This window comes from Malania oleifera, chromosome 9 (genome assembly GCF_029873635.1).
Source record: "Malania oleifera isolate guangnan ecotype guangnan chromosome 9, ASM2987363v1, whole genome shotgun sequence".
Lineage (NCBI taxonomy): Eukaryota > Viridiplantae > Streptophyta > Magnoliopsida > Santalales > Ximeniaceae > Malania > Malania oleifera.
The window spans coordinates 22,742,414-22,814,502 of record NC_080425.1 but is presented as its reverse complement, the minus strand read 5'-3'; the positions used below and the strand labels follow the sequence as shown (position 1 = coordinate 22,814,502).

At 36.7% G+C, this 72,089-nt stretch overlaps 2 protein-coding genes across 2 annotated transcripts; one reads left to right on the top strand and one right to left on the bottom strand.

The window, feature by feature from the left end:
* Positions 1-38,599: 38,599 nt before the first annotated feature.
* LOC131163766 (costars family protein) lies at positions 38,600-41,948 on the top strand. The gene is made up of 2 exons (XM_058120505.1): positions 38,600-38,850; positions 41,620-41,948. Exons 1-2 carry the CDS (start codon positions 38,770-38,772, stop codon positions 41,824-41,826), a joined length of 288 nt encoding a protein of 95 aa, XP_057976488.1. The 5' UTR covers positions 38,600-38,769; the 3' UTR covers positions 41,827-41,948.
* A 472-nt stretch (positions 41,949-42,420) lies between these two features.
* Positions 42,421-68,851, bottom strand: LOC131163765 (KH domain-containing protein HEN4). Its single transcript, XM_058120503.1, has 7 exons — positions 67,943-68,851; positions 59,746-60,186; positions 59,382-59,654; positions 47,990-48,286; positions 47,805-47,887; positions 43,523-43,634; positions 42,421-42,786 (listed from the first exon to the last, which is right to left on the bottom strand). Exons 1-7 carry the CDS (start codon positions 68,591-68,593, stop codon positions 42,649-42,651), a joined length of 1,995 nt encoding a protein of 664 aa, XP_057976486.1. The 5' UTR covers positions 68,594-68,851; the 3' UTR covers positions 42,421-42,648.
* Positions 68,852-72,089: the final 3,238 nt, after the last annotated feature.

Genomic DNA, 72,089 nt, shown 5'->3' with positions numbered 1-72,089 from the left:
TATACTGCTCTATGCGAGTAAGACGCTGGTCAAGTGAGGAGCAAGTAGTTTGGAGTGAGGTCACGTTCTCCTGAAATGACTGAAGTCTTGAACGCATGTCACTACTAAAGGTATTGATCTGATGATGGAAAGGTACAAACAAAAATGGAGTATTAGGTGCATGTTCTTGTTGCTGATTTGGAGGAGGAGGTACAACTGCTGGCTTTGGTGGTCGTACTCCTTTCAAAAATCAACCCTACTGATGTTTTTCATATCCCATTGGTTTCAAGGTCATAGAATTGAAAAGATCATATTGAGTTCGCTTAATGAACAACTAGGTAGGAGTGGTGACACTGAGGTGTGAAAATAGGAGATTCAAGACACCACAATACGGAAGAGTGACTCGACAGGTTTCCAATTTAGACCACATCCATTTCATAATTAAGCTTGACAAGTCAAGTTTCTTTCCTTTTAACAAACACTATAACACAAAGCAATCAACATAGGATATGTGATCATAAGAGCCAGCTTGTGGTAGGATATTGTTCGTGATTATTTTCTGAAGGATTTGTGCTTGTAGGTTCAACTGCTTATATAAGGGAGGATGTCTAAAGTATACTGGTTCCTCTACCATGATCAATGACAAAAATTCCTCAGGGGGTAAAACCTTGCTCCAAAATCCATGATTGAGCAAGTATCAGACATTCAAATTCTCCTGGGCTAATATGTAATATAGGGGCCAAAGTCTGTGGCGTTAAGGCAATAGCCTTTCCCCTAACATCAGTAGTCAATACAGACTCGCCTTGTACCATATTAGCATGAAATATTTTCACTAAGTTCGGATAAAGGCCTTTTGATTGATAAACTATGAAATTTTCCAACCAATTTCCTGAATCATTGGTAGAATGTTTAGAAATTTTGAACAAAAGAATGAGGTATCAAGTATTTTACTGAAGATTGGTTCTATAGAGCGAAGATGAGTTTTATATCGTTGCTGGGATTGAGAAGTTATGAGCCATCTCTCGATATTTTCGTCATCTCTCCCTAAAGAGGTACCTTGGTTTGCCATTGTCTTGGTGCGAGGAATCTTGATGTGTGAAAGATGAAGGAAGCCTTAGAAATCCGCAGGTTGGAGATGTGGGAGGATGATTTCCTCACTTTGATTGAAGGATTTTTAGGTTTAGAGCTAAGGAAGATCAAAGATAGGGAGGTTCAGGTGAGTGATAGAATAGAGGTTAGTAGATTGGGATCTGAAAAGTTAGGGTTTTCGTGCTAAATATATAAAGTCCCGTCAATTCAGGTGCTTGAGGTTTTGGGCTCAATCACTTGACATTTTATGAAATTCAATTTTCACAAGTCAATAGCACTTCAATCAATTGAGGTCACTGAGCTCAGTTGCCAGACCTCTCCAAAAATTCAATTTTATCCTTTTTACTCATCTTATATCCTTCCTAAACCACTTCTCTACTGTGTAATAGTCCGAGTTCCCTTCTTATTAATATAACTCTATCTTCTGGAAGAGGTTTGGTAAAAATGTCCGCCCATTGATCATTTGTATTTACGAATTCAAGTATTATATTCTCTTTTTGCATGTGATCTCTTAGAAAATGATGTCTTATATCAATGTACTTAGTTCTTGAGTGTGATATCGAATTTTTGGAAATGTTTATTGCACTTGTATTATCACACTTAATTGGTATGACTGAGTACTCTAAATTAAAGTCCTTTAATTGTTGTTTCATGTAGAGGGTTTGTGCACAGCAACTACTTGCTGCCACATACTCAGCTTTAGCGATGGACAAGGCTATGAAATTTTATTTTTTGGAGAACCAAGAGACAAGAGACCGTCCTAGAAAGTGACAAGTCCCACTTGTACTTTTCCTATCAATTTTACAACTTGCATAATCCATGTCTGAATAACTAATTATTTCAAAACCGGTGTCCTTAGGATACCATAGTCCTAAATCAAGTATCCCTATTAGGTATCTTAGGATTCTTTTTATGGTTATCTGATGAGATTCCTTAGGAGCTGATTAAAACCGGGCACACATACATACGCCAAACATTATATCTGTTCGACTAGCTGTTAAGTATAACAAACTTCATATCATACCTCGATAATATTTCATGTCTACTAGTTTTCCTTTTTCATCTTTATCAAGGCTTATGGAGGTACTCATAGGAGTTCCTATGGGCTTACTTCCTTCCATGTCAAACTTCTTAAGCATGTCTCTTATGTATTTTGATTGATTTATAAAAGTTCCATTTTTAGCTTGCTTGATTTGTAGTCCTAGGAAGTAATTTAACTCTCTCATCATACTGATCTCAAACTCATTTTGCATACACTTTACAAATTCCTTACATAATTCATCATTTGTAGCACCAAATATAATATCATCAACATAAATTTGTATGATAAGCATGTCTTTATTTTTAGATTTTATGAATAATGTGCTATCCGCCTTTCCTCTTGAAAACCCGTTTTCTAGTAGAAATCCGCTCAACCTCGCATACCAAACTCTAGGAGCTTGTTTTAACCCATACAATGCTTTTGTTAATCTAAATACGTGATCGGGATTATTTTTGTCCTCAAAACCAGGAGGTTGTTCCACATAAACTTCTTCATTTATGAAATCATTTAGAAAAATACTTTTTACATCCATTTGATATAGTTTGAATTCTTTATAAGATGCATATGCTAATAACATTCTAATATCTTCCATTCTTGCTACGGGAGCAAAAGTCTCATCGTAGTCTATTCCTTCTTCTTGATTGTATCCTTGAGTTACAAGTCTTGCCTTATTTCTTACTACTATGCCATTTTCATCCTTTTTATTCCTAAATACCCATCTTGTTCCAATTATTGAGTGGTAATTAGGTCAAGGAACTAATAACCATACTCTATTTCTTTCAAATTGATTCAACTCTTCTTGCATAGCTATTATCCAAGAATCATCACTTAAAGCTTCTTCTATGTTTTTAGGTTCTTCTTGTGATAAGAACGCATAGTGATTACATAAGTTTTTCAATGATGATCTTGTAGTTACTCATCAAGAAGGTTTGATTACGCGTCAAAGTTGCGTAATTAGGCGTTTAAATTCATGCATTAAAGATTATAATTTTAATATTAAATGCCAAATTATGTTCAATATTTTAACAGTGAGCTCAATTTATAATATTTGGGTTTTTATTTGATAATTTATGGATTTTTGGTATCTTGATATTGCAGGATGTTTTTTTGGACATTAAAGTTGAAATTAAAATGTACGCAGGTCATGCGTAAGAGAAACCGGGCCATGCATGCAAAGTGAACCGTGCATGTGAGGGTCGTAACTTTTCATTAAAATAGCTGCGTATGTGGGGTTCATGGAGGATAAAGAATAAAATGATGCAAATTGAGGCGTTGAGCAAAAAACGAAGATAATTGGGCGATTATGGACAATTTCGACACTGTTTTGTAATTTATGCATAACTCTCTCATCCGACCTCTAATTTAGATTCAAGATTCTGTATAAAGCTAAGTAAATGCTCTACAACATTCATGTTTTGAGTTTTAAGAGATATTGACTGCATCAAGGTCAAAATCGTACGTGAAGTTATCGTACGTTGTTTTTTATGGGCAATTTCGACATTTTTTTGTAATCAGGGCACAACTTTCTCATGGAAGCTCTAATTGAGGTGATTCATGATCATATGGAAAGCCAAGAAAATTCTTTACAACTTTCATTTTTTGAGTTTTGAGAGATACGGGCCGTAAAAAGGTCAAAATTGGGCTTAAAAGTACAAGGCAGGTCGTGTGCTTTTGAATTAAAAGGAAAGCCCATGCGTGAGGCCCATGATGTGACCACGTGGTGAGTGGGCCGCTAGGCCCACATGCATGCACTAGAGCTCCAAGGAATTGCGCCAATTGCAAAGGATGTGTTGGGGGGATTTTGAATTGGAAAAGTCAACAAAGGGGGAGGCTTTATTAACTTTTACTTTAGTAGGGTTTTGGAGTAGGTTTTCATAGGTTTTTCTTGTGGGGTGCGGCAGCAGTGTGCTTGGAGGGGAGCAGCAGCAAGCTGCTGCATGGAGAAGCCCCGACAACCCCGACATCATACGCTCTCTCTCATCTCTCTCTCTCTCTCTCTCTCTCTCTCTCTCTCTCTCTCTCTCTCTCTCTCTCTCTCTCTCTCTCTTATTGTTGAATTTTAATTAGTTGTTGGATTAATTTTATTAAAGTTTAGTTAGCTTTTCTTTTAAAATCTTTAAATCTTATTAGTTTAATTTATCTCTCTATTTCATTCTCTCTTTTCTTTTTAATGGTTGCTCAAGTTACTAGTATTTATTGGAATTGTGTTTTAATTAAAGTTTGGAATTATTAATTTATATTTGGTTATTATTACAGTTCAGTTTCTAGTTTGCGTTTTGTTAAGTTATTAAATACTTAAAGTTTAGTTTTGTTTGAGTTCATGTTTGATTGATGATTTTAGGATTGCATGTTTCAGTTACATGATAAAGTTTTTGTTTTTTTAGTCGTTTGTCTGAAATTTTTAATATAGGTTTTATTTCTTGTTTGAATGGTTAAATATAAGATTATTTTCCATAATTAAATTTGTTATCGTCTATCTTATTATGTCTGTCTCCCGTTTCTTGTCATTAATTCAGTGCATGTTAGGTTCATAATTTAATTTTCACATTGTTTTAATTTTGTCACAAAATCTCAAAAATCCCAGGAAACCAAATTTGAACTATGTTCAGTAAAAATTTTTTTTTTCTTATTTTCTTTGGGATTACATGAAGTTTGGAATTAAACTGCATTCTCTAAGGAGACGATCTGACCCTTAGGCTAATTATTACATTCTTGAACTCCTATACTTGGGATAGCCTTCGCGCTGCTCATTTTTAGAGTGAGTGAAGGTTCTCCTATGGTTTGATCTTTCGGATGATTTTTTACATATTTCTATTCTTTGGGTAACTTAGAATTTTCTATAGGATCATCATTTGGGGTTTCTTCATTTTTCTCTTCTTTAACTTTTATGATTTCTATATCTTTTTGCGAATCATCATCTTTTTCTTCAACCTCAATTACTTTTGTAAATGGATTATATTCATCAAAGGTTACATGGACTCATTCAATGATTGTGAGAGTTCTCTTATTATAAATTCTAAAAGTTTTACTATTCGTTGCATACCCTAGAAAGATACATTCATCTAATTTAGCATCAAATTTCCCTAAGTCATCTTTGTCATTAAGTACAAAGCACTTACATCCAAATACATGAAAGTAAGTTATGTTAGGTCTTCTTCCTTTCCATAATTTATAGGGAGTTTTATTTAAGCTTGATCTAATGGACACTCTATTTATTACATAACATGCGGTATTAACCGCTTCAACCTAAAAGTACTTAGGTAGTTTGTTTTCATTTAACATTGTCCTAGTCATTTCTTGAAGGGTTCTATTCTTTCTTTCAACAATTCCATTTTGTTGTGGAATTCTAGATGCTGAAAATTTATGTCTAATTCCATGTTCATTGCAAAAAATTTTCAACATCTTTATTATTAAATTCTCTTTCTTGCTCACTTCTAATATTTAGAACACCATAGCCTTTTTCATTTTAAAGTCTTTTACATAAGTTTATTAATGTATTACATGCTTCATCTTTTGAGGCTAGGAAGAGTACTCAGGTAAACCTGGAGTAGTCATCAATGATGACGAAATCATATTGCTTTCCTCCTATACTTTGTGTCCTAGTGGGACCAAATAAGTCTAAGTGAATAAACCTTAAGGGTCTGCTAGTGGATATGTGTTTCTTCTTCTTAAAGCTGGGCTTAGTTTTTTTACCCAATTGACAAGCCTCACAAATTTTATCTTTAACAAACTTTGTGCTAGGTAGTCCTCTAACTAAGTTCTTCTTAACTAGTTTTGATAGTAAGTCCATACTAGCATGACCTAGCCTTCTATGCCATAATCAACTTGCCTCATTCATAGATGCTAAACATGTGATGTTTTGAGATTTTAGATTTTTCAAAATTTATGCAATACACATTATCAATTCTTCTAACGGTGAATATAATATTATGTTTTTCTCTATTTTCAACAATACATTTGTCTTGCTTAAAAATTACATCAAAGCCCTTGTCACTTAATTGGCTTATGCTCAATATGTTATGTTTTAATCCATCTACTAATAACACATCATCAATGGTAAAGGAAGGTTCTTTACCTATCTTACCAATCCCAATGATTTTGCCTTTGGCATTGTCTCCGAATGTGATGTATCCACCATCTTTTAGCATTAGTGTGGTGAATTTAGACTTATCTCTGGTCATATGCCTATAACACCCACTATCCAAGTACCATTTGTCTTTTGATGGGGTTATCCTAAGGCAAACCTATAAGAAGGGTTCAATACGTTACTCTTAGGTATCCAAACCTTCTTAGGTTTCTTTATTTCAAATTTTCTTTCTTTAATTTTCCAAACTTTCTTGACTTTCATATTCTTTCTTTTAAATGGACAATCAAATTTAATATGTCCCTTTTTCTTACACAAGAAGCACGTAGTGTGTTGATAAATATTAGTTGAAGATGTGCTTGCATAATACTTTGATTCCTTAACAAAGTATCTCATATAAAAATTCTTCTTCTTTTTGTTCTCAATTCCATTAAATCCTATTCCTTCTTTAACTAATGACATTTTTTTTGTTATCCAAGCAACTTTTCAAAGTTCTCCTTTCCTTTAGTAAAATTGTAAATGATTTTATCCTTGTCCTCAATTTTACTTTTAAGGTCTTTTATTTCTAAGTCTTTCTTGCTTTCACCATTTACTTGTAGTTTTACCAATTCTTGAAACATGTTGTTTATTTTCTTCATGAGATTATCATTATGAGAGTCATTTTCTTTTTCAACTAATTTTGATGTATCTAGTTGATTTTTTAGCTGTTCATTTTGTTCTTTCAAGGCAATGTTTCTTTTAGTTACTTTTATGAACCTATTATGTAATGCAAATAATTCAGTTTGAATTTCTTTGTATGAAGACATACTATCACATGAATCACTACATGACTCATCACTTGATTCTTTGGATGAACTATAGTAGGAATTTACCTCAGCATTATAAGCCATGAAGCATATGTTGGCAAATTCATATTCACTTGATTCGTTCTTCGATTTACTTGAGCTTGTATCATCCCATGTAGCTTTCATTGCCTTCTTTTTCTTCTTCTTGTCTTTCTTCAGCCATGGACAATCAGGTTTAATATGTCCAACCTTTTTACAATTTAACAAGTAGGGGGTTCATTCTTATTTTCCTTTTTGCTTGATTCTCCTTTTTTAGATTTTGAACCTCTAAACTTTCTAGCAAATTTCTTATTCCTTTTAAAGAACTTCCCAAGTCTCTTAGTAATGAATGTTAGTTCTTCATCATCTAATTCATTTTCTTCGTCTTCATCATTAGAGCTTTCTTTGGTAGCCTTAAGGGCTATAGATTTCTTGTTTTTATTTTCAGCATTCCTTTCATTTATTGCCATCTCATAGGTGAGAAGTGATCCAATTAATTCATCTAGGGAAATATTTTTGAGATTTCTTCCTTCCGTAATTGCTATGGCTCTAGGTTCCCAAATGGGTGGAAGACCTCTAAGGATTTTTCGGATCATCTCATATGTAGAGTAGTTTCTTCCCTGGGGCATTTAGGAAGTTTATTATGTGTGTGAACCTAGTGTACATACTTGTAATAGATTCATCTAGATTCATCCTAAAGGCTTCATATTCGCTAGTAAGCATGTCAATTGTATTATCTCTTACGTCAATGGTACCTTCGTAGGTTACCTCTAGTTTGTCTCATATCTCTTTAGTCGATTTACATGCCATGACCCTATTGAATTCATTTATGTCAATGGCATAGTATGATGCATTTATAGCACTTGATTTAACTTGCAACATATTATGATCATTTTTCGGTCATGTCTTTTTCTTCTTTGGGCACTTCTTTTCCATCTACAAGTTTGGTAGGGATAAGATCACCATATGTGACAACCCTCCATGCTTTCCAATACATAGTTTGAAGGTAGATTCTCATTCTTTGTTTCTAAAAAGTATAGTTAAGACCAAAAAAGATAGGAGACCTAGTTGAGGATTGACCCTCGACAAAGGGAGCTACGCTTAGGTGTGCCATTTAGATCTTTGTGTAGCTTCTAGGTTAAGATTTGCTACAACCTTGCTCTAATACCAATTGAAAACTAAGGTGTAGTCCCAAAAGGAGGGTGAATTGGGTTTTAAAATTTCTTTAAGAATCTTTTTATAAATCATTTCTGAACTTTTTTTTATTCAACAATCACAAATGTAATGTTTAAGTTTTAATCACTTAGACTAGCTAAAAATCAAATTCAAATTTTAAGCCTCTATGAATGAGTATGTCAACTTGATCTTGCAGTAATTTCAATCAACACCCAACCAATGAATTTACAATGTAATACTTTCAGGTTTTGAATATTTCAATCCACTCAACAAGATAATCAAAACAAGATTCCCACAATAGAATGAATTCAGCAAAGCTTCCGAGATTCAGCGATTGAATAACTCAAAGTAGAGTTTGATAAAAGCCCTGTGTTGATAGATTTAATGAAGCACAATTGAAATTTCCAACACTTTCACAAAACTCAGAATTTAAATAAACTTTCAATTAATGAGACTTGGGTGTTAATCAATCAACGTACTCCCTTATGGTTTCCACAATAAGTATTGATCAACCAACGTACTCCCTTTTGGTTTCCGCAATTCCAAAGTTAAATTAATTTTTGGTTTATTTAATATTCAATCCACACAGTTTATAGATTTGAAATAAACAACCACACTGTTATATATGTGCTAAAAATTAGAGAGAGTTTAGGGAAAGAGAGTGAGACTAAGTTTTTACAAGGTTCGGCTATACCTGCCTACGTCCTCGCCTTAGGCAACACCACCAAAGGATTCCAAAATAACACTCCTTTATGAGTAGGAGCAACCTTACAATCCCTCCTTCAATAGGCTAGAGTATACCTCTCCAAACAATACCCCACGCTTGGTACAACGATTCAACAGCCCTGAACCATCAAGAAAAGAAGAAAACAAGAACATTTTTTGGGTACAAGAATTACTCTCAAATAGAGCAGATTAGTACAAAATATAGCACAACTAATCAATACTTTAATGTAAATATCAATGAAGAATAGAATTGAAGCTCAAAGAGTATATCACTAGGATTCTTTCTTTTGATTGATTCAAAACTCAGAAGTTTTGCTCAGAGATCGGTGAACAACAACTCGGTAATTCCTAGAAAATCTTAGGAAGTAGACGTGTGCAAGAAGGCTTTGAGAGAGTATGAGCAATATAGGCTTGAAATCAGATTTTCAATTCTTGGTATACAATTTGATTTGAGAAATCATGTATTAATAGAGCTAGAAAGTCATAAATTCATGTTGCCCAAATTACTTGGAGTGTTTCCCAAGTTTTTACAAAAATTGGGGCACAAGCAACTTAATTTGAAAACTTTAAAACGTTGTTTTAAAACTAGCTGTTACGAAGGTCAATCACTTGAACTCATCGGGGTTAGTCGCCTGATCTTTGAAAATTAGCATGTTTTCAAGGTTAGAACAGGGTCAGTGGCCTGAACACATAGGGGTCAGTCGCCTGATCCTATATTGTCTTCCAAATTTAATTCAGAAAAAATTGTCAGTCGCTTGACCAGACAAGGGTCAGTCGCCTGAATAGTTAAAAACACTTTTTCTAAAGTGTGTTTCCAAAAACTCTTTTCAGCTTGTTTTGAGAATTTTCAAAGACATTTTCCAAGATTTTCAAAATAAGGTCTCTAAGTACATAATTAACCCTAATGAGCTTCAAAGCATTCATTTTGACATTTAAATGAAGTAGTTACACAAGACTTCCTTAAAACTTTAAAACATTCTAAACTTGAAGTCTTCATGTATATCTTTGCTTTGAATCCATCTTGTATTGAGCTTCAATATCCTTTGAGCTTCCATAAGATTAGTCTGTCTTTGATCCTTCAAGCTTCCTTTTGATCACTTGTTGTTGGAGTATGAGCTTTTAATAATCACTTGTGATCTTGGACTCTTAATACTTGAACTTTGGAACTTCATAGACTTGGTTTCTTGAAACATCATCACTTAAACCATAACATGTTAAATTTACCTTGATTTGTTATCATCAAAATAAGAGTTGATGTAGAGACCCAGAAAATTTAAATTATGAAATTAATTAAGGAAAATAGTAAAGGAAAGAAAAGAAAGGAGAAAATAAGGAAAAGGGAATTTTTAAAAGGGGGATCTACTGGGCTTCATCAACGAGTGCCCTAAGCTTGTCGACGAAATATTTTCTTCGACCCGTCAACGAGGACGCATGTCTCGCCAATGAAGTCATATGGCCAGCTATCTATATATACATGAAAATCAATTTTTTGGTGAAGAAATCTTTCTCCCTCCGTTTTCTCTCTCTAGGTTTTGGATTCTCCACCTTCTCTCCATGTTTTTGGCCTCGATTTACCTCGTTTTGATGATCAAAAGTTACCACGATGATCCTAGGGTGATTCTCTGCAAGATTGCCGGAGCAGATTGTTGGTTTGGAGTTCTTAGGCTCCATTCCAAAAATCAAGGTAAGTGAGTTATTTTAAGGTTTATATGGTTATTAGGTATTTCTAGACCTAGGAGATGTGTTAGATGTTAATATACTAGAGTTTGAGTTGATTAAATTGGGATTGATGTGAAATACAGGGTTTGGTGTAAACCCCGCAGGCACAAGTTAAGGTTTCCAGCAGGTGTTTCCTCAAGAACTCAGGTAAAGTTGATAAATAGTTAATGGTTTAGAATTTCAAGGATAAAATGGGATATGTAAGCTTGGGAAAAATGTGAGTATAGTTATTATTCTAAGTTTGAGTTGATTGAATTAGGAAATATACATCATTTTAGGATTTTGAGTTTGATACGCTAGGGGGCGTGAGGATAGAGTTGGAGTCAAGCCTCTCAGTCAGTTAGGTAAGGAAAATATGTTATGCCAGTTAAATTAGAAATTTGTACCAGTAAAATATAGATATGATTATGCGTTTCCAGAGTAAGATTTTGAATAATTCAAAGTAAGAAATTATACAATTTTACAGATTATATTTAATGGGTTTTAATTATTGTGTGGCATGGGAATATTGGTATAGTACAAAACTTTACACAGCTTTTACAGAATTATGATTATATAGTTTTTATAGAATCATGATACATAGATTATACAGTTATATTTACAGAATTATGATATTTAGTTTTCACAATACCATGATATTCAGATTTCAGAATCATTACATACAGATATTTCAGATTACACATATCAGTTTATTACAATGTTATGATTAACACAATTTATTATAGAATCATGGTAAAATAGTAAAATATATATATAACAGTATTATATAGTATTAGACCCTAATTGACTAGATCAGATTACAGAGCACGGTACCATAGCTATTATAGTTCAGAGTGCAACCACACATCTCAGATAGAGTGTGGAATTTATAAGTAGTCGATTGTGCCTTGGGTGAGACAAAGACTCGTTGGTAGTCCAGGTTGAGGCGGCCAATCTAATGACAGAGGTTTTTGGTTGACTTATCCTGGTAGGCTAGCCAGTGTTAAGTCCAGCCCACAGGCCACACAACCCTATCGTGAGGGGTTAAATCCTGACATACAGTTATCCATCCAAGGAAGTTTTCAAAGTTATATATATGTATATAGATTTTTAAAAAACAGAAAGTATATATATATATATATATATATAGTAGTTAAAAGTATGATTAAGTAGAAAGTTAATAAACACTTGTACTTTAAGTGACATAAGTGCGAGTTATGATGTATCTTATCTTTATATGTTATCCTAGTCACAGCCTGATTAATAAATATATTGCTCACGTAAACTCATTTGCCACACATTGGTAATAACATATTTCGTCTTACTGAAAGTTGTCGCATCCCATTTTTATAAATATTTTGGGTGATCCAGTTAGACGAGCAGATCAGGCTTGGAGGTAGAGGAGACCCTTGTACTGCCTAGACTGTAGGGTAAGTGTTTTTGGGAGATGTATTTTTGAGTAGATCCTAGGAGATCTAGTGGAGGAGTTTGTGAAGATGTGTATGTATGTTTTGAAAAATACTGAAGCCCTGGTATTGTAAATATGGTGATGTAATTTATGTTTTCCGCTGCATAGGTGTTTTGTTTCTATGAATAGGAATTTCTTGGTGTCCACTTTGGGCCCGAGACATTATAGTAGATTTTATAAGGGGTATCAGAGTAATGTGATTTTACAGTCTATATATATATATAAATGGTATAAATTTTTGGGTCGTTGCAATTTGGTATCAAAGCCTAGGTTGTTAGGTTCTGTAGACTATAATGTACAGCAGAGAACAATACCATAGTATAGGAATAAGTTTTGGAGAGAATGGGAAATTGGGATAGATCAGAATTTCAGTGAGTTAATGTTGGGAAGTTAAGGTGAGATTTTAGGGTTTTATCTCGCAGTTTGGAGACAGTAACTTTGGGGTGGTTTCTGTGATTTTCTTGGGGTGGCGATTCTAGGAAAACCATATAAACTATCGTCTATTTTTATTTCTGGATGGTAGGACTGAACCTTAAATTAGAAATAAGTGGTATGAGGATATCTTAGTTAGATTAATGTAAGAAAAGTGTTATGAGGTATAGATTCTTAGATTATTTTGGTGTTATTGCAGGATGGATCTAGGAAATAGCAGTGCTCACACTAGCGGTGACGATGGTGCTGAGACTTCTAGCATGGGTGGTAAGGATTCTGATGTCGTTTTGTGCAGCGTAGCTCAGCAGGTTATGACTAAGATTGCACGAAGCTCCAGGGAGTGGGGAGGCCTATTTGCAGATCAGGGCTGTAGAATAGAAAAGTTTACCAAAATGAATCTCTGGCATTCTCAGGGGGATCCGACCCTACAGTTGTTGGAAACTAGGTGCAAGAGATGGAGAAAATACTGATGGTGCTGCATTGTACAGATAATCAAAGGGTATGCCACCTATAAATTGACGGGTGAGGTTGAGAGATGGTGGACAACCATGAAATTGCTAGAAGAACATAGATCCGTACCGGCGATTATAACTTGGAGCCAATTTAAAGAAATTTTATTTGATCATTATTTTCCTATCACCGTCAGAGAGGCTAAGGTAGCATAATTTTTGGATTTTACTTAGGGAAATCTCACGATTCAGCAGTATGCGGAAAAGTTCAATGTGCTGTCACGTTTTGCTCCTTACATTGTACAGGATGAGGCTGAGAAGGTAAGAATGTTTAAGAGGGGTTTGAAGCAGGAAATCTTTAAACATGTGGTAGTTATAAAGGTGCATGACTTCTCTAAACTAGTAGACAGGGCCACAGTAGCAGAAGAGAGCAATAAAAAGGATGTGGGAACACCGAGCTAAAGAAAAAGATCCATGCCTCCTGGATTTTAGGCAGGTACTAGCCGAGGCCTATGGAGGGGATATCGGTATAGTAGAGGCCAGAGGTAGATGACGGGACACTGTGGTTTTCAGGGTGGGTAGACTTATCCCATCTGCCCTAGATGTGGCTGAAGACATATAGGTGAATGTCGGATAGGGGAGAGCGTTTGCTACCAGTGTGGGAAGCCCGGTCATGTGGCACGAGCATGTCAGGGACCGTCAACTCATGTACTAGCTCCTAGACCTTTCTGGGGAGGTCATTAGGCACCTCGTGGAGGCCAGCAGAGGAACACAGCCTCGACGAGGGTTTATGCATTGGTGCTAGGAGACGCCGAGGCTACAAATGACGTTGTGACAGGTATTATTATTTGCTTTATCATATAAATCTGTTGTTTTATTTGACTCAAGTGCCACCCATTCTTTTGTGTCATTGGGGTATGTCAAATCGACTGGAGTTGAGACACAATTATTAGATATTGAGTTGTTAGTAGCCACGCCGAATGAATCAGTGGTGAGATGTAAAAGGATACTTAAAAACTATCTAGTGGGCATTCAAGAGAAAATATTACCAGCCAATCTCGTAATATTAGACATGTAGGGGTTTGATATAATATTGGGTATGGACTGGCTGGCAGCTAACTATGCCAGCATTGATTGCCACCAAAAAGAGGTGATCTTCAGACCACCGAGAGAGTAGAAATTCATATTTGTGGGATCACGTGTACGCGCCACGCTACAGCTAGTGTCGGCTATTCAGGCGAGGAGGTTGCTTCAGGATAGTTACTAAGGGTATGTAGCTTATGTAAAGGAGATGTTGGAGTAAGAATCAAAGCTTGCTGATATTCAGTAGTCAGAGAATTTCTAAATGTATTTCCAGAAGAGTTGCCTAGCTTACCACCCGATCGGGAGATTGAGTTTACCTTGGATCTACTTCTTGCGTTAGCACCGATATCTAAAGCACCCTACAGGATGGCTCTAGTTGAATTGAAAGAATTGAAAACCAAATTGTAAGAGTTGTTGAACAAAGGGTTTCTTAGGTCAAGCGTGTCGCCTTGGGGAGTGTCAGTTCTATTTGTAAAGAAGAAAGATGGGACTATGAGATTGTGCATCGATTATAGGGATATAAATAAAGTGACGATCTAGAATAAGTACCCTCTTCTTAGAATCGATGACTTATTTGATCAACTCCAGGGGACCCAGGTCTACTCCAAGATTGATCTTCGGTCGAGATACCATCAAGTGAAAATTAAAGTTGAGGATGTTTTGAAGATAGCATTCAGGACAAGATATAGTCATTACGAGTTTCTATTTATGCCATTTGGTCTGATTAATGCACTCACAGCGTTTATAGATCTAATGAATTAAGTATTCCATCAGTACTTGGACCAGTTTATTGTGGTTTCTATAGATGATATACTAGTTTATTCAAAGAGTTTTGAGAAGAACGAGAATCATTTGAGGCTGGTATTGCAGGTGTTGAGAGAAAAGAAGTTGTTCGCTAAGTTTAAGAAATGTGAATTTTGGCTGAGGCAGGTCACTTTCCTCTGGCTTGTGATCTCTGAGGACGGCATATCAGTAGATCCAAGTAAGATAGAAGCGGTGGTGAATTAGGTGAGACTGGGGACTTACAGGAGATAAGGAGTTTCTTAGGTCTGGCAAGGTACTACCGGCGTTTTGTGGATGGTTTTTCTAGATTATCGGGTCCACTAACACGACTCATGAGGAAAAATGTAAAGTTTGAATGGATTAGCGATTGTGAGCAGAGCTTCTAAGAGTTAAAGCAGCAGCTAGTCACTGCACCGATATTATTTATTCCACCAAGAGAGGATGGATTTGTTATATATAGTGACGCGTCTTAGAAGGGATTCGGGTGTGTGTTGATGCAGCATGGGAGATTTATTCCATACGTTTCTCAACAACTTAAGGAATATAAAAATAACTACCTGGTACATGATTTGGAGTTAGCTACAGTGGTGTATGCCCTAAAAATCTGGAGGCATTATCTATATGGTGGAAAATGTGAGATCTTCACTGATCATAAAATTTTGAAGTATTTCTTCACCCAGAAAGAATTGAATATGAGGCAAAGGAGATGGTTAGAGCTCATTAAAGACTATGATTGCACTATCAGCTACCACCTAGGGAAAGCAAACGTGGTGGCTGATGCTCTGAGCCAAAAATCAATAGGAGTAGCATTGCCAGCAGTAATCCAGCATCCGATTCAGATGGGTTCGGAGAGGCTCAATGTGGAGCTGGTAGAGGGTGATCACCAGGCATTCATTGCCAACTTGGTACTACAGCCTACCCTACAGGAAAAGATTAAAGCTACTCAGAGGAATGATTCAAAATTAGTAGAGCTGATGGATAAAGTGTAGGACGGACAAGGAGAGGAGTTTAGTATTTTAGATGAAGAAGCTCTAAGGTTTCGTACCAGATTGTGCGTACCTATAAATGTTAAGATTAAGAAAACTATCCTAAAGTAGGCGCACATATCCATTTACACAGTGCATCCTGGCAGCACTAAGATGTATCGGGACATCCAAGAGTCATTCTGGTGGAGCGGCATGAAGAGGGAGATTGTCAAGTTTGTGGAGCAGTGTTTGACATTCCAGCAGGTAAAGGCTAAACACCGGTGATCGGCGGGACAGTTGCAGCCACACCACATCTTTGAATGGAAGTGGGATCATATATCTATGGATTTCGTTACGGGATTACCGCCGGCATTGCATGGACAAAACGCTATTTGGGTAATTGTAGACCGATTGACGAAGACTGCCCACTTTCTCTCTATTAAAGTCAACTACTTTATGAACAGGCTGGCAGAGTTATACATTCAGGAGGTAGTTCAGCTTCATGGAGTGCCAGTATCTATAGTTTCAAACCGAGACCCATGTTTCACGTCATGATTTTGGAGGAGTTTGCAGGAAGCTTTGAGGTCTCAGTTATCATTCAGCACAACCTTTCATCCTCAGACTGATGGGCAGATGGAGAGGACGATCTAGATACTAAAGGATATGCTATGAGCATGTGTGATGGACTTTAGGGATAATTGGACTCAATTTATGCCGTTGGTTGAATTTGCGTATAATAACAGTTATCAAACTAGCATTAGGATAGCACCTTATGAGACATTATATGGTAGAAGGTGTCGTTCTACGCTATACTGGGATGAAATTGGTGAAAGACAAGTTCTAGGGCCAGAATTGATGCAGAAGGTGAGTGATAAAGTTTGACTTATTAGAGGTAGAATTAGTGCAATTCAAAGTCAGTAGAAAAGTTATGCAGATATTTGCCGCCAGAAGTTGGAGTTTAAAGTAGGAGACCATGTGTTTTTAAGAGTAGCATCGATGAAAAGAGTTATGAGGTTTGGGAGGAAGGGTAAGTTGAGCCCTAGATACATTGGCCCATTCAAAATACTTGAGAGAGTGGGTCCAGTTGCCTATAGATTAGCTTTACCACCAGCACTATTTAGGATATATGACGTATTACATGTTTCTATGTTGATGAAATACGTCCTAGATCCCTCCCATGTGATCAGTTATGAAGAGTTAAAGCTTAGAGATACTTTAGTATATGAAGAAATACCAGTGCAGATTCTGGATAGAAAGGAACAGGAGTTGCGCACCAAGAAAATACCACTAGTAAAAGTCATGTGAAGGAATCGCACAATGGAGGAAGCTTCATGGGAGCTTGAGGAGGAAATACGACAGAAGTACCCACATCTGTTCAGTGGGGATCGGTATTAATTAGAAAAGAAAAGTAATAGTTCAGAAAAGGTAAGTTTTGTTATTGTTTCGTTTAATACAGTGCAGGGTAATTGATGTATATAGTTGTGTTGTGGTTTATAGGATATAGTTGGTTTTGGGAAAATTTTGGTTTGTTATTGTAATCTCCCAGAATCGTAAATGTAACCACGGTATTCCTCCGCCATAAGTGAGGGTAATTAATAAAATAAGTAGCTAAATTTTCCTTAGAGGATGGAGTATAACATAGATAGAAATTTTCAAAGATGAAATTTTTATAAGAAGGGGAGAATGTAGAGACCCGAAAATTTTAAATTATGAAATTAATTAAGGAAAAGAGTAAAGGGAAGAAATAGAAAGGAGAAAATAAGGAAAAAGGAATTTAAAGGGGGGATCTATAAGGGCTTCATGGACAAGTGCCCTGAGCTCCTCGACGAACTATCTTCTTTGACCCGTTGATGAGGACATGTGTCTCGCCGATGAAGAGATATAGAGAGCAGGCTTTCAAAACATTTAGGTTCGGCGACGAGGTTCATGGGTTCGTCGACGAACTCCCTTCTTTGGTTCGTCGACAAGTCCACGTGTCTCTTCGATGAAGCCACGTGGCAAGCCATCTATATATACGTGAAAATCAAATTTTTGGCAAAGAAATCTTTCTACCTCCATTTTCTCTCTTTAGGTTTCAGATTCTCCACCTTCTCTCTATTTTTTTGGACTCGATTTACCGCGTTTCGATGATCAAAAGTTACCACGTTGATCCTGGGGTGATTCTTTGCAAGATTGTCATAGTAAATTATTGGTTTGGAGTTCTTGGGCTCTATCCCAAAATCAGGGTGAGTGAGTTATTTTAAGGTTTATATGGTTATTAGGTATTTTTGGACCTAGGAGATGTGTTAGATGTTAATATACTGGAGTTTGAGTTGATTAAATTGGGGTTGATGTGAAATACAGGGTTTGGTGCAAACCCCATAGGCATGAGCTAAGGTTTCCAGCAGTTGTTTCCTTAGGAACTCAGGTAAAGTTGATAAATAGTTAATGATTTAGAATATCATGGTTAAAATGGGATATGTGAGCCTAGGGAAAATGTGAGTATAGTTATTATTCTAAGTTCGAGTTGATTGAATTAGGAAATATACATCATTTCAGGATTTTGAGTTTGGTACGCCGGGGGGCGTGAGGATAGAGTTGGAGTCAGACCTCTCAATCAGTTAGGTAAGGGAAATTTGTTATGCTAGTTAAATTAGAGATTTTTACCAATAAAATATAGTATATAGTTACGGGTTTCCAAAGTAAGATTTTGAATAATTCAGGGTAAGAAATTATATGGTTTTACAAATTATATTTAATGGGTTTTAATTATTGCGTGGCATGAGAATATTGGTATAGTACAAAATTTTACACAGCTTTTATAGAATTAGGATTATATAGTTTTTACAGAATCATGATACACAGATTATACAGTTATATTTACAAAATTATGATATTCAGTTTTCACAGTACCATGATATTCATATTTCAGAACCATAACATACAGATATTTCAATTTACATAGATCAGTTTATTACAGCGTTATAGTTAACACATTTTATTACAGAATCATGGTAAAATAGTAATATATATGTATATATATATATATATATATATATATATATATATATAATAGTATTATCTAGTATCAGACCCTGATGGACCTGATCAGATTATAGAGCACGATATCGTAGCTATTATAGTTCAGAGTGCAACCGCACATCTCAGATAGAGTGTGGAATTTATGAGTAGTCAATTATGCCTTAGGAGAGACGAAGACCCCTTTTTAGTCTAGGTTGAGGTAGCCAATCTGATGACAGAGGTTTTCAGTTGACTTATCTTTGTAGGCCATCCAGTGTTAAGTCCAACCCACGGGCCGCACAACCCTACAATGGGGGTTAAATCATGACGTACAGTTATCTATCTAGGAAAATTTTCACAGTTATATATATGTATATAGATTTTCAGAAAACATAAAAGTATATATATATATATACAGTAGCTAAAAGTATGATTAAGTAGAAAGTTAATAAATACTTGTACTTTAAGCAACATAAGTGTGAGTTGTGATGTATCTTATCTTTATATGTTATCCTAGTCACAACCTGATTAATAAATATATTGCTTACGTAGAGTCATTTGTCACACACTGGTAATAACATATTTCGTCTTATTGAGAGTTGTCTCATCCTAGTATGTATAAATATTTCAGGTGATCTAGTTAGACGAGCAGATCAGACTCCGAGGTAGAGGAGACCCTTGTACTACCCTAACTGTAGGGTATGTGTTTTTGGGAGATGTATTTTTTAGTAGATCCTAGGAGATCTAGTGGAGGAGTTTGGGGAGATGTGTATGTATGTTTTGAAAAATACTGAAGCCCTCGTATTGTAATTATGGTGATCTAATTTATGTTTTCTGCTGCATAGATGTTTTGTTTCTATGAATTGGAATTTCTCGATGTCTAGTTTGGGACCGAGACATTATAGTGGATTTTATAAGGGGTATCAGAGTAATATAATTTTGCAGTCTATATATTAAAAAAAATGGTATAAATTTTTGGGTCGTTACAAAACCATATTAGGCCAATAGGACCACACACATCTGTGTGTACTAGATGGAGTGACATGGTAGATCTCTAATCGACTTGCTTTCCAAAGTTGTTTCTGTGTTGCTTGCTCAAAACACAGCTTTCACATATCTTATTTGGATGCTGGATGTTGGGTAAGCCATTCACCATCTTCTTGCTTCCCAACTGCTACAAGCTTTCAAAGTTGAGGTGTCCAAACCTCATATGCCACAACCAATCCTTATTGTTGATGATGACACTTAGACATATTGGCGTGTTATGATAGATGGCGAGAGAGAACATCTAATTCTTTGCCATAGTGACTCGAATGACAAGCTTACCTCCAACGTCTGATATCACCATCTACTGATATCTAAGGCTAATTTGGTAGCCTTTCTCCACAAGCTATCCGAGACTCAGGATGTTGGGCTTCATGTCTAGAACATAACAGATGTTGGAGATGTAAGCGTGATCTCCGGTGTTCCACTTAATCAGAATTGTTGACTCTATGAGTCCAATCTTGTTTTGATAATGACAAATCACTTGGTATTTGACCTGTGCAATTGAGTTTGTGAACAGGATCATGATTTAGAATACACAAACGGTGAATTTGTATGGAAGCCACGAGGAACCTAAAGTACACACCACTTAGCACAATCCATGGAACTAGAGGAATGAAAGGATGAGGAAGCAAGGTTCAAGATCAAGATCTTCATTGGGAATGGGTATTTAGAATTGAATGTATTTACATATTTTATATGATATAACTCGAAGCTCAAATATACCTTAGATAGACCTTAGGACTAATGTATTTCATGAAAAATTCATTTACATTAGTCTAGGTTGAAAGAAATTTTTTGCGGCAAATTTTAGAGGCCTTATCAACGAACCCAATGGCCTCGTCGACAAACGTATGAAGGCCACTCATCAATGAACAGTGTTGTCCCGTTGACGAACAAATACCGAGAGTCCAAAAAGTTTAGACATTGCTTTCGTCGACGAACGAGTGTTATACACTTGTCGAAGAACTTACCCATTTGTCGATGAAGATCGGACATTGAAACGCTATTCAGCATGGACACGAACGAAAACTATTATTTTTAACTTGATCCAACGGCCAGAATTTGATCAAAACTTGAGAACTCTTATAAAACTAACCTAAAAACCCTAGTGCCTCACTTTTTGCATATCATTGGGAGCTTTGAACGTATACACATCTCTAGAAAGCATTGAACATATTGCTAAGCCCTTGCCTGCGATTTCAAAGCATTCACATCAAATCTAAGCTTGGGTTGTGTTGATTTTCAAAAGGCGTTCCAGCAAATATTGCGCAAACAACTTGGGTATTGAGATTTGGTGATCAAACTATTTTGTTGGTTTATTCTCAAAGATTTTTTTTTTCACAAACGCATTCTTGAATATTTTATTTGAGAGATTGATCTTGAGTTATTAATTATATATACTTTTTGTGAAAGATCATTATCTGAGAAAAGTTTTTTTGTTAAGGCTTCAATTCTTTGAAAAACTATCAAGCTTATTATTTATTCAAAGATTTCATCTTAGTGTATTTATTTAAATATCTGATTTAATGTTCTAGAGAAAACTTATTGACTAAGTATTTTGATAAAGACTATAGTTTTGATCTGTACTGAAAATCAATTGTTCAAGTAATTTTTGTGAAGATCATAAATCTGAGTTAAATTTCCGAACTATACCTACTATTCAAATAATTAAAAAAAAATCATATAGTTGATTAGATCATTAGAGCATCTTTGTCATACATATATAACGATCATTCATCACTTATTTCAAGAAATATTATTGAATATCACACTCACACATTGAGCTTCAACTTTTATCATATGAGTATGTATTAGATCTATATTGTGCTCACGAGCTTTGTGTAGAAGCATTTGAGTTTTTGAAGAAATTGTAATTTCAGTTTACATACACGGTTTGGGTTGTGAAACGGGATTGAGAAGGAAGTTACGCCTCTTGTAAGCAGTGGATTGTATAGGAAGCTTTGTCCCAGTTAAAGGAGAGGTTTTTTTAGTGGAATCCTTGAGTGGGTTACTCAAGGCGAGGACGTAGGCTGGGGTAGGCCGAACCTCGTAAATCGTGTTTGCCTTCTCTCTTTCCTTAACTCGTTTTAATTTCCACTTGCATTTCATTATCAATTTCGCATGCTTGTTTGTTGATTAATATTACACGCACTTGAAAATTAATTGGGTACAATTGAGTTTATTGAGATAATAATTTGAATTAATTTCAAACTCCTGTGATTATTTGGTTAAATATTGAAATAGGGATTAAGCAGTAAAATAAACTTAAATAATTTTGAAATACCCAATTCACCCCTTCTCTTGGGAGTACATCTAAATTAACAAGAACATCTCCTCTCCCTCGGACCGGGTGTAGAGACCTGGAAAATAGTAATTAATGAAATAATAAAGGAAAGAAAGGAGTTGGTTTGGCACAGGTCCAAATCGTCGACGGTTTTGTCAAGCCCAGGAAAACCGTCAATGGTTTCGAGTTACTGCAGCCAGGTAATGGTAAAATAGTAGAAAGGGTTTGGTTAAAAAGGACAAACCGATGACGGTTCTAGGGAAACCGTCGACGGTTTCCCCTATGCCAATAGCCTATATAAAGGGTAAAGATCATTTTTATGTTTTAAATATCAACTCTCCTCACTATCTTTATCTCTCTCTCTCTCTCTCTCTCTCTCTCTCTCTCTCTCTCTCTCTCTCTCTCTCTCTCTCTCTCTCTCTTTCTCTCTCTCTCTCTCTCTCTCTCTCTCTTAGGGTTGCAGCCTCCTTACTCTCTCTCTTCAATTTTCACCCGGATTCAGTCCGAATGGAAGGATTAACGTGATTTCAGGATCCCTAATATGATTCTCCGCTGTTTAGCTAGAGCAATTTCTCTGTTTAGACTTCTTAGCACTACTCCAAACCTAGGGCAAGGAACAGAACCATGATATTACAGATTTATACAGAACCATGATATACAGTTTTATATAGAATCATATTATTACAGATTTTACAGAACCATGATATGCAATAATATACATAATCATATTATTACAAATTTTAAAAAACCATGATATTACAGATTTATGCAGAACCAAGATATACAGTTTTACACAGATTTATAGTATTATAGATTTGTATAGAACCATGATGTTACATATTTATACAGAACCATGATATACAGATTCATAGAATTACAAATTTTATAGAACCATGATATTATATATTTATACAGAATCATGGTATTACAGTTTATACAGAATCATGGTATTATAGTTTATAAAAAATCATGGTAACACAGTAATATTTATAAATAGTATTATATAGTATCAGAACACTGATGGACCAGAGTTTTACAGAGAGCACGGTACTGTTGCTATACAGTTATAGCAGTGCAACCACACACTCAAATAAAGTGTTGGTAATTAGTCAATTATGCCAGAGGAGACTAAAGGATCCCCCTGGAGTTCGGACCAGGCTGGGTAGGGCAATTGTACTCATAGTTACAGTTACAGATACAGTTTGACTTAGCCTAGTAGGTCAACCACGGTTAAGTCCACCCTACGGGCCGAACAACCCAGTCATGCGGGGTTAATTCATGATTACAGTTATCCATCTAGGGAAGTTTTCACACACACACACACACACACACACACACACACACACACACATATATATATATATATATACATAGATTTATGAAAGCAACATTATTTATCATAGTTAAAAGTATGTTCCAATATAAAATGTGTATTTGAAATGACATAGGTGTGAGTTATGATATATGTATATACACAAAGATGTTTTTACAGTTACAATTGAACTAATAGCTATGTTTTGATTATATAAAACTCATTTTCCACACACTGATATTGACTTATTCCCACTTACTGAGAGGTGTCTCACCCTAAGAATTCAAACATTTTAGGAGATCCATACAGACAAGCGGAGCGAGCTCTGAGGTAGAGGAGGTTGTGTTACTACCCTGGTTTCTGGGTAAGTGTTTTAGAGTTGAGGATATATTTTGTATAATCCTTAAAATATTTTTATAGATTTTTGGGGATGTATAAGTATGGAGGTATAACGCTCTGGTATTGTATATGATACTTAGAGACATTATGTTTTTCGCAGCAGTGATAATATGTATTTATGGACAGGTATATCCCCGGTACCCCACTTTGGTCCGGGTTGATTATGTGTATATTATATTTGGTATCAAAGCAGACATATCATATCATATAAAAAACGTATATAAATATAGAGCAGAATTTTCGGGTCATGACAATTTGGTATCAGAGCCTAGGTTGTTAAGTTCTGTAAACTTTAGTGCGTAGCGAAAAGTAATACCAGAGTATAGGAGTGGATCTTGATGAGGATAGGAAATGAGTAGTTTAAGACATCAATAAGTCATTGTTGGAGGTTAAGATGAGAATTTACGGTTTCGTCCTATAGCCTGGAGACAGGAATTTTGTGACGATTTCTATGTTTTTCCTGGGGTGACGATTTCAGGAAAGTCATGGTAAATTATTGTCTGTCTTTATTTCTGAGTGGTAAGACTGAACCTTAAATTAGGGATAAGGGTGTTGAGTGGATTGGTGGTAAAATGGTATTTTATGGTTCATATTTAGATTAATGTATTAGTAGTGTTATGAAAATAGGATTCTCAGACTATGTTGTTCTATTTTCAGAATGGACCCTGAGGATGGTAATAAGAATATTGGTGGTGTTGATGATATGGAGCCTTCCAATATGGGTGGCAGTGATTCAGAGACAGTATTACGCAGTGTCACCCATCAAGTAATGACTGAGATAACAAGAAATTCAGGGGAACAGGGCTGCCCTCTAGCTCACCAGAGTTGTACCATCGAGCAGTTCACTCGAATGAATCCCCCGTTATTTTCTGGAGGAGCCGACCCATTTGTGGTAGAGAACTAGGTCCAAGAGATAGAGGAGACGTTGGCAGTTCTCCCGTGCACCAAGGAGCAAAAAGTTTTATTCGCTACTTTTAAGTTGACAGAGGAAGCTAAACGCTGGTGGAGGTCAGTGACGTTGCTGGAGAAGCAGAGGCCAATGCCGTTAGCTTTGACTTGGTGCCACTTCAAGCACATATTCTTCGAGCGGTATTTCCCCGCTACTACCAAAAATGCTAAAGCGGCGAAATTTCTCAATTTGACTCAGGGACACTTAACGGTCTAGCAGTATGCAGCCAGATTCATTGAGCTATCCCAGTTTGCCACATACATGATGTCGGATCAGAAGAAAAAGGCAAGGAAGTTCGAGGAAGGCCTGAGACAAAGCATTTATGAGCAAGTGGTGGCATTCCAAGTGTAAAATTTTTTAAAGCTAGTGGATAAAACTATAGTGATAGAGACTAGCCTACAAAGAGGTGCCAGAGTAAAGAGTCAGAGGAAGAGGCCTATGCCTCCTGATTTCTGAACAGGCACCAGTCAAGGTCAGAAAAGGAGATATGATGGGGGCCAATGGCAAGTAGTGGGACGTTGAGTCCCCTTAGGGTGAGCCAACACCTCCTATTTGTACTAGGTGTGGTCAGAGGCATGTAGGGGAATTCTGGGTTGGAGAGAATGTCTATTATCGGTGCGATAAACTCAGACACATTGCACGGGTATGTCATGAGCCATTGAACAATGCACCTGTGCCTAATTGTTATCGAGGAAGATATCAAGCACCCCCAGACAACCAATAGAGGAACGCCACCCTGGTGCAAGTTTATGCATTGACACCAGGGGATACAGAGGTGGTTGATGATGTGATGACAAGTATTATTTCTATGTTTTTAAATAAAGCTGTTGTTTTGTTTGATTCAGGGACCACTCATTATTTTGTGTCTCTGGCGTACATTAAGTTATATGGGATAGAAACTCAGATGTTAGACACCGAACTATCAGTAGCCACACCGATGGGATTAGCAGTGATATGTAGAAGGGTGCTTAAAGACTATCTAGTGGATATTCAAGGGGAAAATGCTACTAGCCAATCTAGTGGTATTTGACATGCATGGATTCGATATGATTTTGGGAATGGACTGGCTAGCCGCCAACTATGCTAGCATCGACTGTCATAAGAAAGAAGTGGTATTCAGACCTCCTAGGGAGCAGGAGTATAGATTTGTGGGGTCGTGTGTGCGCTCCCTGCCACAGTTATTGTCAGCTATACAAGTGAGGAGACTACTGCTAGACGGATGTCAAGGATATATAACTTGTGTAAAGGAAATGCGAGGGGGAGAATTAAAACTTGCAGATATTCCAATAGTAAGGGAGTTTTTCAGATGTCTTCTCAGGAGATTTACCAGGATGGCCTCCCGACCGTGAGATTGAATTTTCCATTGACCTACTCCCATGGAAGGCACCGATATCTAAAGCTCCCTATAGAATGGATCCAATAAAATTGAGAGAGTTAAAAGAACAATTACATGAATTACTGAATAAGGGGTTTATTAGGCCCAGTGTGTCACCTTGGGGAGAGCCGATTCTATTTTTGAAGAAGAAAGACGAGACGATGAGGATGTGTATCGACTACAGAGAGATAAATAAAGTGACAACTAAAAATAAGTATCTTCTTCCCTGTATTGATGATTTGTCCGATCAGCTCCAAGGAACATTGGTTTACTCAAAGATTGATCTTCGATCCGAGTACCATCAAGTGAAGGTCAAGGCAGAGGATGTTTCAAAGACAGCATTCCGAACTCGGTATGGCCATTATGAGTTTTTGGCCATGTCATTCGGACTGGCGAATGCTCCTGTTGTATTCATGAATATGATGAATAAGGTTTTCCATGAGTATCTAGACTAGTTTGTAGTGGGTTTCATCGATGATATTCTGGTCTATTCAAAGAGCCCCGAGGAGCATGAGACACATTTGAGGATAGTTCTTCAGATACTGATAAAAAAAAAGTTATACGCTAAATTCAAGGAATGTGAATTCTGGCTGAAGAAAGTTACATTCCTCAGACATGTAATCTCCCAAGATGGCATTTTAGTATATCCAAACAAGATAGAGGCAGTAGTGAATTGGGCGAGACCGAGAAATGTACATAAAATTAGGAGTTTCTTGGGCCTGATAGGATACTATCGGAGGTTTGTGAAGGATTTTTCCATACTATTGGGTCCTCTAACATGGTTGACGAGAAAAAATGTGAAGTTTGAGTGGACCAGTGATTGTGAGCAAAGTTTCGAGGAATTGAAGTAGTGACTTGTTACTGCACCAGTTTTGTCTGTTCATTAGGAGATGGTGGATTTGTGATATACAATGACACATATCAGAAGGGATTCTGGTGTGTCTTGATGTAATAAGGGAAGGTTATTGCATATACTTCTCATAAATTTAAAGAATATGAAAAGAACTACCTGACACATGATTTGGAGTTGGTTGCAGTGGTATATGTACTAAAAATCTAGAGGCATTATCTGTACATGGGGAGATTTGAAATATTTACAGATCATAAGAGTTTGAATTTCTTCACACAGAAGGAGTTAAATATAAGGCAGAGGAGATGGCTGGAATTGATAAAGGATTATGACTGCACCATCAGTTACCACCCAAGAAAGGTTAATGTGGTAGTTGATGCCTTGAGTAGGAAGTCAGGAAGTGCCTCAATATCAACAGTGGTGATGCAACATCGGATTAGAATGGACTTGGAAAAACTTGGTATGGAGCTGGTAGAGGGAGATCACCAGCCATTTATTGCTATTCTGGTGCTTTAGGCAACTCTACTAGAGAGAATTAAGATTGCACAGATGCAAGATGTAGAATTGGTAAAGATTAAAGATAGAGTGCAGAGTGGACAGGGAGCCAATTTTAATATTTTAGATGTTGGAGCTCTGAGGTTTCATAATAGGTTGTGCGTACCGAATGATGCTGAAATTAAAAAGACCATTTTGGAAGAGGCACACCATTCTTTGTATACGGTACATCCAGGAAGTACAAAAATGTACAAGGATTTGCGAAAATCCTTCAAGTGGAGCAATATGAAAAGAGAAATAGCCCGATATGTAGAATATTGTTTGACTTGCCGACAGATAAAGGCTAAGCACTAGAGGCCAGCATGATCATTGCAACCACTTCATATTCCGGGATGGAAGTGGGAGCATATCTCCATGGACTTGGTCACAGGATTGCCACCAGCACAGCAGGGGCAAAATGCTATATGGGTCATTGTGGATTGATTGATGAAGACTGCCCATTTTCTTCCCATCAGAGTTAACTACTCCATGGGTAGATTGGCAGAGCTATATATACAGGAGATAGTCAGACTGCATGGCGTGCCTATGTCCATCATTTTTTATTGAGACCCACACTTTACGTCTTAGTTCTGGAAGAGCTTACAGAGAGTTTTGGCTTCCATTTGGCTTTTAGCACGACCTTTCATCCTCAGACCGATGGACAGACAGAGAGAATCGTACAAATATTGGAAAATATGCTACGAGCCCGTGTGTTAGATTTTGGGGGCAGCTCGATTTAGTATCTACCACTAGTGGAGTTTTATTATAACAATAGCTATCAAATGAGTATTGAAATGACACCATATAAAGCACTATATGGTCAGAAGTTCTGAACTCCACTATACTAGGATGAAGTAGGTGAAAGACAGATTTTAGGACCAGAGTTAGTACAATAGACTTATGATAAGGTCAGACTCATCAGAGATAGAATTAAAACAGCTTAGATTGGACAGAAAAGCTACACAGACACCCGTCGATGAGCACTAGAATTTGGTGTAGGAGATAATGTGTTTTTGAGAATTGCACCAATGAAAGGAGTAATGAGATTTTGGAAGAAGGGTAAGCTTAGCCCTAGATACATTGAGCCATTTGAGATACTGGAAAGAATCGGTCCAATTGCGTACAAGTTAGTGTTACCCTCAGCGTTATCTAGAATCCACGACGTATTTCATGTATCTATGTTGAAGAAATACGTCTCAGATACATCACATGTTATAAGTTATGAGGCACTAGAACTTGGAGATACTTTATCGTATGAAGAAGTTCCAGTTCAGATATTAGATCATAAAGAACAAGAGCTACGCACCAAAAAAATCCCACTGGTAAAAGTACTTTGGAGAAATCATGCAGTTGAGGAAGTTTCGTAGGAGTTGGAGGAGGAAATGCATCAGAAGTACCCACATCTATTTGATGGGGCCTGACATTAGCCAAAGAAGGTGATAATTTAGGGATGTATCCATTGTATATAAGTAGGTTTTATGCAGGTTATGTAATAGGTTTATGTTTTGAGTGGCTTTGGGAGAGCTTTTTTTGTGGTTATTTGTAATCTCCTAGAGAGTTTTATGTAACCACGGTATTCCTCCGCCATAAGTGAGGGTAATTAATAAAGATTTGGTGGTTTGTTTTTCAGTTGATGGTATAAGCCTCGATTAGCAAATTTTGAGGGCAAAATTTTTATAAGGATGGGAGGATGTAGAGACCCAGAAAATAGTAATTAATGAAATAATAAAGGAAAAAAAGAAGTTGGTTTGGCATAGGTCCAAACCGTCGACGGTTTAAGGCTATCTCAGAAAACTGTTGACGGTTACAACTACCGAGAGCATTTTAAGTGTCAAATCGTCGACGATTTTGTCAAGCCCAGGAAAACCGTTAATGGTTTCGAGTTACTGTAGTCAGGTAATGGTAAATAGTAGAAAAGGTTCGGTTAAAAAGGCCAAACCGTCGACGGTTCTAGGGAAATCGTCGACGATTTCCTCTGTGCCAGCAGCCTATATAAAGGGTAAAGATCATTTTTATGTTTAAAATATTAAACTCTCTCCTCTCTCTCCCTCTCTCTTAGGGCTATGGCCTCCATACTCTCTCTCTCTTTGATTTTTGCCCGACTTCAACCCAAATGGAAGGATTAATGTGATTTCGGAATCCCTGCTACGATTCTCCGTTGTTTAGTCGGAGCGATTTCACTCTTCAGACTTCCCAAGAACCACTCCAAACCTGGGGTAAGAAAGTTGTTTTTCAGGTTTAATTAAGTATTGGAAGAATATGGGCTTAAGAGTATTAAAAGGGTAAATATTCTAGGGTTGAGCTAATTGAATTAGGATATTTGGCTAAAGGATTTGTGTGAACGCCACAGGCACAATTTTGGGTTCCCTACAAGCATAACTCCATGATACAGGTAAGGGGAATAAGTTAAGTCAGTTATTTTAGATAATTGTACCGATTAAAGTATAGCATGCGATTACAGTATTATAAAGTATAAATGTTTGAATAATACAAAGTATGAAAGTTATGGGTATGAAAATTATAGTTTTATGTATATGTACGTATTTTGGGAAAAGCTTGGTATATGGGATTCAGATAAACCCTAGAGATAAGTATAATATTATGTTACATCAGAGAATTATAGTTTATCCCATACAGCAAGGAAAATACAATTTTTTTATACAGATTATTATATTTTGAATGCCGCTTAAATTGTGTAACGCCCCAACCTGGGTCTGCCAGGGAGCACTACGTCTCACCTCCTCCACCTGGACCAGACAACAGGGGGTAGGCCTCATCAAACTAATGACTAACCCCACAGACCAACACATGTCCTTTTCGGTGTGTTTTTTCCTCACTCACACACTTCCTGAGAAAACTTTCCGAAAGGTCACCCATCCCAAGATTACTCCAAGTCAAGCACACTTAACCGTGGAGTTCATATGGAAGGCTCTCGAAAAGAAAGGTACACCTTGTTGATATAGGTAGTAATATCAAATCCTTTTTAAGCTTTTCTTCCACGGGGTATCACATTCTCTCCCACTTATAGAACACAACGTCCTCATTGCAAAGACACATTTCCAAACCTAGGCGATGTGAATCTCATCACACTTCCGGTTGGGTAATTGCTCTAATATCATTTTGTGACACCCCAACCTGGGTTTGTCAGGGAGCATTGTGTCTCTCCTCCTCCACCTGTACCAGACAACAGGGGGCAAGCCTTATCGGACTAATGAATGGCCTCACAGACCAACACGTATCCTTTTTAATGTGTTTTGTCCTCACTCACACACTTCCTAAGAAAACTTTCCAGAAGGTCACCTATCCCAAAAGTACTCCAAGCCAAGCATGCTTAACCTTGGAGTTCTTATGGGAAGGTTCCCGAAAAAAAAGGTACACCTTGTGATATGGGTCGTAACATCAAATCTTTTTTAATCCTTTCTTCCATGGGGTATCACAAATTGGGTGGCATGAGAAATTATAGTTTTAAATATAGAGTTGATATGCAGTTTTATACATAATCATAGTATTACATATTTTACAGAACCATGATATTACAGATTTATAGAGAACCATGATATACAATTTTATTCAGAATCATAATATTACATATTTTACAGAATCATGATATTATAGATTTATACAGAACCATGATATATAGTTTTACATAGATTCATAGTATTACAGATTTGTACAAAACCATGATATTACAAATTTATACAAAACCATGATATACAATTTTATACATATTCATAGTATTATAATTTTTATAGAACCATGATATTACAAATTTATATAGAATCATGGTATTACAGTTTATACAAAATCATGGTATTATAATTTATACAAAATCATGGTAACACAGTAATATTTATAGATAATATTATATAGTATTAGAACCCCGATGGACCAAAGATTTACAGAGAGTACGGTACCATTGTTATACACTTATAGTAGTGCAACCACACCTTCAGATAAAGTGTTGGTAATTAGTCAATTATGCCAGAGGAGAGTAGAGGATCCCACTGGAGTCCGGACCAGGCTGGGTAGGCCAATCGTACTTATAGTTACAGTTACAGATACAATTTGACTTAACTTGGTAGGCCAATCACGATTAAGTCTAGCCTACGGGTTGCACAACCCAGTCATGCGGGATTAATTCATGATTACAATTATCCATCCAAGGAAGTTTTCACAGTTATATACATACATAGATTTATGAAAGCAGAATTATTTATCATAGTTAAAAGTATGTTCCAATAGAAAATGTGCATTTGAAATGACATAGGTGTGAATTATGTTATATGTATATACACAAAGATGTTTTTATAGTTACAGTTGAACTACTAGCTATGTTTTGATTATATAAAACTCATCTGCCACATACTGATATTAACTTATTCCACTTACCGAGAGGTTTCTTACCCCAAGAATTTAAACATTTTAGGAGATCTAGGTAGATAGGCGGAGCAAGCTGCGAGGTAGTGGAGGTTGTGGTATTGCCTTGGTTTCAGGTTAAGTGTTTTAGAGTTGAGGATATGTTTTGTACAATACCTAGAATATTTTTATAGATTTTTGAGGACGTATAAGTATGGAGGTGTAGCACCCTGGTATTGTATATGAGACTTAGAGACATTATGTTTTCTGCAGCAGTGATAGTATGTATTTATGGACAGGTATATCCCCTATACCCCACTTTGGGCCGGGTTGATTATGTGTATATTATATTTGCTATCAGAGCAGACATATCATATCATATAAAATATGTATATAGCAAAATTTTCAGGTCATGACACCGGGACTCTAGAGAGATCGCCAAAAGAGATCTCCCCTTGAACTTTCTCATCAAATTCAATGAATAGGTTCTTTCTGCCAGTCATATGGTTGTTGGCTCCAGAGTTGAGGTACTAGATACTTTGGTCCTAGATTGAGCTGTGCGCCATTAGCATCAATGACTTTCCAACTACATCTTCAATTTCGGCAAGGTTAGCCTCCTCGCTTACATTTTCTTGTTGTCGCCCCCAACACTCGTTACTATAGTGGTCAAACTTATGGCAGTTATAGCACTCAATGTTTCTTTTATCAATATCCTAATGGTTGTTGTACCGCCACCTCTTCTTCCGCGTACTCTTTGTCGTGGGACGTTGTTCTTTTGTCCATGTCCTCTTTGTCCACCTTGGCCTCTTCCTCTGGATTCAGTATATACATATCCTCTTCCATGAGATCCTTGACCTCGCGTTTATCCTCAGTACGAGATCCCTCCTTGCTTATGTCTCCCATCAATCAAAGATAGTTTTGACTATAGGATTTGTTCCAATGACTCACTATCACTTCTTTTGTTCACCTTCTGCTCATGAGCTTGTAAAGATCCTACGAGCTCTTCTACAAACATGGTCTCCAGATCTTTTGTTTCTTTCAGCGTGACGGCTATGTAGTCAAATTTTGGATCTAAAGATTGAAAAATTTCTCACATCTCCTCATGTTTATGAGATTTTCTCCATTTCTCCTCAACTGGTTTGAGACAACCATTACCCGAGTATAGTACTTTGCAATGGATTCAGACGACTTTATTTGCAAGGATTTGAATTCACCTTATAAAGTTTGGAGGTGAATCCTCTTCACTTTGTCGGCTCGACTCCTTTGTATCTCCGGTGGAGAGTATTTCAGACTTCTTGGGACGTCTTGGCGGAGGCGATAATTTCAAAGGTGGATTCATCAAAGCCCTGGTAGATTATGAACTTGGCTTTGCAATCCCTTTTCCGATCGGCATGGAGAGTTGTTCGTTGAGCATAAGACATAGATGCTTCAACTTCTTTTGATGGGGCTTCTTTGTACCCATATTCAATGATGTTCATGACATCTTGAGCACCTAACATGGATCTCATTTGAATGCACCAATTGTCGAAATTGTCCTTTGTCAACTTTGGAATGACCGTTTGTGCAGTGTCGTTAGCCATCGGGTTTGATATATATCAAAATAGAATGTTGGGGATGGACTTTGGCAAATTTAATGCCACCAGTGTGTTCACAAGCTCAAAAACCTTCACGAACCGATTTTGGGAAGCAAAGAACGAGTCCAAATAACATTAAACCGACCAAAAAACTATTCTAGACCAGTTTGGCTAGGCCATCTTTTCTTAATGGTATATTAACAGCACCAATTAGCGTCGTTAGGCCACGTGGCATCTTTTGGGAGAGCCTCGTGTCATGACGATTTGCGGATCTGGACGTGGGTTGGTCTCCGAGTCAGGTCGTGCTCGCGGATCTTCAGTTCGGGTTGCTAGTTTCTAGGCCGGGTCTTAAATTGGGTTGCAGGTTTTTGGGCTAGGTCGCGTCAGTTAGGTGAAGAAGGTGCGTGTCAGTGCGTTAGGCGCGTGACGTCGCTGGTCAACACTCGTGTCGGCGCGTGCAGTATGTCTCGACAACGCAGTATTGACTGTTGGTGCATGTGAGCGTGTGGGAAGGCCTCTAGACTCCATTTGAGACGCGATTTTCACCTATGGACTTGTCTTGACGCATTCTACGTGATGATATGCTCAAAAATTGATTTCAATCAACTTCAAATCTGGGAAAAAATTTGAATTCCTCTTTGTTCGCCTTTGTTTGGCGAATTTTGGCAAACATTGGAGCTCTGATACCACTGATGGGTGGAGGGGACTCACCCAGCCACTGGTTGTGATTGAACTCAATGAGGAAACACTCAATTGTACACAAACACTCTTTGATTTCAATGATAATGTGAAGAAATACAGAGAACTCTCAAAATACAATTTCTTCTTTCACCGATTACTCTCCCTCTACTACACCATATACATTACACTAGGGGTAAGCAAACGGTTGGTTTGGCCAAATTCGGTTAATTAACCGAATTAACCAAAAATTTTGGTTAAAGAATACTGTTAACCGAACCGACCAAACCATTTGGCCTCACCGAATCGAACCGGACCGAATTTATTTTTCGGGTAATTCGGTTAACCGGTTTTAACCATGAAATGAGGGAAGTAGGAAGGGGGCAAGGTGTACTAGTGTATGTGTATGTGTATCCAAACTGAAACGAGGGAAGGTGGGGGAAGGTTGAAGCCTTGAAGTCCTGAGTCACTGAGTGTAGATCCATCACCACGCCCACGCGAGGGAAGAGCCGATCGAAGAAGGATTCGGGATTGGGACGGGTCACGAATTGGGAAGACTAGAAGAGGGGCTCAAGCTAAGCCGCGAAGCCAGGAAGAGGCGATTCGTGAAGAGGGAGAACCGGAGAACTGAGAAGTGGAGATTGATGTGGAGGAGAGGTGGTTGGTTAGGGAGACGATTGGGCTCGGGCCAGCTTGATGCCAGTGAGGAGGAGCCGGGGTGGTTCTGGGTGAACTGCTCTTTGCGCGAGACTGTGAGAGAATAAAAATGAGAATGAAATTGAGCTTGTGAGTTGGTGACGATGGCCAGCGACGACGATGGCGATGGGCGCAGGCGATAGCATCACGTGAAGATGGTGGTGCGAACTGTGGTGGATTGAGCTCGGGTGAGCAAGAGAGAGGCAGTAAGGGAGGGCCTTCTGACTTCTGAGTTTCTGAGAGCATTGAGAGTGTGAGACTGAGAGTGAGAGGGAATAGAAATATAGAATAACAGGATTTTCATTTACTAATTTAAATTTAAAATTTAATTAATTATTAATTCGGTTAATCGGTTAACTGAATTAATGTTTTCTATTCACCGAACCGAAACCTGATTCCCCGAAATGTTGGAATGCATAACCGAACCGACCGAATCGATTTTTTTAACCAAACCGAATAGACCAATTTCGGTCGATTCATTCGGTTTTCCCCGAATTATGCTCACCCCTACATTACACACACACACATCTTCATATATATAGTAGTGGATGGGAATGGTAGGTGGAGATTAATTCCAATAGAATTGGCTAGAGTTGGTGAAGGCAGCTACCGACCAAGTTAATATTTAATAGGTTGGTGGAGGTGACTGACTTAATTTCAACCAATGTGGGTTGGAGTTGGTGAAGGTGGCTGCCACTGTGAAGTTTAATATTCAACAATTATCAACCACAAAGAAACACAATATTGTAGTAGTTTAAACATTAATGATTCTTTTGGATGAAAAGTTTGACTCAATTACATTTTATCTATCCCTTGTTTTACTATAGAGGTGTTTGGCTATCATATACTTTGTTTCAAGCATAAATCATATGCAAAGTAGGAAAATAAATTAGTCAATGGTTGTACTTGAAATGGAGTGTGCTATTTATTTATCTACTATTTTGTTCATTGTAAAAACTAGACATATACACACACATATTTTTCTCCTTTATATCGCTACATGATAAGGTTTATGCTTCTTTTTTTCTAAAAATTTGTATTATACTTCTACTATAATTCAAAAAATATTTATTTTTAAGTCTTAATGTGACAGTTCTTTTCATTGAGAAAATCATTTTTAGTATTCTATTCTATTAGAATTTTGAGGAGCATTTTTATGACTATCCTCAAAGTATATAGACCATATTGCAATATCCTTTTTGAAGGATGACAAAACGGATTAATGCTTTATGCATGACCCTACAACTCATCCAATTAAACTAAAGTTGTGTTAAAAGATTAACAATCCTTTTATATTCCCATCAATCCTAACCCAACCCAATAACATATGATCTTTTAGTTGAGTTTGGATATGTATATTTGTTTGCAAACATCTAGCTAAGGGTTTAAAAATTTTTTTGGGGAAAATCTTTAAAAATGAGATTAAACTTTTGGATGCATCATATCTTGCATCCTCTTAACTTTTTTTTTCATCATGTTTTGCATGTTCAAGAATTCCCTAATAATTTAGAATCAAGGATGAGGTATTCAGACTATACATATTTTATTCTAATGTACAATTTCTATTAATTGCATATTTTCTAAGTTGATGAAATTATTTTTATAATCTTCCTTCACAATTCCATGCATGATACATATCCTATGGTACAAACTATTAATTGATAATATAATAAAATCATATTTTTAGAAATTAGGTAGAGATTAATAGTCGATTGAATGGAAAAAAATTTAGCTCTTGAGATAGAATAAGAGATAGGGAAAAAATGCTTATAATTTACTTTTATTATGTTTTAAATATAATATATATGATACCATTTTATTGATTATATCATTAAAGACATATATTATGTGGGGTTTAAAAAATTAAATAGTCAAATATCCAATCATAAATTCTAAATTATCTCATGGATTAAAGTCACATTAAATTTTCATTTAATTATTTTTGGAACATACCTAAATGAGTAATTGTTTAAATGGAACACTTAATTTATCTAAAAATAAATAAAGAACACTGACATCTCCTGAGATTTGACAAAAAAACATTGAAATCTCTAGAGATTTTAATAATTTCAAGGGTCTATCTTGAAATTTTAAGAATTTCATAAATTTCCCTTAAGATTTGCTAGAAAAATAGGGTTGCAAACAAGCCAAACCAAGCCAAGCTTCAACATGCTCAAGCTTGACTCGGGCTCAACCTTGACTCAAGATTAAAAATATTGGCTCGAACTCAAGCTTAGGTTTGAGCTTGGGTTGAAATTTTATAAATGACCTAATAATAATTGTTTCATCCACCTTTTTTACTAGGGCCAAAATTTGTACTTTTCTCCTTAGGCAATTGGGTTAGTATTAGACTTGATTGGACCAACTTAATAACGTATTAACAAGCTTACTATCAAGCTCCTTAACAAGCCTAATAAATGAGTCCATTCAAGCTAGCTATCAAGTTGATCACGAGTTAAAATGAGTCGAGCTCGATTGTGTTCACATATGACATGTTTACAAGTCGTGCCAAAAAATTAGGCTTGGAACTCGCTCATTTATATATTAAACAAACTTGAATGAGTCCTTATTGAGTCAAGCTCTCGAACTACTCGTAAGAGGCTTGGTAGATTTGTAACCCCACCAAAAAGACACAAACTTCTCCTTATATTTTGTTAAAAGACATTTCTTTTTAGGGGTGTATGTTGAGAATTCCACTTGTGAGTTTGTCCCACATTAAAAAATTTGAGTGGATGATGGGTACTTATATACATGATTGGACTTAAGACCCAATAGACTTAAGCTTTTGGGTCAAGTTGATGTTCACCAATGTGTATCAATCTCACCCATGGGCTCCTCCGGTGTTAACAAGTGATATCAGAGTTGAAGGTTCGTAACTCTAGGTGAATGACATCATTAAAAGTTGAGACGTGAAACTAATTCTCTTGACGTGCTAACAATTGGAGGACCAAGTGTGTGGGCGAGGCCAATAAGGATCATCTAGGCTGCGGACAGATCTGAGTAGGGTCAAGAAGTGAGAGATAGGATTGATTCGGGGGCACGTGGAATGCAATCTGACGCATGTAAAACGTTAGTGGTAAGCCCACTTGAGCAACTATTAGGGAATTGGGCTTACTCCATAAAGGAGACGATTTCCGTTCAAAGGGGAGCAGTTAAAACTCACAAGTGAGGGAGAGATTGTTGAGAATTCCACTTGTGAGTTTGTCCCACATTGAAAATTTTGAATGGATGATGGGTGCTTTTATATACATAGTTGGACCTAAAACCCAATAGGCTTAAGTTTTTGGGTCAAGTTGGTGTTCACCAATATGTATCAAGCCCACCCATGGGCTCCTCCGATACTAACAATGTAAGTATCAAAAAAATAAAATATTAAGAGAGACTTGTGACATTTTTGAAACTTTAAAGAGGTTTATGAAAATTTTAAAACCTTAGGGTGATCTTTGTCTTTTTACCAAACTTTAGGAAAGATTATGTCTCTTGCCCTCGAAAAAAAAAAAAAACACTCTTTAACTTATTTTCCTCAAAACCTAATTTTGTTAAAAAAAGAAATGAAATCTTGCCTTGTACTAAAGTTTGGAATAAAAACTTTGCACATGAATTTTGTATAAATTTAAACAAAATATCATATCATAAATTTGTATAAATTGAAATAAATATAATATAAAATTATATTAGTTTTTTCAAAAAAAAAAAAAAAAAAATCAGCCAAATTGAAATTCAAAAGATAAATGTGCGTTACCAAACACAGCATAACTTCACCCACTTGCAGCCGGTTTCCTTACCTTCCTTCTAACTGATAAAAGAATCTTCGCGTTTCTCTCCATTTTCATTTGCCGGAAAGTTTCTCATTTAAATCTTTTCCGCACCTCATTGAACAGAAAATTTTTCAGCAAGTGATTTCAAACACACAAGCCATGAACGTAGAGGAAGAAGTTGGGCGGCTCAAAGAAGAAATCAAGCGGCTTGGCAAGATCCAACAAGATGGTTCTTACAAGGTATATATTCATCTGACCAACAAACCCTCAAATCTTTGTAGATCTAATTCAACACTTATTTACTAGGGGAAAAATATCAACTCTTCTCCTACGATGGCATTCTCTGTTTTTATCCAAATTTGTCATGTTCCTTTCGATGTTTGAACAAGATATTTGCCGTACGTAGGCTGAAGTTCGTAGAATTTAAAAATGCGATGCTTAAATAATGTCGTGTAGATCTTGATAGTGGAATTGTGTCAATGGCGGATCTGTAATGCTCCCGTGATTTCTGGGTATTTATCGGATGATATTTGTTGTTTTCTTTGCTCATGGGTGTGGTAGGAAGTTTGTTCTTGATCCAGTGCAGAGTTTTTTTTTTTAGCGTTTATTTAATTGATCATTCGTAGTTAAATTCTTAGTTCTTGGACAATGAGCTGAATCTTTAACCCAAAGACTTAATTCTTTATGTTAGTGTGGTTTTTCATTTGACATTCTGGGAAATGCTGCTGTTAATTGAGTTTATATTTGTGAGCACAGGTGTGTGCAAGTGTGGCATTCTAGCAAGTTGCTATACCATCTACTAATTTTTTATTTTTTTCTTTATTTCCCATCTTATGTGGTCTGAAGTATTTATGCAATATTATAAAGTGAATGTTAATATAATTTTTTCCCTACAAATAGCCGTTTGGATTGTAGCTTCAGTTAATACAGTTGAATTAGATCACTGTGCTGGTATTTTGTTTGTATTTGGAATGGCTGTGCACGTGTCTGTGTGTGTGTAAATTGATCAATAATAGCCAACTATATTGCTGTTGGTTAACTAGGTTTGGTTTGGGGTGCCCCACTTTTTAGAGGGGTGATGCCATTGTTTGTCTTTGTTTTGGTATGCTTGTGTCATCAGACCCTTCAGAGCCGCTTCTGCATGTTTATGAAGCTAATAAATTTATCCTATTTTACTGTAATAAGCACAAAAGGGGGTAAAAGGGAACAGCTTATATTAAAACATGAGTATGGGTTATGGCACTTCATTTTGGGAAAGAAATTCGCGAGACACGATTGTTTCATGCCTCGAGGCCTCTTAGGTTGTAAATGGTTGGAGAGGAGGTATGGAACATATAGAGATCCAATCAAACAGTAAGACAATTGCTTCATACATTGTGACAGATCAATTAAGGGTTATAACAATACCTTTCACAATAGGTTTGATTTGTAGACTTGAATGAGGTAGGAATGGACTAGAATGAAAATATAAATAAAAAGTGTGACGAAATCTAGCGATAAACTTGATTCCATGCATGCCAATTTCATTCCATTCCTATGTACACATCTAGTTAGAAGATTTGAATGATGAAACCTAATACTGAAAATTGAGAATGAGCCGAATGAAAAAAGTTGAAGTTTGGATTAACTAAAATACTATTCTCTAAAGATTGATTCATGCACATTTTTATGTGCTAAAAGTCTACAACCAGGCTAATTTATGTGTATTGCACGAGAATTTTGATGCATAAGAAAATGAGCTGACAAATGACGCAAATTAAGTCGTTATTGAAGTTTGTCCTAGTAGGTTAGAAATCTGAATTCAAAAATAAATAAAAACATAGGTTATGAATACTTGTTCAAATGTGCAATGAATTAATTTATAGCAAGAGACTTGTTATAGGATAATAAAAGTTTATTTATGAGTGATTAGTTTTATTATCTTATAGCTGGATCAGATGAAGTTTTAGCATTTAATTTTCATCATGAATTCAAATGAAAATTTATCCTTGTTTCTATGGAATTGAGAGTTGTTAAAGGGATCACATCTACTCAAGTGAAAATATTGTTGCACTTAAAATTTTCAGCATAAGAAATTAAGTTAATTGTTACCCAAAGATTAGGTACATCAAATCTTATTTAGAATTAAATTAGTTTTATTATCTCGAGGTGAATATGGATTTTTAGGTCCACTTGGTGGTACTCCAGTCCAGCCTCTGAACATAGCTTTACTTTATTCATAGTATAGTTGTATATTCATTCAGGATTGATTTTTTCTTTTTTTCATGCTTCCATGTTGATTAGAGTCGGCCTCGAAAGGATTTTCATAAAATTCAATAGAAAGTTAGTCTAATTCGTACTTCTATATGAACTATGTATGTAGTGTAAATGCAAAATATTTACCTAGTTATGGTCTTAGTTGAAAAGAGAAAACTTTGTTGATTATTTAGTTCATTAATCTGTGTTCCTATGCATTTCCCTTCCAAAGAACTTGATTGAGCTAAGAAATATTGCCAAGCACCTTTTAATTTTAAATTTTTTATACTTGACCCCCCCAAAATTTTTCCATGAGGCCTATGTGGCTCAATTTCAAGGATAGAGTGGGTCACAGGGATGAAGGATTGATATCTTTTAGCTTTGCTTTAATGCAGAAGCTTTTCATCTTTTTATTTTATTTTTGTTCTTTACTTTGGAATTAGATTTATGGAAACTGTATAAGTATTGCACCTACCATCCTTAACTCGCGACTTGACCATGAGATAGAGAGGTTCAATTGCACGAGCATATCGAATGGTGGATGGATTGCGTAGAGCCTCATATTGCAGTCATGTCCTGTGGAGTATGTTACAATACAGCATTATTTCCCAAACCAGAGCTCGACAAGGCCTAGGCCTGCTCTTGAACCTGTTTACATGAAATTCATCTTTATTTATCTTTTTAAATGTTTGTATTGAATGTTTTAGGTTTTTCTGCCTCCAGACTAGGGTATCCAATTTTTTTTCCTCCTAAAAATTTATTTTCTGCTGAAAGGTCACATTCGGTGTGCTGTTCAATGATGATAAATGTGCAAATATATTCGAAGCCTTGGTTGGCACATTGAGAGCAGCAAAGAAAAGAAAAGTTGTCGCATATGATGGTGAGCTACTGCTTCAGGGAGTTCATGATAATGTGGAAATCACCCTCAAACCCTCTCCCACAGCAGAGGCTGTGGGAAGTGCTTCTGTTGTAAAGAAATAATGTGTTGTTTGCTGCCATTACACACTGCTGCCTTTTGGGATAAGTGTACTAATATCCTCATCTGATGCCCATTCCGTGTTTGACTATAAATGAACCATTCAGTATTGTTTGCTTCCCTTCAATATTTGACTTTCTATGTTGTTTTTTGCTTGGAATTTATGTTTTATCACTTGCCACAAAATTTTGGGATGGTCCATCTTGGTGCATCCATTGCCTGAGGGAAGATAGATGCCCTTCAACAAATCAATTGATTAGGGGAATTATCTTTCAATCCATGCACCTGTGCTCTTTTTGTGTGAGCCTTTTTCATGCGGAGACATGCGGTTTGTCTGCCTGTGAATACATTACATGGTTTTCAGCAATTGATTAATGGAAAATGGATCTTTTCTGACGAGGAACACCAGATCATATGTTTCCTAACGCAAATCCAATCCAAATAACACAATGGTAACATATCATTACAGAAACATTACACTTGGGTTAAAAAGTAATAAGAGTTGGGGCAGTCAACACCAAAATGAAGAGTTTGGCCCCAAAAACAAAAGTTGCCTCAGATAACTAAATCATAGTTCCCTAATGCAAATCCAATCCAAATAACACAATGGTAACATCTCATTACAGAAATATTACACTTAAGTTAAAAGTAATAAGAGTTGGGGAAGTCAACACAAAATGAAGAGTTCGGCCCAAAAAGAAAAAGTTGCCTCAGATAACTAAAACATAGTGTACAAAGCTAAAAATCAAAATAAAAATAAAAGTTTCAAACAGACGACAAACTGTGGCGGTCCTGCACTAGCTGGAAATAGAATCATGGTGATAATGTCATGATCGTCCAGTAAGAATGAACGCCTGGAGGAGACTTTGTGCTGCCTGGGTCTCATCAGGTGTCCCTGATATGACGACAAGCCTGTCGCTTGCTCCAGGACGGGGTTCGTGCACTATGACTTTTGCACCCGAAATCTGATTCAAGAGCACCCAGGATGGTGTTAAATTTACAAACAGTTGAAAAATGGCATATGTTGCCAATAACCGAACAGTAGCATAAAAATTAGAACCATAAGTAAAATGTCTGGAACGCTCAACAAAAAAGAAAACGCAACACTGGATCTTTTTCTATTTGACATCCACATCTTAATTTTAAATTCAGTTGAATGCAACTCTTCTAATCACAAGGCAGCCTATTTGACATGCTTCCAGAAATTCAATGCATCTTTTTCTACTCAGGGGTCTGGCAGATCCAGTGTCCTCTTTTATACAAGTCATTGGGTGCATTAAATTTTGAGCCACAACCAGATTTTAAGGAGCCATAGAGTGGGCGTCTGTATGTCATAGCCTTATCACACAGATACAGGAAGAGCCAGCAGAGCGATTTGTCTGTGATGCGCTATAGTAGACTGGGTATCTCTTCCCAACACACACACACACACAAAAACAGCCAAAAAAAAAACCTGGAAAAATCGGAAGGTCTATCCTGGAACTGATGACTACCACACAACTTGTAACAATCCAGTCATGATAATGAAAATAAACACCACCTTTGCAAACAGTGAGATCCACTCAGAAAAATCAATGGGCATGGGCAGCCATTATTTAGGCCAGACTCAAGTTGATTCTTGTGTAGATTTTCTCCGAATTAGAGAAAGAAGAAAGAATCATGAATCCATGCACGATAATTTCCAAAAGCAGGGTAATTTACCTGTCTTAAACGGGTTAAATTGCTACCATTCTCTCCATAGACAGAGCCTATGACGTTTTCAGGAACTACAATCTCCACGGTTGTATTAGTCACAATGGCTGTTTTGCTTCCACTGCAAACAATAAAAAAAGGAGTAACTCACTGATAAATGCAAGTACACAATGGTTTTATTCACTTCTGAAGTTACTTTTTTCCATTTGTCTGCAATCATGATAAAAGTATTGGGGATAATTGGAGCATAAGATTTGCTTGATGATGCTTGAAGCACTAAAGTTCAAATTCGTTTTAAATACAAATGATAGTAATATTTTAAGTATCATATATGGAGGAAAGCAATTAGGATTAGAACTTTGTTGAATTGAGCCAGGTCAAGGTGCATAATAAGGGAATCCATGTGATATGTGCAATGTTGTAAAGTTGGGATGACACTTTTAATCATCGGGAGGTTTTTCAGATTGGATCATGACATTAGATTGTAGGATCATAGAAATAAAATTAAAATTTAAAGAATTAAGCATCAATCTAGCATTCCAATAGTTTTAGGCAGCTAATAACAAGTCGAGCCTAAAATCACACCAGGGCTAGAGGTAGGAAAATAAAATGTCTTTACAATGTTATTTAATTTCAAAGTTCTTCTATGGATCAAAAACTATATTAAATGGCGAAAATGGCTTCATATTAGTGGAATTTATGGCTTCGTTGTTGTTGTTGCCGTTCCTACTATGCTCTAAAACCGAATCAGTTAGTTTATACAATATATATTTTTTTTTCATACTGAAATTATCAATAGAGGCAAGCTAATTCATGTCATACAAGTATTATTTCTGTTACATGAATAAGTCCACAGAATCTATGTTGAGACAATAAAGAGAATCTATGTTGAAATGATAAGTTCTTAAGTTATAAGCATGTTCCAAACACTTAGTTCTTGAACTCTCTGTCATAATATCGTAAATTGGGCATTGACAATCCGAAAGATTATCCCACATTGTCTGTCGCATAAGTGTGACTGGTCTAAAGTCTCTACGGTAAATAATAAAAGGGAACTTGTTCAAAGAACAAGACTATTGTGCATGCAATGTAAGAATATCTAGATGGGGTTTTACTACCCATCGATCATATGTTCATGGTCACAAGTCACAACCATGGTTTTAAATAAAGGCTGCGACCGTTACGTAACACCGTTACGTAAAGGTTTTTTGGGTTACCGATACCATTACACACCGCGAAATCAGTGGGAAGAAAAATCACGGCCGTAGCGGCCGTTACGGACCGCGACCGTTACGTAAAGGCTGCTACGGCCATTACGTAACCACTACAGGACTATTACACCAAAAAAATATTTTATTTTTTACTTTTTTTTCTCACTTTTTCTCTCTCTTTCATATATCATTCTCAATATACCAAGTCGCAAGAGGGGGAAAAGATTATAATGAGGATGACAATGATGCAAAATTTACTATTTTTTTAAATACTCACAATAGATGCATTAATTAACAATTTCAAAACACTAACTTGTTAGGAAATTTTTTTTTTAATAATATTAGTAATGTGATATTTATGTTCTTTATTTTTCAACTTCAACCTTCTTTCTTTTCTAACTATTTTATATTTATATTATTCATATGTCTTATGTGTCTAATAGATTAATGGAGTGTATAATGTATTTTATTTTATTAATTCATTTAGCACACATAAGAATTTATCACAGATAAGAACAATGAGAAGTATAAATACGCGCACACATGTAATTTTCTATCAATGATGGTTTAAAACAAATGTAAACTTGTTGCCCTTACCAAATAACCTAGTTACTCGAACTAAAGGGTCCAAAATACACTAAAACCCTTTGTAAGAATGGTTAAAAGTTTAAAACATGTAAGTACGCTAATATGCACAAGGTTGTGCGTGCTTCAAAAAAATTCACGGCCGTTACACCCGCTTCCCGTTATGTAACATCCGCTACTCCTGCTTCCCGTTACACCCGTTACCGTTACGTTACGCTACCCGCTACCACGATTTAAAACCATGGTCACAACTGTGCGAACAATCCTAAAACCTAAGGTTTCATAGTTTTCTAAACTTAGTTCAATCTGTTTATATCCTCACCAGGAAACTTGAACATGTTACAAGTTACAACAACATGAGCAGCAGGAAGCCCTAAGTTCCAGTAGGTGGTGTCAACAACATGAGAGTGCATGGGATCTATAAATTTCCCTAAATAGAGGAAATGTTTGTCATTTATTGTGACGTAACTTAGAGAAATGGGTAAGTTGAACTGAGAATTAGAAGAAAAATCCCAATCACATTCATACAGTCAGACTCATTACAACTAATATGAATGAACTAACTGTGCATTGGGTACTATGAATAGAATGAAAATGGTTGGTCAGGAATCAAATTAATTACTTGGTTTTTGTGCATTCTTCAATCGAATTTTCAAACCATTCCATTCCTACCTCATCCCATTCCACAAACTAAGCATCACATGAGGGTCTGGCAATAATTTAATACCTTACTGGTTTAATTCAATGATATTATCCAACAGAGGGATTTATCACATGTAATTGAAACAGAAAAGTTCTCTTTCATTCAATCTAATTTGGATTACCATGATACCTGCTAGGCATGGATAATAATGTAAGTTCTACTATTATTAGGAAAATTAGAACGTTCTATAATTCAAATTGTTGCACTTATCACCAAATTATAATGAATAAAAGAGGTCACGCATAAAAGGAGCAAAGTGCAATTAAGAAGAAGATTGACGTTAAAACGAATTAGATACGAAAGGAGAGGTAAAGTAGGAGTAAGGAGAAACAGTTAAAACACTAATAAGGATTAGCGTTATTGGGGACGAGAGGTGCTCATCCATCTCTCCCTCGCTCCTCTATAAATCCAAACTAGAGAACATCTCTCTCTCTCTCTCACACACACACACACACACACATTCGCATGCACTACAAGAGTGTGTGTGTGTGTGTGTGTGTGTTCAAGAGAGCTTCTTGGTTGCAGTTACCCTATATGGATACTTGTGTCGCTAACAAAAGAGAATCGATAGAGTTGCATTGAATCCAAAGGTAGCATACTTAAAATCCTTCAATCAAACATGGTTCTATATTGGCTTATGCATGCATGTACATTTATTTTCCTCTTGCACGCTTGGCAGTCTATCCACCCTAGACAATGAGATAAAGTTACTTTTCATGATATATATATATATAAAAGGCAGCCCAGCACACAAAGCTCTCACGTATGGGCGGACCACAAAAAACAGAAAATCTCAAAGAACAAGGGATGAAACAAAATTAAAATTTTAGAAGGTGCAAAAAGCAAAAATGATTGAGATTTAAAAGAACAGGAGGAAGATAAAATAACTAACTACATACCAAGCTTTGATCCATGAGGTGGTGAAACTACCAAATCAATGAGGATCAAGTTCATAGTAACACAATAAAATGAAAAAAATTAAAACTAACAAACTGAACTTAGACTATAATAAGACTGTTAAGGGTTTTCTTTCCTTCGTGTGGTCAAAGTTTAAGCTTTAATTAAAATGGATTTTTTCCTTTATCAATTGGGACATATTCTTGAACCCTTTTTGTGTCCAGTTCTATGGTGACAAGCTAAATAAAAGTTATTAAAATGAGAACAAAACAAAAAAATAAAAAATCATTTAAATTAGACTCAAAATCCTATAACATGTGTAGGATCGTAGGATCACAAAGATCCCATGATCTCAAGACTTGGATCATGTTCCCAAAGAACACAGCTCCAAAATATTTTGAAGTAGTTAAATAGTTTTGTGAATTTTGGATTGTCGGATTGAAAGATTCTACGATATGAATTGGGATTTTAACAACATTAAATAATAAAAAAAGCCAGCCAGTGCATGAAGTTCCCATGTATGCAGGTCTGGGCACGCCTCAAATGACATATAGCATGAAAGCAAAACTGCTAGCAGTTTAAAGGCTACTCTCTACTAAATTACAATTCATTGAAAAAATTTGTAAAAATAATGAACTTGTATAAGGAAAATTATCCTTGCTTGGTATAGAGCACCTAAACAACTAAGCATTGGTTCTCAAGTAATTTTAAAAGATGTGCAACGCCTAGCATATAGTGGTTCAAAATAAAACATCAGCTGTGCTCAAGCTAATGTGTGGAAAATTTAACATATTGAACTATTTAATTGAAAAATTAAATGCCCATCAACCCTCATCTAATAAGCAGATGCAGTTCGATATCGTATGACCATCTAGGTGGATTGTGCACTACCAACCTGCCAAGTTCCAAGCCACCTTTAAATGAGGTTAATCCTTTACCAACATCCGTGCCAACCCGCAGATTTAGTCCAGCCAATGACTGCAATCAGACCAAATGATAAAATTATTTCAAATTTCAAGGTGCCTAAAAGTGAATATTGTGGGGGTGGGGGTGGGGGTGGGGGTGGGCAGAGGTCCTGACCTGCGATGACCATAATGGCGGTGAAGCAGGACGGTCTAAACCATGAGACAGACCAAGATGATCCATACTCCGTGCTAGACTAGTCTGTTGGTTGAGACTATGAGAAGGCCCAAGTGATGTGTGTATCCCAAGGGAGGCAATATCCTTTACTCTTCCATAGGGACTGATATCAGTTATTGCAGAAGAATTGCTCCTAATTCCAGCTCCATTCTGTGCTGTATTAGGGAAAAGGTTATCCCTCAATCTACCAGTGACACGACATAATGCATCTTGAACATTTACAAACTCCCCTGAAATCTGTAAAATTTTAAATATGAAAAAGAAATCATTGTTTTTCAGTAAATTTATAGGTTCCTCTGCTGAATCTTAAATAATAATAATACTAATAATAATAATAATTTATAATCAAATTACACTAAAAAATTGCCAAATTTAACAATACTGAATTTTCATGATATTATTCGACCAAAATACCATAATTCCTTTGAGTGGCAGCATATTTAGGGATCTAGCAACAAATCAAAGCTGAAGAGAAAATATAGACATTAAGGGAAAGAGAGAACAAGAAAAATTTTCATTTCTTCATCTACAAAAAAAAGGTAAATTGGAGAATCTACAACAGCAGCTGCTGTCAAGATGCATGAACATCACCCCACACACTAACCCCCCCCAAAAAAAAAAAAATTTTGCCAGTTCTTCCCAAACCCAAATCCTCCCCTATAATCTAATCAGTGTGGCCACTATTTATTTATAAAATCACAAATGCTCTGAAAAACCAAAAAGAAGAGCAGCCAGAAAATATAAAACACAACCAAGCACAGCAAACCCTGGACTAAGCAAACAAAGGACCAAGGCAAAATCTATCCCCACAATGACAGACTCTTAGCAAAACTCTCAACTAAAAGAAATTAGGAGAATATTTCGCCATCAGTTGCTATGCTACTTAGGATTGAGCATGGGTCGGTTCACTTCTAAACCCAAACTAACCAGTCTTCCATGGTTCGGAAAAATTTCAAAATATAACCAAACAGCTAGCCAACCGAACTGTGAACCATTCAACTTGATAGCTGACAGTTAGGGTCAATTTGAATCAACAGTTTAGACATTAAATTTGAATTAATTCGAAATACAATGAAATTTCGCACATAGTTAAGAGCAAATAAATATATAATTAAAAAACTTCATACAAGTCTGTTACAAAATTTTAAAAATCATTTCTCAGTGTTAGAATGCTTTTAAGTTAGTACTTAAATAAAGCATTATAATACAAAGAACAACCTTTAAAATAATTAGAAAAAACATACATAAAATATTAAAATATAAACTCCAAGACTTAGAGCTCATATGCAAATGAAGAATATAGTGTTAAAAGGTTCATATTGTTTTCCTGTTTCTTATACGTTGGCCAGGATGAAGGTATATTATTAATAAAATACTTAATATTTAAGTTACAGGTGTCCCAGTTTGGCAGTTTGGGCTGGTTTCATCTGCCAAACTGCAACCCAAATCAAATTGTTGGAAAAATTTTAAAACTCTGACCAAACCTGTATTGCTTGCTTCGGTTTTTTGACCCAAACCATCACCAGTAACGGCACTGAGAGAGAGAGAATCTGAACAGGTTGCAGCAACCCCACCACTTAACAACAGGTCCTTATGAGATGAACAATCCAAAACAAAAATGAAGCATATATAATGCCCCAGAGGCCAAGCCACAAATTTAAGATAGTTTGTTGGAAAAAAAAACAATGTAGGCACTAAAACTGCCTTTAGATATTTTAGCCAATAAGGAAGTAGTCTAGGGAATATTTTCCATTCAATATAACATTTTCCATCCAACTTAAGAGCCCATCTGGCATTTCATTGACGTAGAGGGGCATTGATATTCTTATTGGAAGTATTTGTTTGAGGGCAGGGATGTTGGCACAACAGGACCTGAAAAAACTTGAAATCACGTCTACAGGGCATGATCAAGCCTTCCAAAAAAACACCAAACTGAATAAGGGTGGGTAGGTTGGCACAACAGGACATTGAAGAACTTAAATCATTTCTGAAAGACAATCAAGTGCTCCAAAATTATTTTTTAAAAAAAAAAACTGAATAACCACAAACTGCTTTGTAAGAAAACGTAGGCAACAAGAATTAGTCACACATACAAAAATATCAATATCACCAAGCTCTATAAAAACCACCAAAGTAATGACCCTCAAATTGCTTTGTAAGAAAATGCTAGGATACTCTATGAATAGATCAGAAATCTCTCAGTTCTAATGCCAATTTGTCATCCCTCAAATAGCCTTCTGTTCTCCTCTTCCAAAAGAGACCAAAGGGGAATAGAGAGAGAGAGAGAGAGAGAGGGATCTTAGATGTGATGCAGTGGAGAGGCAAGGGTTAGTCAAAGGAGGAATGAAGAGGTACAGCAACATTCTGAGAGACAACATCGAGAGGATCACAAAGCCCCCCAAGTAGCCTGAAATTCCACTCTTTCAAAAGAGATCAGAGGATGAGAGAGAGAGAGAGAGAGAGAGAGAGAGAGAGAGAGAGAGAGAGAGAGATGTCAGAAAAAAGGAGGGAAGGGTTTGGTCAAGTGAGGAACGAAGAGCTACAGCAAGGTTCTGAGGGACAACAGGGAGAGGATCACAAAGCCCACTATCTAATGCCTAGCAAGGGGTGGAAGCAGCAAGCCGTTAGTAGTCTCACTGACTGAGGAGACCCAATGGGTCCTCATGATCAGAATGCACTCACAAGGCTGTGCACCGTGCATGCTCATCACAAGGTCACCATCAGTGCCATGGATATGGTGGGCCCAGATATGTTGTCTTGGAGTTGGACCTATGGGGCTCCTCAGGATTAAGGTTTCTATTTTCAGTTTTTAATCTCTGAACATGAAACTGTAAGTTCTGTTAGTTTGAGTTTGTGTGTGTGTGTCTGGTGTGGCCAATTTCCTCAAAGCACCAAATTCCCCTGTATCTTCATTCTAGCTTGAAAGGATGCCATCATCAGTAATTATCTCCAGATTTCCAACCAAGGGAATTTTTGGACTCTGATTAGGAATGCTTTTGACTGATAAATGGAGGAACTTACTAGTTGCTTTGATTTCTTATACAAATGTTACTGCAGTAACATGACAATCGATCTGAAGTGGACCCTGGCAATGACATGTCCACGGACAGGTCCTTCTATAGGAAACTCACTCCCCTGAGAGAAACTCTTGACAATTGTCCTTGGAAAGCCATTTGGAAAACAGCAGCCCCATCAAAGTTGCTTTCTTTGCATGGGAGCATAGTTGTCAAATCAAGATCCGAATCATGAATTGAAATTCCAATTTTGGGAATCGAGAATCAAGAATCAAATTGAATTGCATCAGTACAAATTTCCAAAATCAATTTTAAACGAGATGCATACATTGATATACAAACAAGAGGCAAAATAGTAAAATACATCTAAATTTTGACAATAAAAAAAATCATATTTCATGTGCATGCTTTCCCTAAACAAATGAAAAGGGAATGAGTCAAAATTATTAATAAAAAAAATGAAGTTTAAGGTGTTTAAGGGAAAGAATCAAGAAAAAAAATAAAAACTGAACAATTGGTGTATATCAAAAATTAAAAAGAATAATATTTCATGCATATTCTTTCTCGGATTAAAAAAAGGATGAACCTCAAAAAATGATAATAATTGGACAACCAACTAAGAAAACCAACTTTTGAATCTTAACAACACAACAAAACATGAGTACCACCTAAGCTAATGAGTGTTCTGTCCTTTCTTCTCAATGGCAGAAAACTATACTCCTCCAAGAGTCAAGGAATGGTAATAGATTTGTTAGATTCACAAAGTCAATCAATAGATTCAGCAATCAATATGATTGTGCATTCTCTTTCTCAATATATTATCTTTCATTATTATATAAAAAAAAAACAATAAGTTCAGCAATAATTCAATTGTTTCTAGATTCACTAGTAAGATTCGAATCGATTCATTGTGGAATTGATACAAATCGTATGAATCAAATCGCAAACCATAAGATTCTAACAACCATGCATGGGAGGCAAATCTAGGCAAAAGTCTCACCATGGACATCCTTCAAAAAAGGGGGGCTGACCCTTGGGAGCAGGTGCTTCTGCTTTGAATGTGCGGAATCTATTGATCACATCCTCTTGCACTGTTCCTGGAACAGAACCCTTTGAAACTTGGCTGTTTCCACAATCAGATCCCTGTTTTTTTGGTGTGGGGGGGCGTGGTTTATATTGCCATTAAAAATCCTAACATCCTTTTTTACCAAAGAGTCGAAGGTAGCAAACCTCCAAAGGGCCAGCCCTTCCCTACTTCTCCTAAAACCTCTGTAGCGCACCTTCGAGAAGTTATCAACTGTCTGTAGGAGCACAACAGCCTCACGAAAGACTGAAAACAGAAGGTCTCAAAGCCGCTTAGCCACCCAACAGAGTGAAAACAAATGGTCAGCTGTTTCATTTGACTCAGAGCACATGAAGCACATATCTAGATTAATAGCCTAGTACGGTCTCCTCGACTAACAGTCAGATGTCAGCGGGTTATTGCTAGAACAGTGGAAGGAGCTATGGACTTCAAATAGAACCCATGCTAGTAATGAGAGAAAGAAAGCCTTGTCCCTCGTTCCCCTTGCCATATTTTGAAGGACTGGATACAACCCTTAACTGTTTTTAAAGAACAATGGATTACTACTGTTACTAGATGGCATGGTGGCTTGCCGCTACTTGAGTTACTTGAAATTCTTAATTTTGACACCCTGCACAGCATGTGTGCGTGCTGTTTGAACATGGGTGACAAAACTTCTAATAGGAACAGAAAGTTTATCAGACATTTTTGAAGGTCTCCATGAAGTACATTTTCTGACCAGAACTTTAGTTCTGCTAATGATATACAATCTGGTGGGAAAACAGAACTCACAGAAGTTTTAGAAATTTGATTCAAAATTTACTCAGCAGCAAAATTAAGCAGTAAATGAAGTTCTTACTCATATAGAATTTTCTTAGAAAAAGTTGAAAAACAGGACTACAAAATGAGTCCTTTTGATATTATCAGTGGGCAGAATCCAAGAAAGTGTTATGGACCTTGTAGCACTGCCATTATCTAGTTGTACAAATTACAAAGATGAAGAGATGGTAGATCGCATCAGGCAGATTCATGAAGAGGTAAGAAAGAAAATTGACAATAAAATGTATGAGGAATATAAGGACAAAAGGTGGTCTTTGAAGTTGGTGACAAGGCATAGGTATCCAACAAGGGTAAGGTATCCAGCAGGTGAATATAACATGCTAGGTGCAAGGAAAATTGATACTTGTGAGATGCTAGAAAGGATTGATAACAGTGCATGCTGATTGAAGCTTCCAAGCACATTGAACCCCAAATATTTTCAATTTGCATCATCCAGGTCCTTATTATAATATTTTTCTGGCAAAGATGGTTCCAAGTTGAGGGGGAGATTTAGGTCATCTGAAGGGACTAATGCAAAGCTGATCCAAGTATGTGATTTGATGTACTTCTGAGTCAGATTTATGTCCTAAATCTGCCATTCCTGTTTAATGTGTCTTATTTTTCAGTCATTTAACTTCTCCATCGGGGTAGGGGTAATTTTGTTTTCTAAGAATTTATTTTATGTCATATTTCTTTTAAATTAGTCATGTCACTATTTAGGGTGTTTTGGTCAATCTTGTGTGCTTTTTTATGGATCAGATTGACAGCACTTAGATCAAGATTCTAAATGAAGGACTAAAATGTCTTCTCTGCTAGGAAACCCTAGAACCTCTTCAAAGTTTCTCCCAATTTGTATACAGCAACTTTTCGGGTGAACTCTTGCTACAGAATACTTTTTCCTCTCTTTTCCTCCTAGGAATTGAGATATCAGTGTTTTTCCTTTGCTCTTTCCTGTTTTCTTGTATCTCTTTGCTTCCATCAATATCTGTCTGCAAAGATGCATGGAAGAGAATTGTTCTCTTCATGTCACTGCAGGCTTATGCTTCTGGTGAATTAAGAGGGGCACTGTTCACTAATCTCAAGCAGGATTGGAAAGGTTTCCTGAGGAGTTCTCATTTTCTTTTCATTTCTTTCTTTTTTTTTTAAATTTTCATTTTGCCTTTTAAGGAAGATGTCCAGCATGCATGACTGTATCACCCCTTCATTAATATATATTTATTCATTTATCAAAAAGGAATTCAAATTTCTTGCTTCTCTCTTTTGTTCCTATTTAAAATCAAAATTACAATCCAATAATTTGGCATTTTCCAGAATAAAACAAATCTTTTCTCTCTTAATAGAATTATTGAACAACTTAACCAGATGACAATTGCTCACACTTCAACTTCTCAATCCATACACCAGGAGCTTTTGAAACACTTCCTATCTACCTTATCCACATCTTCTCCGATTTCAAAAGACCTTTTTACAACACCAGCAGTTTGTTATCCTCAATTAACTATATCCTCCCAAACTTGACTTAGCCACATGATTCTCAATCGAATCTTATAGAACCCTTCCACCACCTTTCTATATCATCTGTAAACTCTACGATCCCCAACCTTGCACACTCAACATAATCAAATCCTATGTTTTCTTACATTAGTAACCACAATTATTCGTCTGTCATCAAGTTATAGAACAACCATCTTAAAACTTAACTCATTCTCTGCTCCTTGGCTAACTTCAATGTGATTATGATATCCATCATTTCCAATTTTTCACACTTCTGCCCCAATTTACAATAGACTCCACATTGAAAGGGGGGAAAAACTTTTTGGTATAAGACCAATTCATCACAAAAGCTACAAAGAGAATGAAGTGATTCCTTTCAACTCACTGAGGGCAACTTTATTTGCTCTCTTAATACAATTAATCATCCATTCTTATGGCATCAGGATTTCCTCCCAGAGACCAACCCCAATTTGGTCATTTTTGTTTTGTCTTTTAACTGTTAATCTAGCTTTCAAAACCCAACAATCAGAAGTTAGATATACTTATTTATGTGTGTCCATCACACAGGCTTATGTCATATAATCAAAATCTTCCTTGTTTAAATAATTAAACTTTCTGCATATTCCCAAAAAGTTCATTAACTAATGTGCCTTGAAGAAAGATTAATACTCTACCTACACCCAACTGCATTCTCTGTGTGCGCGTTTTCACTTGCTGTTATGATGCTAAATTCCACTCATAGTAGTTAAGGGGCGCCTAGGCGTGAGGGGCAGTGAGGCAACCAAGCTAGTGCCTCATTCTTCTTCAGGTGAGGCGACCTTCAAGAGGCACAAGTAGGTGCAGTGAGTTGCACCTTGAAATTTTTGAAGCTGTTAAGAAATAAAACGTAGCCAGAACCAGCCCTAGGCATCTTCCAGCAATCCAACCTTTGACAGTTCGACTCACACCAGCCTAGCCCTTCGTCTTCGACCCTTCGAAGCAGCATGAAACCAGCAGGATCTGTTCGTCTTCGGCCAATCGACCCTTCGAAGCAGTACAAAACCAGCAGGAGCCCTTCATCTTCAACCCCTCGAAGTTCGAACCAGCACAAGGCTTTTGTCTTCCATTTGAACCAGCAGGAGTCCTTCGTCAGTTCATCTTCGAGGTTCAAGCCTTAGTGAGTTGTCAGGCTGCTTCGATTTTCAAACTAGTAAGTCTCCATCTTCTTCTTCTTCTTCTTCTTCAGTTCTTCTGCTTCTTCTTCAGTTCTTCTTCTGCTTCTTCTTTTTCAGTTCTTCTTCCACATCTTCTTCTTCTTCAGTTCTTCTGCTTCTTATTCTTCTTCAGTTCTTGTTCTGCTTCTGCTTCTTCTTCTTCTTCAGTTCTTCTTCTGCTTCTTCTACTTTTTCAGTTCTTCAGTTCTGCTGCCTCCTGCCAGCTGCTTCTTCTTATAATATTAACTTGCATTAAGCCTCTTAAGTTAATATTATATAATGTGTAATTAATTATGTGGTTTAATGCAAATTTATACTTTATAATTAATATATAGCATTTTTACTGAATTTAGCTGTTGTTTTGTAATTTGCTTGGAAGTGCAGTATACAAACTATACATTTTTATGAAATATATTAATATATAACATTTTTTTACTGAATTTAGCTGCTGTTTTATTGTACTCTTTTCTTTTGATATTGAAGATGCTTTTGGGCCTTTGGCTTGGCAATTTCATTTCATTTCTAATTTGAAGCTTGAACTCTTGCATGCCTAATTACTTATGTTGAACCATGTTCGTTTCACTTGGAACTTGGTACTTGGCTGCCATAATTACTATTGAATATTTTGACATTTTAAATTCTAATATAACTATTGATGTGTTTTTATATCAATTACCGACCAAATAGGCATTGTACACAATTTTAATAATTGTGCCTTGCGCCCTTGACTACTATGATCCCACTACAAATTCTAAGATAAAAAATATGCTCCATCCATTTACCCAAGTGCACATCTTCCACGTACCCTTCCTAACCTCTATCATATGCATCAAATAAAAAACTCAATCATCCCCTCCTCATCTGTCTCACCTAGATTTTTTTTCCCAGAAGACCACCTATCCCACGATTTCTGGAACTAGAACATGTCGCACTATTTTTTATAGGTCCCGCACTAAAATTTTTCTCCAATAAACCATAAAAAACTTCCAAAAATTCTGTGTAATGCGCTGAACTCATCCTGCCCAAGATGCATAAGCATAGGATGAGCTATACACTCCACCCCACATTGTAAATTAAGTTCTAGTTCTAGCTTCTTTTTTTTCATGATAAACAAAAAAATTTATTGTAATGATTTTTTTGCCTCTTCTAAAATTTTACAGATCTTAGGGGAGTTTGTAAATGTACAAGATGCATAATGTCTGTCACTAGTAGTTTGAGGGATAACCTTTTCCCTAATACAGCACAGAATGGAGCTGGAATTAGGATTAATTTTTTGAAATAACAGATGTCAGTCCCTGTGGAAGAGTAAGGAATACTACCTCCTTTGGCATACACACATCACTTGGGGTCTCATAGTCTCCAACAACAGACTAATCTAGCAGATAATCTTGGTCTGTCTCATGTAAGGGTGTACAAATATTACCATAAAACTAAAACTCGCCTGAAACTGAACCATTTCACAATTTGGTTTGGTTTATCCGATATGGTTTTCGGTTTTGGATTTTCAAAAAATCCGTTTCCAGTTTCAATTCGGTTTTGATTTTGAATGTAAACCAGACTGAAAAACCAAAATATAGCTCTATTATTTAAACTAACATTAAAATAAACATATTTATAGTATAAGTAGTTATGCAAATCTCAACTATATCTTAATTTCATTAATTTATTATTTTTTTAGGCATATATTGTAAATAAGATTATAGAAGTTTTCTATAGAATAGCAAGAGGCTCTCCTCTTTCAAATAGATTGACATGGGACAATGAACTTCCCTGAATTGTAGTCAGCACCACTATCACACACTAGTCACTACAGCAGCCAGGTGCACATGCCAGCTGCACATTTCAATGTTCTATTGCTTTTATCTTGCATCAATAATTTGTTAAGTGGGACTCCTTTCCTATAAAAGCTATGGCTCTCTCCTCAACCACCTTGAAAAAAAAAAAAAAAAAAAGCCCCAGATAACCATCAGATTGGTTTTTCACTGTTTCAGTTCCCCTTCCAAATTAATGATATAGGGTCTCAACCCAATTCTTGCAATTAAGATGTTGGCCCAAACACCTTAATTGTCAGTCCCTTGGGGAACCAATAATTAACCGAACCAACCAATTAAACTGGGGTTAGGTTTTTATTGCACCGTTAACTTTTGATTCAGCTTCAGTTTATAAATTTTAAAAACTAACTAGTTCTCCAGTCACCGGTTTCGGCCGAAGCTGAACTGATTACAGCCCTAGTATCATGGTTTAGACCATCCTTCTCCTTACTGTCAGAAGTTTGAAACTCATACTGCCATACCTACCTACCTAGAGGAGGGTGGGAATTTAGGGAAGGCCCCTCCACCCCATGGGTTGGGCCCCAGAGACCATTGATTACCAGGAAAAAATTACTGCTTAAAAAGGAAAAACACAGGATACAACAATGAGGACAAAACATCCTCCAAATAATGGAAAGAAAAGTGAACAAAGACAGAAAAAAACTATATTTTTTTTATTAGTGATGCTCAATTTTTTAATATCTGGCATTCACAGATTCCCTTCATATAATCTTTAAGTTCTTCTGATCATATTCTTTTTCTGAAATTTCCATTGGGGTTTATCCATTAAGACTATCATTAAAAGAGTCACAAGTTGCACTAGTCTAAACTAGGCAAATATCTACCTTATCAAATCCCAAACCCCATATTAGAAAGCCCAACTCAACCAAATAAAACATCAAATTGGTTCTAACAAATAAATAGATAATATATTATGCTTTTAAAAAAAAATCACTAATAATAACCTTTCTTCCTATAAATTCGTACATCAATCCAACTGAAACTTCATAAGAAAAATCGTGCCAGGCAACAAAAAAATCAACCTTACGAAAAGTAATGGAAAAAAAAATATTTAAATTAAGATATTGGGCATAGTGATAACAATGTAAATCAAAGCCTACTTTGATGAACTGATACTAGTGTCTGTACCATGAAAAGATCTGAAATTTCACAAACATAGAAACTTGCTTAACCAAAAATGTAGAAAGGGAATGCAAATAAAACCAAAGCCCCTAAGCAAAACCATATTGGGACATAAGGATGTACATTCTCATCAGAATCAGCAAAACCATTATAATATTTTAATATTTAATCATTAAGCTCCATTAACATCTAAAGGCACATTGAGAATTCAATAGGAGGAAAAATTTGTGAGAAATGTGTAACACAAGACTCTGAACTTAAATACAACATATCAAGCATTAACATACAGGATACAAGTACATGCCTAAACTATATGTGGCTAATTTAAATCTAGAAATTGGAGTAAATTCCATGATATTATGGCTGCCATATTTCAGAAAACATCTCTTGAAAATCCTAATTTTCAGCATTTGAGGGAAAAAAGAATTAACGTTTTAACACCTAACTTTATAATTTTATCATGTAAATGAACTTTGCTGCATAGTTATATATTTAAGTTCAAGAGTATCACATATTTCCATGTGTGTATACTGGACACCTACATATTGCTTTCAACTACTTCCATAAAGTAGACTTTTTTTTTTCAAGACAAGTTTACCTTAAAATACTCATATTGACAACTATGCTTGTAACTCGTAAGTACCCTTGAAGATAAATTATTTGTTGAAAATCAAAGCAATCAATGCACCCCTCCCAATCACCCCACAAGTTGAGGGAAAAAAAAACAGAGAAATAAATAAATCCTTCCATACTCCAAATTCATTCCTTAAATAAATAAATAAGAAGCCAACACACCTGAACCACTTCATCGTTTTCCACGACACATTTTGGGAGCTGGTCACCCCCTAATATTCGTATTCCAGCACCAGTTGCCCTTCTCATCTCCGAAATTATCACACCTCCTTTTCCCAACAAGCAACCAGCTTGATTTGATGGGACTACAAGCCGTGCAGAGACAGTTGCCTTATTTGAGCCTGAATCTAGCCCCTTCTCAATGCCAGCCTCTACAGACCTAGCAAAAACAAGAACAATAGCGTTCTGTGCTGGCGAATACCGCAATTCTGGATTCTGTGAAAAGCAAAGCCTAGTCAAATAAAATTAACAACAAAATGCATATGCATAAAAATGAAAAGCGGAAACTGGAAACCATATAATAAACCTCTGATGCAGTAACAGTAATTAATCGCTCGTCACACTCAGCTATGGACGCACCGACACTTATAGAAGCACCTGTCTCATTTTGCAGAGCTCTGACAATGGTGCCTCCCTTACCAATAACACCCCCAACCTTATCATTGGAACATAGTATCCTAAAAATAACTTCTTGTTGTACTGTTTTCCTGTCCAAAACAGAGACCCTGTCAGCCTCAAAGGACAAGGGTCGACCTCCTGAAGAATAACTGACTGGGTTGCTTGACTTAGGCTGCAGTACTGAACTCCGCTGGGAAAGGTCCACACGTGGATCAAGCAAGGCCTCCTGTGCATTTGCCTCAACATGTCTGCTTCCAATCTTCTTTGTTTTGTCAACTGGGAGGCAGTCTTGAAGCCGCCGAGAGACAGCAACTAGTGCTTTCTTCACACCAAGAATATCTCCCTCAATCTGCCACAGCATTGAACCTTTTAATAAGTCACATGGAGTAAAAAAAAATTAACATATATTACAGAATGAAACTCATATGTTAGACTCAACCCATGTGAGTTTAATACAACTTTCAAGATTATTGAGACAAGGCATGAGTAATTTCCTCTATGTACACCTAAATAGAGATAATGACCATGGTGATGCTTTGGATGGCAAATAATGTGAAGAGTGGGGAACCACCAATGGAGAACTTTAGATGTTTATATAGCAGCAAGAGTATTTTTATTTTACTTTGGAAAAATTTCTGGTTATTTTAGAGTTTAGTTAGTTTTGGGCTATTTTGTGTATTTTAAGAACGTTGAGGTTATTTTGTAATTTCATTTTTCGTTGGGGGTTCTATTCAAATATGAGTTTTAGTTAACACTGGTGTATAATTCAAGCAGCTATCAGATTTGAATCAGATTGCACTCTCTTGCAGCCTTTCCTCTTGTCTCCTTCTTCCTTCTTCAATCTCTGTTCTGTTTTGTCTAGTTTCTCTCTATTTTTGTTCTTCTTTAAGAGTTAGCACGATGGAATTGATTTGCATATATTGAGTGGCAAATAATGTCAGAGTTTAGAAGGAGGAATTGATACATGCTCTCTCTATTTTTTTTTTCTTATTGCATTTTTTTTAATTAAAAAATGCTCCAAGCCCCATGGACATGTGAGGAAAGCAGAAGAAACAAAAGTTATAAAGAAAGTGAATATAAGGGAAAGCTGAAAGGAAGGCCACCACCATCCCCCTTCACCTTTCCCTTTTTCTTTGGCTTGCCTCCAAAATGCTAATGGTCACAAATCAATTTAAGGGGAATCCATTTCAAGTTCACAACAAAAATTCCTATTCACACAATCTAAAAGCCTCAAAAAGATAACGGAGCATCAGTTATGCATATAAGTAGGTTGGTCTTCTTCCTCCCTTGCAAATCGAATGTAAGCCTATGATTACAGTTGAAACAACCACCAGGACAGCAGTTTAAACAGAAACGGAAGAATGTTAATCCACCGTGAGCTTCTCTAACTCTTCAAGTGCTTCTCATCTCTTGTAATTGAGTGACTTGGCATCTTTCTATTGTGCAGATTCCCTTAGGAGCTCTTTTTGGATGAGCTTTGTTATGTGTTTGGCTATTGTGCTCTTAATTGAATTGTGGGAGGTGATTTTAATGCCGAGGTTTCCAAGAGAGAGAAAAGGGGGTGATAGAGTTACTGCTACTATGCTAAGTTCTGCCTCTTTTATTCGGGAGTGTGGTTTGAGAGAACTTCCACTTGATAATGCTAATTTTACGTGGTCGGCAGGAGGTGCTAGAGCAGCGGCAAGTAGGCTTGACAGATTCCTTTTTTAAATCAAGTAGGAGGATTAGTTCCCTAATCTCTTTTAATATATTTTACCTAGGCCCACTTCTAACCACTTTCCCATCATGTTGGAATCGAGGAAGGTTTCTTGGGGGCCTACTTCTTTCAGGTTTGAAAACATGCGGTTGGATCATGATTCCTTTCAGCCCTTAGTCAGGAACTCTTGGAATGGGGATGTGAAGAGGGGGTGGGAAGGTTTTAGATTCATGAAAAAACTGAGGTTAAAAGAGAAGTTGAAGGATTGGAATAGAGAAGTGTTCAGGGATTTAAGGTTTAGAACGGCTAGAATTTTAGGAGAGTTGGTTGAGTTAGATCGAAGATGGTATTCTCTCAGGGGAGAAAGAGATAAGAAAAGTACCTTTGAAGAATGAATTGGAGTAGGTGATTTCCAAGGAAATGAGGAGTTGGAGGCAAAATACGAAGTTTAAATCGATCATAGATGGTGATTGTAATTCTAGATTTTTTCATAGGAGCTGGGGAAAATGAGGAAGAATTTGATTAGGAGGTTGGAAGTGATAGAGGGATCATTATCTCTAATCAAAGTCAAATTACTTCTGAAATCACTAAGTTTTATTCTAATTTGTACTCCGAGGAGGATGTCAATAGACCAATGTTTGAAGGATTAGATTATAACCCTTTGTCTGGTGAGGCGGTGGTTTGGTTGGAGAGACCTATTGAGGAAGAGGAAGTGAGGGCCATGGTTTTTGGGATGGAGAAGGATAAAGCTCCAAGACTTGATGGTTTTAATATGGCTTTCTTCCAAGTTTGTTGGAAGGTGGTTAAGGCAGATTTGCTTGAAGTTTCGAATGAATTTTATGGAAATGGGATTTTAAGCAAAAGAATCAATTCCATTTTCATAAGTCTTGTGCCAAAGAAGAATAAATCCATCAAGATATCGAACTATAGACCTATTAGCTTAGTTTCTAGCGTTTATCAAATCATCACTAAAGTTTCAGTTAATAGGTTGAGTGTGGTGCTTGATAGGACTATCTCTAAGCCTCAAAGTGCATTTTTTTTAGGTAGTGGTGGTGGGGGGAAGGGAGCAAATTGTGGATGCCATTTTGGTTGCCAATGAGGTTGTTGGGGATATTTGGAGAAGAAAGAAGAAGAGAATCATCTTTAAGTTGGATTTTGAGAGAACTTATGATAGAGAGAACTGGAAGTTCCTGGATAAGATTTTTGCGAGGAAGGGGTTTGGTGAGAGATGGCGGCATTGGATTAGAGGCTGTTTGTATAATATGAGCTACTCTGTTTTAGTGAATGGTGAGTCTAAATCTTGGTTTAAGGCTACGAGAGGGATTAGGCAAAGTGACCCTCTTTCCCGCTTTTTGTTTTAGTGGCTGATATTTTGAGTAGGATGATAGATAGGGCAGTGGCTTAAGTTCAGTGAAAGGTTTGGAAGTGGGGAGAGAGGGGGTCAGAATGTCACCCCTTCAATTTGCCAATGATACTATCTTCTTTTTATAAGATCATAGACCCTCCTTTATGAATATTTGGGGTCTCCTTCACGTTTTCAAGAAAGTTTATGGACTTAAGATTAATATAGCGCAGAGTGGTATTGTGGTTATCAATTTTCCTGTCAAGAGTAAGGGAATTATCTGCGGAGGGGTTGTAGCGTTTTGGATTGGCCACTGTTCTATCTTGGGGTTTTTTTTAGGGGTTGGGGGGGGGGGTAACCCTAAATTTGTTAGATTTTGGGATCCTAATGTGGAAAGGATTTCTAAGAGATTGGATGGGTGGAAAGGTGTTCTTTTTTCTTTTGGTGGTAGAACAACACTCATACAGGCTTGTCTTTCTTGTATCCCTTTATATTTTCTCTCTATTTTCAGGATTCCAGTGGGGGTTGCTAGTAAGATTGAGAAGATAATGAGGGAGTTCTCTAGTGGTCTGGGTAGGGGGTTTTAGAGATCATTTGGTGAGTTGGGGAGTGGTGGGGAGGTCTAAACAGGAGGGTGGTTTGGGTATTGGAAATTTGGTGTCTAAAAACACAGCTCTTTTGGCTAAATGACTTTGGTGGTTTCTGCTAGACAATTCTTCCTAGTGGCATTTAGTTGTTAGAAGTATGAATTAAACAAGAATGAGTAGGATACTAATTTGAGATTTAGATGTTCTATGAGGAGTCCGAGGAAACCTATATCTAAGAGTTATCCCCCCCCTTCATTCCCCATATTTAAATCTTGGTGGGAAGAGGTAGTTATATCCATGTTTGGAAGATTCTTGGTTGGGGAATGCAGTTTTGTCCAGCTTTTTTCCATGTCTTTTTAGCTTGAGCTCTGGACAAGATGATTCAATTTCTTCTTTTGTTGTTGATCTAGGTGGGTCCATTGCCTTATTGGGATTTCCACTTTTGCAGATCATTAAATGATAGGGAGATGGTACAGCTATCCTATTTGCTAGTCTTGTTGAATAACTTTCTTTTTCCTTTAGAGTAGGATAGTCAGTCTTGGTCTTTGATCCTTCCAGGGTTTACTCTTGCAAATCTTGTTGTGATTTTGTGAATAGGTCTAATTTACCTTTTCCTCTCTATAGATCCATTTGGAAGGCCAAAGTCAACTTTAAAATCAAGGCTTTTATTTGGTTGGTGGCTTGATAGAATTAACACCAATAATACATTGTTAGGCTTCTCTTTGGTGTGCAGCTGGGGAATTTTAAGGGGGTAAGCTTTTCTAATATTCAGCGCAAATGGCATCATGTTTTGAAGCGTTAGATCCGTGTTGCTTTTCCTCTAGTTTTTTTAGTTTTCAGGTTGTTTCTATGTGTTTTTTATCTGGATTTTCCAGACCACGTTAAGGAGATGTCTTGTGCTCCAGGCTGTATATTCTTATTCTATTAATGAAATTCTTCTTCTACTATCCAAAAATATATATGTTTAAAGGTAAAAATATTCTTTTAACTAAATAAATCAACCAAATGGAACTTACAAACTTCACTTTTGGTTTTTTTGTTTTATAAATAATATACTGTTTAATTTGATTAAATTATTTTATACTAATAAAATCAGTGAATTTGATTAAATCCTACATCCAGACCAAATTAACTGATGAACACCCCAAGTACAGGCAATGAGACAATGGTTCCGCTACCCTGGTATGGTGCAGTTACGCTGGTATGTTGCACAAGTAAGCTTGGTTGACGAATCACTATTCCAAATCATAGCGCTTTGAACACTTACTCATGCTGCTCACTAAAAACCAAATGCCGAAGGTGGAAATAGGCAGGATTATATTAAATGAATAAAATAAGGTTGCTTAGTTTATCCGTTTCTTTCATCTATAACTATTTTGTGATGCAAATTTCTTAGCAGTATCAATTTTTTTCTTCTATTTTTTTTTTTTTAAGGTCACACATTTTAAGAGATTATTTGCTGCTTTAAAGGTAAAAATATTCTTTTAACGAAATAAATCAACCAAATGGAACTTACAAACTTCAATTTTGGTTTTTTTTGTTTTATAAATAATATACTGTTTAATTTGATTAAATTATTTTATACTAATAAAATCAGTGAATTTGATGAAATCCTACATCCAGACCAAATTAACTGATGAACACCCCAAGTACAGGCAATGAGACAATGGTGCCGCTACCCTGGTATGGTGCAGTTACCCTGGTATGTTGCACAAGCAAGCTTGATTGATGAATCACTATTCCAAATCATAGCGCTTTGAACACTTACTCATGCTGCTCACTAAAAACCAAATGCCGAAGGTGGAAATAGGTAGGATTATATTAAATGAATAAAATAAGGTTGCTTAGTTTATCCGTTTCTTTCATCTATAACTATTTTGTGATGCAAATTTCTTAGCAGTATCAATTTTTTTCTTCTATTTTTTTTTTTAAGTTCACACATTTTAAGAGATTATTTGCTGCTTTGATTTGATGACAGAGAGCACAAAACTAATTACAGTTCAATAATGACCAATGCTAGTCCATCAAGAACAAAATAGGAAAAAGAAAACATTAGAAATGTGCAAACACAAAGCTGCAGAAGAAAGCGAATGAGAGCTTGAGGCTGTCAAGGCTACTGGGTGCAAATCTTTCAACTTTGCATTGGTATGATTCAGAAGAAACTCAAAAGTTTTCATTGCATTTGGAGAAAGAAGAGGGTAGCAAGTTGATTAAATCTAGGGTGCAATTATGATTTAGAGTGTTCAGGATACATGGATTCGTGAATTGACAAAGAAGGGTCATAAGTTACTTATTGGGCTGAAAGCAACAGATCTAGAAAGATTCTGGTGAATCACATATAACTAAAGGAAAGCAGAGAAGCCTGAAATCAGACTACAGAGCTGAAGGATGGTGAACTGTTTCCCTCTGCATAAAGGAACTCTGCAAGATGTTCCTTAAGAAGATTCTCAGGAAGACCAATGTTTTTCAGAGGATCAACACAGAGTTGTGGATTGGAAAGATCAGTAACCAGATCAAAGAACCAGGTGGAGCAGAGGAAAGTGATTGGGCATCAAAAGAGTCTTTTGTTGGCAGAGTGGTGCGCCGACTGGTGCTGCAATTTTGGAAGTATCGTAGGGTTTTTCAGGTGTGAGCTTGGAGACTGGCAGATGCTGGAGAAGAGGATGAGCAGGAGTTATTGGGACATAATAGAGAAGATGGTGAAGCACATATTCACACACCCTAGTATGTGAGTGCTGTTGGCAGTGGGGTTTGCTGCTCGCTGTCTGGAAGGCAGTGGCTTCAATTTCAGATATGGGCCAATGCCCTTGGATAATCTCATCATCTAAAGAAATGGCGGCAACAATCGCAAGATTGCTAGGCCTGAAGCAATCGGACCTCTTCTTTTCAAGCTAAAAATGCCTTCTGGCAATTTGAGGCCCTACTTATGGGCCAAGGCCAAGCCCAAATGACTTCATAAGATGAAGAGAAAACAAAACTTCATTTGAACTTTAAAGGGAGATGAGCCAAAAAGAGCTGCAGAGAGCCATCAATCATCTCGTCTGAACTGTCCTTTTTAAAGTACCTACTAGATGGAAGACAATATATACAAACACGGCATTAGAAATTCCACCAAAGTCTTACCCACCCAAAAATCCTATAAAAAAGAACTCAATCACCAATGCCCACAGTGAAATGAGAGAGGGTAAATATATAACCAGATACCAGGAAAACAAGTTCCGAGGACACACATGAGTGACAATGCTAGCCCACCAGTACATTAGACATTTCTGTGAATACCATACTTGCTCTTACTTACCTTGTGCCATAAGGAGTTAGAATCTAATGGGAACCTCCATGACCATTTGCCTATTAAGATGTTCTTAGAAACAACATTACCAAGGAACAGTCCCCCTTTGATTAGGTCTTCTAACCACCTCCCAACTAACAAGGTGATCCCTCTTGCCCTCCACATTACAGGACCACAAAAAATCCCTCATTAACTTCTCAAGTTCCCAGCCATTTTCATGGGAATTTTAGAAAGAGATAAAAAATAAATGGGAATATTAGAAAGAGCACTAATAAGATTAATCCTACCTCCAAAAGAGAGAGAAGCCTTCTTCCACCACAATTAATCTTTTCCCACCCCTTTCAAATCACTGGGTCCCAAAAGGCAACTGAAAAAGGGTTATCCCTCAAAGGAAAACTATGAAAGGAGATAATGGATCCCTTGTTTTAAACCCCCTCGAAACCCAAACCAATCCCTAGGCTGGCCATTAACAATCACTAACGTATTAGCTACCTATGGAAAACTTTAATCCATCTATACCACAAAGGCCCAAAGCCCTTTATTACAAACACATTTGTGACGATAAGTTAAACTTAACAAAGTTTAGGGAAGCCCACTACTATTTATATCTAATATTTAACTTCCACAGGAATACTCCATGCTTAGGGAAAAATACATATTTAGGGCAGAAAAGATTGTCAAAAAAAGCGCATGCCAATGACAATAAAAATAAAAAATAATAATAAACAGTTAAGAAAAAATGGAAAAACACAACATATTCTATAGTGATGCAATACAGGCCCTCCAAGCCAAAATGAAGAAAATTTCAGAGTTAAAACTTCATCTACAAGAAATCGAGCAGTTTATGAAACAAGTTGAAGATTTGGAATGAAAGTGGAACTTAGCAGAGTTTAGGGATGCCAGTGCAATTTATCCACCAATTTTTAACTTCCATCCTCCCAACAAGAATGTTCCATATTTAGGGGGAAAAAATACGCATTTAAGGGAGACAATTGTCAAAAAATGTGCATGTCAATGCCAATATATGCACAAGCCTAATCATAATAATAATAATAAGTAAAGGCATGAAAAAAAAAGAAAAAAACACGATCCATTTTTTCGAATTGCAATGCAGGCCTCCCAAGCAAGTACTTTCCTGTACAAGAATATAGCAATTAAACTCAGCTAATCAACAGTGCAAGGGATCCTTACCTCCACCAACTCATCATTCGACCCTGCGCATGAGGGAAGCTTCTCCCCAGACAAAACCCTAATTTTACAACCACTGTCCTTCCTTATATTCTCAATAACCTTCCCACCCTTCCCAATCACTGACCCCGCCTGGCTCGCCTCCGCCAGCAATCTGCACGACACCACGCCCCCTGGTGGGGCCGAGTCCCCATCGGTTTCCGCAGCCACATCCAAAATCCGCTCAAAAACCCTAATTAGAGCTTCCTGCGCCGCCGACACTTCCAAAGCCTCTTGGCCAGCGGCACCATCGTTGTTCTCAGCCTTCGAGCTACTCAACGTCATCATCTTGTTGAGGCTGCTCGAGGCAATGACGATGATAACCCTGTCGTCGGAGCTCGGCAGCGCCTCCTGAACGCGGATCTTCGCGGCGGTGTCTTGCTGGAGTTGCTTGATGATTGTGCCCGACTTGCCTATGACGCCGCCGATACGCGAGGAGTGGCAGAGCAGCCGGAAGGCAACGTGGCCGGCGGGGACCGTGAGGGGCGGCGGCCGAGGCCTGGACCGCTTGTACGAGCCGTTGGTTGCAGCGGGGGCGTAAGGGCTGAGCTCGGACATTCCAGTGGCAGTGTAGATGGAACGCTTCGCGGGTGGAGAGAGGAAGGAGCCTTCCATCTCCCTCTACTGTCTCTCTCTAAAAGCTTATCTTTTTCTCCCTGGAAGTTCTGTCGCGTCTTTCGTTCTCTCTCCCCTTAGGCTTCGTCTCTGGTGTTCTCACTCTCCCTGCTCTGGGGTTCAGCTGCAGAGAGAGAGAGAGAGAGAGAGAGAGAGAGAGCGAGAGGGTTAGGGATTCGGTACGTTTGGCGGCCAGGGAAACATTCGCGACTCGGCGACTGTAAGGGCTTGGATCTGTTAATGCGTCATCGCAACCGTACATCTTTGTGCGGTCTTTGCATTCAAAAATTGATAAAATAAAAATCATAAACGAAAATAAAAAATTAAAAACTTAAAACAAATAAAATTTTTTATTAAAGACTCTTTTTTTTTCCTATCTTTAAATTATTAAATATCAATTAATGAATGTGATTAAAATAATATATAATTTATTGGGTTGTCAACTTTTTAAGTCCCATAAAAACACTCGACACATCATCCTGTTTTAAAAATAATCAATTAATTTAAAGTCGATTAACTATATAATAAACAAAATGCATATAAAAGTTAAAGTTTGGTCAAAATAGAAATTTTAGCTTTTAATTTTGCTTGACTTTTATTAAAAAGATGTGTACAATATTTAATCCATTCATGCTTGGATAATAAAAATTATAGTAATAGGTTGCAACAATAATTGCAAATGTAACACGATATATGAAAAGTTTTGAAGATCAACAATAACGACTACCCCACTACTTATTTTTTTGTTATACAACAAAAGGAACGAAGATTTTACTAAATTTTAATCACCGTCAATTTTATTAAATAAGACCTCATTTGTTGTAGTGATATGTGGAAGAAAAATAGCCTATACACTAAAGCTGTTGGACAAGGCTTATAATATTAGCTTAGTAGCACATGTCAAAAGCTCTTATAATTTAATAAAAATTTCTATTTTTTTTTAAAAAAAATCTACATTTTGTTTTTTTATTTATTTCATATATCCAACATGTGCCTTTCGATTTCTCCTCCCATATGTTAATATCTATACTTAAAGGAGATCATACTTGTGCACAAAGCTGGGAAAAAAATCATCACCTCTTCTTTCTTCTCTCCTATGTTGTTTATTTTCTCTTTGTCCTTCTATTGTTAATTTTCACATTATGTTCACATACAAATCTAAACTTTCACTTGTTCTCTTCATCATTTCAACTATAAAATAAGACTACTACAAGTGAATCTGGGTTTAATTTAAAAGATAGTTTCGCCATCATGTAAGATGTAATACCATCTTTAGGCTGTATCTTTCTCATAATTCATAAATCAATCCAGATTATTTTACTTAATTATTTTTCAATTCGTTTTTTAACTACAAAGGGTATATTAATTAATTTAGACAACTTTTCTCAATAGTCTTAAGATAGTATAATGGGAATAAAATAATGTCTATAACAAAAGGACAAAAGGGCACCTTAACATAGAAGGGTATAACTTAAGGCAATTAAAGAGCACAAATGGTTTGTAACTCCCAAGTAAAAAGGAGAATAAGGAGTTTAACCCCTAGTAATCCCCTCCAAACTAAAGGCACTTGGTATTGAATACCATGCACGTCTTTTACTATAAAAGTAGATTTCTTGGGGATGTAAGATATCTTAAACATGTCTTTTGCATTGTTGTCATTTCATTCTTACTTCTTATGTCAATAACTTAAGTATCGGAGCGATCCCCCTAAATACACTCCAGATCCTCTTAACTCTTCCTAATTCCTTTTCAAAGAGATCAATGTTGCAAATTAGTCCAATAAATTTTGGCGACAAATGTTTGCCGCCCATTGTGGGGCAAGAAGAACTCTCATTGAAACAAGATAATGGCAACCTCACATGGTTTTGGTTCCCCTTTATCGGTACAATAGCCACAACTTGGCATTTTTCCACAAGAAGGAATAGTTCCAATGGAGCAGTTTTTAGATTTTCAAAGTTGGATGTAAGCAATGGTTGTAGAGATTCTGCAACAAAAGAAGGATTCCACAGCAAATCCAAATCATGCATCACAAAGGAAAATAATTTTTAACATGTGTACAACAAAAACAAAGCCTAAAAACTATTTTCAAGGCATGCTAAAAGGGAAACATGCTGAGAGGATGTCAATGTGTAGATGTCAACGAGCGTCACTGGAAGAATTAGAAAAGATTGATGACAGACTTGGTAAAATGATGAAGGAAGTGAAAGAGCAATATCATCGATTGGCCAAGCGATCGTTCAAGCTTTCATATCCTCCCTTAACTAGGGAATTGATGCAAGTTCCCTTGCTGTCAAATTTTAAGAAGCTCATTCTTGATAAGTACGATCGTATTTCATATCTAGTTGATCATTTATAGAGGTTTAAAATGCTTATGCAGTTATAAAGTGCACTAAATGCCATCATGTGTAGAGCCATTACAGCAATGCTAAAAGCCCTACACGATCTTGGTATCAAGTATTAAAACTGAGGTCATGATATTTCACAATTTTATAGCAGCGATTTGAGGGACATTTTATTAGTTGCGTGAAAATAATAAAGACTTTAGCTAACCTCATAAATATAGTTTAGGGGTAAGAAGGAGTCATTTAATGAGTTTGATATGCCCCAAATAAATCCATCTCAGAGCAAAATAATGCTAAGACCCAACATTGATGAGGGCGGTCATTACCCAAGTCAAATGTCCTAACAGTGCAATTAGCTCAAATCCAATGAAAGATTAAAGAGATCCACACTAGTGCTATAATGGCTGGAGTGATCCACATTGGGCGCAATAATGGTAGATCTCCCCAAGGGTCAAACCACGCCACTATAAAAGGGGGGTAATGCAAAGAAGCAAAGGTACCTCATTCTAATCCAATTTCACTATTGCTTACAACCTCTCTAAAGTACTATTTTACTTAGACATCAAAGAGATCCCCCAGAGTACACCCCAGGTCCTCCAAACCACTATCCTTTCCATCCTTTTTAGGTGATCGAGATCGAAAGGCTCATCGGAAGTCATCGATTTTTTTATCCTGCAATAGTTGGCGTCGTCTATGGAACGCTTTTGAGAGGTGCTCATCCTACTTTCGATCTTGATTCTTGAATCATGGTAGCAACTACCAATTCCAGGTCTAATCCTGTTGTGGGTGATCAATCACCCATTATCCATTCACTCTATGCCTAGAGACCGTTCAGGAGTTATAAGGGAGGAATTCTGTAGAGACCTGGAAAATAATAGCTATTTAATAATTAAGAGAGAAGAAAATAGGTGGAAGGAAAAGGAAATTCAAAAAATGGAATTAAGTAGGATTCGTCAATGAACCCACTGGTCTCGTCGACAAACCCCCTATTTGGTTCGTCAAGCATCACGTGTCTCGTCGACGAAAAAATACCGAGAGGGGTTATATCAGAGCCTAAAGTTCGTCAACGAACTCCCTTCTTGGACTCGTTGATGAGGTGACGTGTCTCGTCGATGAGGTCGCACTTTATAAATAAGCTCAAATTGGGATTCAGC

Bases quoted from the DNA above. Each gene is read 5' to 3' on its own strand.
- LOC131163766 (XM_058120505.1), top strand. From the start codon at position 38,770: ATGAACGTAGAGGAAGAAGTTGGGCGGCTCAAAGAAGAAATCAAGCGG. The intron at 38,851-41,619 runs GTATATATTCAT...TTCTGCTGAAAG, and splicing joins AACAAGATGGTTCTTACAAG to GTCACATTCGGTGTGCTGTT.
- LOC131163765 (XM_058120503.1), bottom strand. From the start codon at position 68,593: ATGGAAGGCTCCTTCCTCTCTCCACCCGCGAAGCGTTCCATCTACACT. The intron at 48,287-59,381 runs GTGTGTTGGCTT...AAAATTTTACAG, and splicing joins AAAACGATGAAGTGGTTCAG to ATTTCAGGGGAGTTTGTAAA. The intron at 47,888-47,989 runs GTCAGGACCTCT...GTCTGATTGCAG, and splicing joins CGCCATTATGGTCATCGCAG to TCATTGGCTGGACTAAATCT.